Genomic DNA, 72,089 nt, shown 5'->3' with positions numbered 1-72,089 from the left:
CAACTCTCATCCGCTCGGGATTATATATCTCAAGTCGAGGGACGGGCAAAGCTCCATGAAGACCGGTTGGCGAGCAGAATCGTGCTTTGGATGAGAGGGACCGTGCTCTTAAGGAAGTCCAGTGCTTCACGCCAACAAGCCGCTCAGTCGCTCAACTTATAGAGGAACTTGAGGCGAAGGATAAGGAGCTTAAGGAGAAAGACAAGGAGCTTACGAGAGGGATGAGGAGATGGTGACGGAATAGCCGAGGCCTATGTGAAGGCTCACAAGGATCTCTTGGCCGCACTCCGGAGCGTTACCCGGAAGAAGACTTTTCTTGGATGGCCGATGTGGCTCCCGAGGACAATGATGAAGACAGTGAGGATGAAGCCGAGGTGAGAGGGAGAGAGGAGTGATCCAAATGTAGATCGGTGGGGTGATCCCCAGTAGAATAACTTGTACAAATTATGACATGAAATGAAATGCCTTTTGTTCAATGAATGATTGTGATCGGAAAATTTTAAACCATTGTTTGTCTGAGTATTTGATTGTATGAGCACAGCAAAACAAAAACTAAATGTGATTATTAATCTAAGTATGAGAGATCGGAAAGCACTTTGAACATGAGATCGGTAGGGAAGAAATGCTGAATAGAACTTGACTGAAAATTTAACTCGAACACTTAAGATCGGAATCGAACCAAAACTTTAGCTCTTAGACTTTCGGAAAGGAAGTCAGCAGTAAAACTGGTAGGAAAAGATCTAGTGCCAGTTCATTTTATTCATCAACAGAGATCAGGAATATACTGGACGGGTCCGGAAATTCGACAACGGGTTTGAAAGGTCGGTAGAGATCGGCTAGGCTTTAATGAATGTGAGGACCTGGCATTGATTCAATTCTTTGTGAGGAGAGATCGGAAATGTGACCGTTTATCAAAGAGGGATCGGAAACGTGATTAGCTGTTCAAAGAAGGATTTTTATTGATTCTAGGGATCGACCAAAATATGGTGTCGACATATATATATATTGTACTTAGTCTTGAGCAGTTGTAAAATAAAGTTGTAAATTATTTTGGCTTATAAAAATGTTGTACTATAATTTTCTTATCTCAGCTTTGAAATACTTAGTCATTTTGCATTCTATTTTTGAAACTACTGAAAGTGATGTTGAATTGAGTTTGACTTAAGTTTGAGAAAATTGATTTGTGTTGAGCCATATTGGAGTTTGGGACTGAAACAAATATATTGGAAGTGTTTTCTATAGGTTTTTTAAGAACTGTTTTGCTCAAAATACAGACGGCACTCCGCCGAAATATTTATAAAAGTTGTGGCTATTTTAGACCTAATGTGTGATTTAACTTCGATTAAAAAGTTTTTACACCTGTCAAAAGTGCTCACCACTTAAAAAAGAAGTAAGAAATTGTTTAAAATCCCTTGTAGTGTATTTAATGGGTTACCCGTAGGCAAAGTACGGTAATTCATTAGGTGTACTATGGGATCATGTTACATCTTACAGAGGCGTAGGGTGTGATATGTTTAGTGGTATCAGAGCAAGTTTTTAAATTTTGTTTTGACTTGTAATTTGAATATTTTTCCTTCATAGTACAACTGCTCAATGTCATGGTTTGATACATATAGTACATTTACATCATAAATTTGAACTAATGGAGAGAAATCTCCTTATGGTGGTTGTACAGGAAATTGAAAATCTTGTGAAAAGATATGGAAGAGAAGAATGAGAAAATAGAACAGTCTGTGATGGCGGAAGCACAAGGTGAGGCTCCAGCTCCGCAGAGTGTCGAAGGACCGACTGTATTAGTTTCACCGGTACAAATTACTGCACAAATGGCCCAACAAATGGCCACTTTCTTTCAACAAATGACTGATAATTTATCAGCCGAAGTCTAAGTAACAACCCAACCCCTAGAAGGGCAGCGTGAAATAAAGAAGAGGGAGAGACCTATGAGTCAGAGCTCAAATAGTAAATTAGGAAAAAGGAAGAATACTAGAGAGCCTAGTGGTTATGGATCTGATAGAGGCGAATCTTCAGGGTAGAGGCCACCAAGGCCTAGTCATTGAACAACTAGAAGTTCATATCCTCCTCGCATCTGCAACTCTTGTGGCAAGCTACATGGGGGTATTTATCGTAAAGCCATTGGAGCCTGCTACAATTGTGGTGAACATGGACATTTCGCTAGAGATTGTACTAGAGCACCTCGATATGCTATCCAAAGTTCACAGACAGTCAGTAGAGATCAAGATAAAAATAGAGTTGATACTTCTCATAACCATAACATAGTGAATCAACCTGAATATAGTAGCGCACTAGTCCGAGCGTCTATTATGCACCAAAGAGAAAGAGTAGAAGCTTCGGATGTAGCTGCTGGTAAGTTCTTAATTTTGAAAAAAAAAAGTTATTCTTTGATCCCAGCACTACTTATTTGTATGTTAGTGTTAGAATTATATGTTATGTTGCTATTCCTTTACAGGGGAATAAATTTTGATGTATTAGTGACTAGTCCTTTAGGATAAAAACTACGATAACAAGTATAATTGATATTAATTTTTAAAGAATTTTCAGCTAAAAGTATTTTCTAACACACCATAAATTATAAAGCTAATTGGCAAGCCTACTTAATGTAAGGCAAGAGGACTTAAAAGTAAGTTCCAGTAATAGACTTGCTCTAGACGAGGGTAAAGATGTTACAGTTAGTAATTATTAATGGATATTGTAATCAGAATAAGTTTAGGATATAAGTGCACTTAAGAAGGATAAGATATAGGAAAATTTGATTTATTGGAATGTATCGTAGTAACTATGCAATGTTCTTGATATTTGCACTGTAAGTTGTAAATTACAGTACTAACTTGAGATGATTGTATAGAGCTACGTACTACTCAATAGTACACCAAGATGAGAATAGTTGCTAACGATATCTATTTTGGTATAGTTATGCCAGGACATATTTTTATTGTTGGAAATGAGTTTGGAAATCCTACTTAGGGATTTAAAACTCAAAAGTTAGAATATCGAAAGGTTATAGTTCAGTACAAAAGGAAGTAAGTTATAGAATACTGGTAGATAAACGAGTTGTGGAAGTGAAAATTTGAATAGTTGATTTAAATGAAACAAGAAATGTTACGAATATGAGTAAGATTGTTGACTAGAATGGTCAGAGGACTAATAATTAGATAAATAATTCTAACATGACCACAATGGTCATTTGATAAGGAAACATGAATTGAAATATTAGACAGAACAATAGTAAGAGAACATTAGTGTTATACGAAAAAATTAAATGTTGTATTAGATTGTTAAAAGTCTTATGCAAATTCAAAGGAAAGAAGGCTATACGATCATATAGAAAGGAGAAAATAAACGTATAACTATTGTAAGACAGCTATTAAGTAAAATTTCGAGGACGAAATTTATTTAAGGAGGGGAGAATTGTAACACCCCTATATTCGGTAGTGCGTTCTACTGTTCCGATGACCAGTGTCTGTTCGGACAGCTAGAATACCTGGAATTACACTTAAATGTTTGTGAGGAGACATGAAATGATGAAATAAATAAAAAGAAAATACAAGAAAAATTAAGGAAAAATAAAAGAGAGAAAATGAAACCAAGTTAAATGAGCCAGCACCGCAGCGATGGGTAACCGCACAAGGAAGTTACGGCGCAGGCAATAGCCGACCCCAGGACTGCGGAGAACCCTCGAAATTAAGTTTCGACATAATTAAAGACTTATTGAAGTATAATTGACATTAGAAATGTCTAAGAAAAATTAATGAATTAGTATAAAGAAAAAATGAAAAATCGAGAAACTGATAAAAATCGGTGTTACCGAAAAATCAGGAATGCAATCCGAAGAGGGGCATTTTGGTCATTTGACACCTATAGTTGCCTTTTGACCTCAATTTCCATTAAAAAAATGAGTGATAGCACACTTTGAAAATGTCATGAAAATTAAAAATGTGGTACATAAAATAAATGATAGAAGTTTGGTGCATAAAATGTAATTTATGAACGCTTGAATAAATAAACATTAAAAACAATTTTAGTGCTCCACTACTACAGATTTGGCCACCTATAAAAGAAACTTAGGACAATAGAATTCATCTTCAACCTTAAGCCATTGAACCAGCCAAAACCTCCCAAAGAGACCCTCCCATGGCTGAAGCTTTAAAATCACCATGCAACCATGCATTTCACCTCCTTTTCACTTACTTTCTTCACTAAAGTTGATCACCACACTTGGGGAAGGATATTGGCAGCTGAAAGAGAAAGATTTGAAGAAGTTTTAGCAAGCTCCAACAAGAGTTAAGTGTCCATTTTCTTCCCTTGCTTAATTAAAACTTGTGTTGAGGTTGTGGGTAGTATTTTGGGTGAAGAAATTTGAAGAAATGGTAGAGTTATGGGACTGTCCATTTTTGGCAGCTATGATTGTTGAAGAAACTTGATGTATTTTCACTTGTATTTGATGGGTAATAAGGTTAATTAAAGTGCTTAATTGTATAAGAGCTTGATTACCATGTGTATGTGTGAATTGTACATTATAAGTGAGGTTAGGAAGTTAATATGGGAGATTGAAGTATATGTGTAAATTAGGCAGCCTTGTGATGCATGGTAGAGTGTTTAAATTCATGAAATAGTTTAGTTAATTATGGTTCCAAGGATGGCAGAATGTATATGTAATTATTGGTGGGAAATCAGATGTGTTAATGAGAGGTATTCATGTGTAGGTATTGTTGAAATTGAACTTTAAAATTCTGAGTTGTAATTGATGTATTGTGAATTGTTATATTCTGCCCAAGTTGACCTAAATGTGATGTGTTGAGTGGTTATGATTTAGTACCAATTCAGAATTTGGTAGAGAAGTGGACTTATAACAAGGTTAATATGTATGTGGATTGGTGTTTGAGAGACATGTAAAAGGGCAGTATGTGTTTTAGGCTATAAATGAACTTGTGTGACTCCAATTGGTATGAAGCCAATTGGAGGTGAAACTAAGCACAAAATCTGCCAACTTTCATGTTGGAAGCCTACCTAAATTCTATTTAGAAAGTGACATGAAAATTGACCAAATCCGGATTGTTGACTTCACAAACCTGAAAATTGACCATTTGAACAGCAGTCAGTATTTTGGCCATAACTCACTCAAAACAGGTCCAACTGACATGAAATTTATACCATGGAAAGCTTAGACATAGAGCCACAACTCTTATGAAGACACTAAAGCCCGGAAATGACCAAAACTAAGTCAAAATGCTTGCACAAATTGGGTTACAAAAACTAGCCGATTGACTTTGACCTAAAAATGACCTAAACTTTGCAATATAAGTGCAACTTGACCAGCATTAGTAAAATGACCATAACTTGGTCCATAGAACTCCAAATGACATGAAATCAGTCCCAAAATTTCAATAAGACATAGATCTACAATATTGGTAATCTGACCAAAACCCAAAAATCAAGGGAACTAGGTCAATTAACTTGATTAAATTGGCACACTAAATCTGGAATTAGCACATTTGACCATAAAATCTAGAAAATTCAAATAAACATATCTCCCACCAGAAGTGTCCAATTTAAATGAGCCATACCAATCTGGAAAGCTAAGAAAGATACCTAAAACATTGTTTTAGACAACTTCCTCAAATTATAAATGTATAAGGTCAGAATTTAAAGTCAAATCCATTGACCTAATTGAGGACCATACCAATATAGGACCTTTGAGTCCAAGTTAACAATTTGTTTATAAAGAATTCTATAAGACTTGAAAAATGGTAAGCAAAATTTCTGATTGCCCCTAAGACATAGAGCAACAATACTTATGAAGAATGCTAGACCTCAATGTGATTACAAACAATCCAAATAAATTAGTAAATTCAGAATCGAAAATGCCTAAAAAGGAAACTAAAACTTAGATTTGACCTATTTATGGTTAATTAACCATAACTTGAGCTATACAACTCCAAATGGAGTGATTTAAAAAGGAAATTAAAGAAGATACAATGAGAAACAATTTAATGAAGAGAAATCTATTAAATTTACACTGTAGCTTAATCCAATAGACAGTAAACATTGGCCATGAAATCTGGAAAATGGCAATAAAATGCAATAAGCTTTAAAATGAAATTGGTGACTTATACAAACACTTAGAGACTATAAAATGTGACAAATTTGGAACATTAAAATTAATTCACCTAGTGTGTATTAATGGTCAACATTGTACATTGACTAAAGAAATGAATTGAAGGGAATAGTGCCAAGAAAATTTAGATATTGGATCTTATTGTTAGAAACAAGTTAATTGTGTACTGAAACACTTTAAATTGTGTGTTTCAGTTGAAAAGGATATTGAGAAGCATAAGGAACATTGAGTCAAGGCCTAGAGTTGACTCAAATCAAGTCTGTGCATAATACTTTTTATATTCACTACTTTTACTAGAAAATTTAGTTGAGAAAAGTTTATTGCCTATTTTAGAAATGGAAATTTGAAAATGAGGTTTGTTTGATTGTTGCCTGAATTACAATTGAACATTATAGTTTTAAATTGTGTTTGTGCACAATAACTTTAAATTATCATTTTCCCATTGAAAACTTGATTAGTATATGGGTTTCGATAACTACTGTGTTTCCACTTTGTGAATGGAAAATTGGCTTTGGAAATTGATTATGTTTTGCATGAAATATTTGAATAATATGATTTAAAATTGTTTTTGATTCACACTTGGCATGGCAGTCCCTTACTCTGTGCCTCCTCCACTTATGGGGTTAAGTTTGATATTTGATTATTTTCCTCCCTCTCTGGCTTGCTAGTCTGAGATGAGTTTGGATGAGTACTCATTAGATAGCTAGCCACCTCCCTCATTGATTTCGATTAGTGCGGTGAGTTTGTCTTACCGTGGTGTACAACACAACATGTTCGAAAAAGTTTGTGTCATAACCTAAGTAGTGTTATTGATTGGTAACACTTTGTTTATTAAATTGTTTGATCAAATTTGTATTATATGAGCTTTGAAAATTGTAACATGAAATTGTGAATTATTTGAATTGTAAATTGTCAATAAAAGTTTTATATATTGCATTTTAAATTGTTATTGTGCACCACTGAGTGAATTTTACTCAACGATAGCTTTTTCATTGCTGTTGCAAGTAGACAGACAGATAAAATAGCAGAGTAGGCTGCTTGTAACTTCGCTTTGAGATTTTGCCGGGTATATTGAGTATACCACTTCCTTGTAAATATTATTGTAGTGTATGTGAACTGTATGTATATATTGTACTTAGTCTTGAGTAGTTGTAAAATAAAGTTGTAAATTATTTTGGCCTATAAAAATGTTGTACTATAATTTTCTTATCTCAGCTTTGAAATACTTAGTCATTTTGCATTTTATTTTTGAAACTACTGAAAGTGATGTTGAATTGAGTTTGACTTATGTTTGAGAAAATTGATTTGTGTTGAGCCATATTGGAGTTTGGGACTGAAACAAATATATTGGAAGTATTTTCTACAGGTTTTTGAAGAACTGTTTTGCTCAAAATACAGATGGCACTCCGCTAAAATTTTTATAAAAGTTGTGGCTATTTCAGACCTAATGTGTGATTTAACTTTGATTAAAAAGTTTTTACACCTGTCAAAAGTGCTCACCACTTAAAAAAGAAGTAAGAATTGTTTAAAATCCCTTGTAGTGTATTTAATGGGTTACCGGTAGGCGAAGTATGGTAATTCATTAGGTGTACTATAGGATCATGTTACATCTTACAAAGGCGTAGGATGTGACAATTGTTCTCAAATTATAAACATAAGAACCCTAAAATGGAGGTTAAATTTATTGACCTGAACCTGGACCCTGAAGACACAGTGTACTGGAGTTTAGGCCAATTAAATTAGTATAATTAATTCTACAAAACTTGGAAAATTGTAATTAAAATTTTTGAGTGACTATAAGACATAGGACAACAAATTATATGAAGAATACTAAGCCTAAAAGTAACTACAACATGTCCAATTAAATTGGAAAAAGGTAATGCCAAAATCTGCCTAATTAAAGAGACAGAATTAGAAAATGAACCAGTTATGGTTATTTGACCATAACTTGAGCTACAAAACTCCAAATGGAGTGATTCAAAAAGGGAATTAAACTAGATACATAAAGGAAGAACTTTCATGAAGAAATTTTGCCAATTTCTACTTTAGCATAGAACAATGGAACAGTAAACCTAGGACATAAAAACTGAATTTTTTAAAATATTTTTAAGAGGCTTTGAATTGCAATTGGCAATCAATGCCAACAAATGTAGAACACAAAATGTGGGATCTTAGAGCAATTGGAATTAGCATACCTATTATATAGAAAAAAAGTCAATATTTTGAGTAAATAATAATGTGAATAGTGACCCCAATGATTTAGGAAATAGTAAAATAAATTAGATGTATAGTGTGTTCCTACTTTTTTGGAGAGGCGAAAACAGAGAATTCATAACCTAAGAAGTGAAGTACCCTATAAAGGTATAGCATGACTGGAAATGAGAGCCTTAGGTACCATAATAATGGTATAAGTTCCCAACTAAAGATAAAAAGTTGTAAGGGGTCAGGTTAAGTATAAAGTTGTAAAGTATATCTCTAGTTTCCATACATGAGATAGAAGGGTTATGAGCAATGTTCATAACCTCAGGGATGATACCCCCTAACAAGATAGCAATATATTTAGAGAGTGAATACCTTACATTCCTTGATGAGGGTGAGAATTCCATGTTAAGGATTAAATATATGAAAGGTTAGGGCAAAAGTAGATCTGCTAAGCCTAATACAGACCTTGGGACAAAGGTTTTAAAAGGGCAAGTGTCCTGATAGATGTGTATCCCTGATACTTATTAAAGGGTTTGATACCAAGTGATAAGTATTATATAGAAGGGTGGATTTCCTGATGATAAAGAGGATTAAGATACCTAACACCCTAGTTCTTAACTATGAAAGAAGTAGTGATAAACAGAGGAACTCTTATAATACCCCTTCATTAATGTTAATAGAGATAGCGTGTAACATGAGTAGAAAGTATGATTATTACTCATTGAGTTCCTTCTTAGCTTTTTACTATCCACGGTGAGGGTACTTGCCAAGCAAGGAAAATGACAGGGATACCTAGTCTTTGATGGTTGGCTTTCAGGCACTAAAAGATACAAGGGGTATAGAGAGGGAAACCAAAGTAGTTAAGATTTAGGTTTAGTAAGGAAACAGGGCATATGAACTATTAGTAATGCAAGCCAAAGTGGTCAAGGACTAACAATTAGTGTGTGAGTGATGTGTATGACTTGATAAAGGCCATGGAAGGGTGCAGTCACCTAGAGTGAGTATCAAATCAAACAAAAACACAGAGATAATGAGAGAAGTAGCCAGAGCACTGCTCTAGGCAAGGAAAGTAAAGTGAGCTGAGAGAAAGACCCAAAAAACCAAGTAGGGTCAAATCAAAGGGGGCATGTGATAAAAGTGTTAGTAATCCACACACATACCATGAGGCATTATGGTCGTGGTCTAGAGATATTAGCTCTTAATAGGTAAGAGAGATAGCCTTAAGAATTGAACCTAAGGGTTCATAGTATAATTTAGTGTTAAGGGGAGATAATGGTGGAGTTCGAGACTCAAGAGTATCAAGCTTGGGTTAGTTACATCTGTTCCCTGTTCCCAAGGTAACAGTGGTACTAGGTCCCATTATTCTAATAACAGGGGGCAATACCAAACATAAAGTATAACTAGAGGAATAACAATAGGGATACATGTCTGGGCACCCTAAATTACCGAATGAGATAGTAAAGTGAGATTAGTAGGTTGAAAAAATGTTAATAAAATAACTCAAGAAAAGTGTGATAAAGGGACATGGGGATGGATAAAAGCACCAAAGTTATAGGTAAGACCCTGGCAATGGTAATGGTCAAAGGATCTCTGGGATAACAAGATAGTAAAAGTAGGGGATTCTTACTAAGCTGATATGGACAAAGTAAGCAAAAGAAGACAAGGTAAAGGTTAGGGTGGTAATTTTGGACCACTAAAGAGTCTAAAGGCCTAAGTAATAGCCTAGGAAATGCTTATAGCTAGCTTAAGAGACCTTAGGAATAAGGAATGTGTTCCAAAGCTTAGTAGGAGATGAGCATGCAAGGGGTTAGAAAAGAATAGCTCAACAATCGAAAGGGGGTTTGGTAGCCAAACCATGTGAATAGTTGCATGAACATTCACATAAACAGTTATATGAACAATGTATGGCACCTTCAGTGCAAAAAGACTGACCTTCATGTGCTAAAAGTGATATTTTCTTCTATTATAGATTTTTCTCTTACAACTTATTCCATCCTGCCCATGACACATCCCAGTGATTAAAGGGCTATAGATATCAATTCCCACTCAATGTTCTAAAGTGGGAATATCAGATGCTCTACCTAAGTGAGAGTGATATTGAGGGAGAAGGAAACACCAAGAAATGATAAGAGCTAGCCTAAGTTAATCACTAGGACTTGGAGCCCCCATAAACCCTAGGGTGAGAAAGAATAACCCATCAATAGAGAGTCAAGAATAGTTAAGGAAAAGATGTTAAAACAACCAATTGTAGAGTTGGAATTTTAAGAGTGACAGGACTAGTAGTTAAGCTAGTCATCAAGGGAAGTAAAGAAAATACATTATAGTGCCACAATGGGATAAATGCCCTCTAAACACGAAGTAAAAAAGAGAAGAAGCAAACTAGAACCAAACGAAAGGTGTAGTTGAGAATGCTCCTAGTATTATAAACCTAAGACATGAGAGAGAGAGAGAGAGAGAGAGAGAGAGAGAGGGAGAAATTAGGAAGAAGAAGAGAAATAAGTGAAAAGTAAGTATAGTAAAAGAAATAATAGTACATAGAGCACTAATTATGTATCATACATCACAAAATTTGAAGGATCAAGGGTCAACTAAGAGACTTCAGGGTGGTAATAAGCACTTTAGTTTGGTGAATTGAATCGTACAAGGAAAGGAAGGCCATTACTACTTTTGATTTATTGTGTTGAACCAAGAAGATGATACGTATGATCTTAGGACCCCTCAATAAGCTCTCCTGAAAATTAGTTTTAACCTATGAGAATGTTGTTTCAAGTCCTTAACACTCTTACCTTAACCTTCATAATTGATGTGCTCCATCATGGCATTCACATAGGCCAATTTCTTACACACTATGAATTAGGCCAAGAATGGGTTGAGAAGCAAGCTAGGCAAGTAAAAAAAAAAGGAAATTAGGCTAGTCATGAAAATAGATATAATCTATTTGGAAGTAAAAGAACTAAACTTAAAAGAGGCCCACTATTGAAGTCCATGTTTAAATAGCTTGGTGGGCTTTAGAATAACACATGGTGGCCTAATATGACTAAAATAGCATATAAAAGTTTAGTGGAGCCAAAAGTGACGTTTTTAAAGTCCTTATGTGATGCGTGCTAAATGTACCAAGTATAAATTCTCTACCTAAACTACTTATATATAGGGTAAGTAGAGGTCGATCCCATAGGGCATGAGTAAATGCAAACAAGAAAACAGATCTTAGAACACAAATAAACAAAAGGAATTTAGAAAACACAAAATAAATGCCTAATCTATCAAATTGAATATGCAAAGTAAAATAAAATGGGGTTTTTAATTTGTCATCACTAAACTACTAAAGCTAAAACTAGGAATGCTAGAATATAAATCTAAAACTAATGACACTAATGAATATAATAAACAACCATATTGCAACAAATTCAGTAGAAGGGTGTATCCACCATGTAACATATATCAATCATTAACTAAAGATGCAAATTTATTTGATTGAGTAATTTGGTTATAGAAGTTAATAACTTCCTTATCTTTCCTTATAGATTAGATTAACGAGGAAGTGCTCTATAATTAATTCCCTACCATCACACTAAATCTAAGACTAGAGTAGCTTATAATTAAGTTTAATTATAGCATTAATCATTAGAAAGATATCCCAAATCAAGGTAACAAACTCATTCAGCATGGTTCATTTAACCTAGACCCTCATCTTTATAATAAAACAAATTATTATGTGTTACTTATAGTTATTATGTACCCAAATTAGATAAATTCAAGCTATTATGTACCCAAATTATCTTAACTTAGCAATATGTCTTCATGCACAATTAATTAGTTGGCCACCCTAACTAACCATATATTCAACATTCATAAAATAAATCAAAAGATAAGTGATACTCAATATAGAATAAATTTGGATTTTATTAAACTCAAATCAAAGTGTCCTGATAACATGTTTCATGGCTTCAAGTATCTTCCTATTGAATTACAAAACTACTCACACATAACTAAGAACATTAAACATAAATAAAGTAAATAAAAGAAGAGAGAAAAACATGCTGCCCTTTATGAATGGAATTTGATCAACTTGAATCTGATGTTGATGATGATGCCACACACTCCAAAGGATGTAGAAGAACTCCACAAGCCAAAAGGATAAAGAAGAAATCGCACCAGCTACTAGATTAAGCATTTGCTACCTTTGAATGCACAATGAGAGAAATTGGCCACTATGAATGGAAGACAATTGAAGAGCTAAAATTTGTATTTTGGACCCTATTATAAAGAAAAATATGTTAACTAAGACTCCAATCTGATTTGCAAGTCCTAGTTATCTTCTGACTTAAAACTCTCTTAAGAATCCTATTTAAAGCAGAAAAACAAGTTAAAAATAACTCTCCTTAAACAGATCTGCCATTTGCACGACTTTAGGGACCCACACGCTTTTATTTTATTTATTTTAGGCTGTAAATAAAATAATTAAATAATTTATTTTGGGCCTTAAATAAAATAATTAAACCCACCAATTAAGGCTCTAACTCCTAGTATCACATAACTCAACATAAAGAGCCCAAACATACTCAATATGTGACCCTCAAAGTAATATGGCTCAATTGCTCTCTTTTTTCATATATGGCCTCAAAATATGCCAATTAAGGTCCATCTAAGCCCATAAGGTCAGATTCATAGTCTAAATAGTGGATCACATACAAGCTCCATTAAGCTGTTCCATGGCTTCAAGTATCTTCCTATTGAATTACAAAACTACTCACACATAACTAAGAACATTAAACATAAATAAAGTAACAAAAGAAGAGAGAAAAACATGCTGCCCTTTATGAATGGAATTTGATCAACTTGAATATGATGTTGATGCTGATGCCACACACTCCAAAGGATGTAGAAGAACTCCACAAGCCAAAAGGATAAAGAAGAAATCGCACCAGCTACTAGATTAAGCATTTGCTACCTTTGAATGCACAATGAGAGAAATTGGCCACTATGAATGGAAGGCAATTGAAGAGCTAAAATTTGTATTTTGGACCCTATTATAAAGAAAAATATGTTAACTAAGACTCCAATCTGATTTGGAAGTCCTAGTTATATTCTGACTTAAAACTCTCTTAAGAATCCTATTTAAAGCAGAAAAACAAGTTAAAAATAACTCTCCTTAAACAGATCTGCCATTTGCACACTTTAGGGACCCACACGCTTTTATTTTATTTATTTTAGGCTTTAAATAAAATAATTAAATAATTTATTTTGGGCCTTAAATAAAATAATTAAACCCACCAATTAAGGCTCTAACTCCTAGTCTCACATAACTCAACATAAAGAGCCCAAACATACTCAATATGTGACCCTCAAAGTAATATGGCTCAATTGCTCTCTTTTTTCATATATGGCCTCAAAATATGTCAATTAAGGTCCATCTAAGCCCATAAGGTCAGATTCATAGTCTAAATAGTGGATCACATACAAGCTCCATTAAGGTTGTCTAAAAAAGCTTAACATGGATTGATGTCTGAATTTGTTTGTTTTTTCACCATTAACCTCTAAACACCATGAATAAGATACCTCTAAGCCTATTTTGTCATTGGTTAAGACCTCATCAAAATCGAAACTCCTTTTGCCTTAAAATGCTTAATGTGTGTTTTGCTTCTTTTTATGCTCAATTCACCTCTTTATGCTTTATAAGCTCTTACATGCTCTTGTAAACACCTAAAAACATAAAAATAAGTATTAACAAGCTAATTGAACAAAAAATAAACCCAAAAGACTAATTATGTAATGATAAATATGTAACATTTTAAGCAACTATCAAATTCCCCCACACTTAGCTTTTGGTCATCCTCGATCAAAACTAACTAGACCTAAAATAATGACTCTATCTAATCTTCCCATAAACATTAGAAACATACACATTATAAGAATGAACAAAATCAAGCTATCAAAGTATCATAAATATCATAAACATATTTACTTAACAAATATTGGAACTTAGCTTAATATAGCAATCTCATAAAAAAGCTAAGCATGCCATAATGGAAGATCCTCACATGGTAGAATAATCACTCTATCTCTTACATGTTTAGGAATTATGTTTACTCTCAAATTCAATTCAAAGAAAATGCACTGCCATAAGCTTGCTTGTCCATCTAATCTCCATTACTTTGATCATATGCATATCATAAATTAGAAAGTTTTTCATTTGGCTAATGGGACTAGGGACAAGGTATGGAACAAAAGATTACTAAGTTACCAAAGAAACTAGCAGAGCATCCCAAACTCATAAGTTCACAATATAAAACAAATACCAAACAGAATTCATCACATTACAAATAAGCTCTTTTTTAGCTTCAAATACCATGAATAAGATACCTCTAAGCTCATTTTGTCATTGGTTAAGCCCTCATCAAAATCGTAGCTCCTTTTGCCTTAAAATGCTTGATGTGTATTTTGCTTCTTTATGTATTCAATTCATCTCTTTATGCTTTATAAGCTCTTACATGCTCTTGTAAACACCTAAAAACATAAAAACAGGCATTGACAAACTAATTAAACAGAAAAATAAAACTCAAAAGACTAATTATGCAATGATAAAGATATGACATTTTAAGTAACTATCAAATTCCCCCACACTTAGCTTTTGGTCGTTCTCAATCAAAACTAACTAGACCTAAAACAATGACTCTATCTAATCTTCCCATAAACATTAGAAACATACACATTATAATCATGAACAAAATCAAGCTATCAAAGTATCATAAATATCATAAACTTATTTACTTAACAAATATTAGAACTTAGCTTAATATAACAATCTCATTAAAAAGTTAAGCATGCTATAATGGAAGATCCTCACATGATAGAATAATCACTCTATCTCTCATGTGTTTACACATTATGTTTACCCTCAAATTCAATTCAATGAAAATGCACTACCATAAGCTTGCTTGTCCATCTAATATCCATTACTTTGATCATATGCATATCATAAACCAGAAGGTCTTTCATTTGGTTATAATGGGACTAAGGACAAGGTATGGAACAAAGAATAAATAAGTTACCAAAGAAACTGGTAGAGCATCCAAAACTCATGAGTTCACAACATAAAAAAAAAAATACCAACTAGAATTCATCACATTACAAACAAGCTATTTTCTAGCTTCAACTTTCTTGTTCACATCTTTTTAATAACAAAAATTATAACAATTGATGTCCTCTCATCATAGGAATGAATGCAAATTCACCTTTTTATTTCTTCATTTTTTTTTAACTTTTTGGTTTTCATTCCATGCTTTTCACTTTACTTTTTAAGTCACAAAAACATTAACTATATACTTTCAAACTCATATCCCCAATTCATTACCACTTTTATAAGATTGCAACCAAAACCCATTCCAAAAGTTTTAAATGCTCTACTAATCCTATGGTTAGGGTTGAAACACATGTTTTACAGGTTAAGACATGTAATGTGGCTTAATGACAAAGAATAGAAATAATGTAGGCTCAAAATTGGCTCACTAAAGGGACAACATTTTGTTATCAAAAGGTTGACAATTTAAGCTGAAGTGGTTACACCTAATTTGCTTTCATCATTTAAATGGATGCATATATTCATGTAATCTCAAAAAGATTTTAAGCAAGTTCTAGAGAAACAAAATCAAGGAATTAATATCCACACAACATAGAAATAGATTAAGATAGATGTTTCAATCATAGGTTTAAAAGCTCACAAAAGTTATTGATCTTCCATATTAGTATATTCAACCTTTCAATTAAATTACCACATAAAGAAAACCTAAGTTACAAGTCAATATATCCATTCTATTTATGCTCTTATCAAAATCGATCAATCCATACTCATAAAATGCGTAAGTTCATCAATCAATGGAAAGAACTTAGAAACACACTAACCTATAATTTTCAAAAGAAAAAAATACTGACTAAATGAACTAAACACCTAAAAACACATAAAAAACCCTCCCCCACACTTAAATCTGACATTATCCCCAATGTAAGTCATCATGCAAAGAAGAGAAACTAAAAACAAGAAAATAAAAAGTAGGGAGATAGAAATCCAAATCTGTTTGATTATTGGGTTACCTCCCAAGCAGCGCATTTGTTCATAGTCTTATGCTCAACTTCAAGCCTTCTTTTTCATCCAACATCAAGGAACTTTAAAATCTCCTCCCACTATTCACCAATGGCAAGCTCTCTTTGTAAAGTGGTCTTGCTTTGTCATTGTAGCTAAGAGCTATATTTAGCTTGTCTTCACCACCTAACTAAAATGTTTGTTGCACTAATAGATCAATAATGTCAACATGACAAATAGAATGCACGTCACTAGGATATCTAATGGCATAAAAAATATTGAAACGCATAATTTCACCATCAAATTTAATAGTGAGTGAACCATCATACACATCAATCTTAGTTCTAGAAGTACTCAAGAATGGTCTTCCTAACAATATAAGTGTAGTATTAGGAGAATTATCATCTTCCATATCCAAAATATAAAAATCAGCAAGGAAAACCAATTCATTGACTTGAACTAAAACATCTTCAATTAACCTATTAAAATATGCATTGGGAAAGTATGTTTCTTTCAAAGGCCCAAGATTCTAAGAAGCATAAATAAATCTAGGTATAACATTTATAGATTCTCCTAAATCTAACATAGCCTTCTCAAATATAGTATTACCAATTTTGCATGGGTGAACGTGCCTAGATCTTTGCATTTCTGAGGTAATTTCTTTTGTATCACAACAAAGACATTCTCCCCCACACTTACCTTTTCATTACCTTTTAGCTTTCTTTTGGATGTGCATAGCTCTTTGAGAAATTTTGCATATCTTGGCACTTGCTTAATTGCATCCAAAAGAGGTATGTTGATCTCCACCTTCCTGAACATATCCAAAATCTCGTTCTCTTGCTCTTGCTTCTTTGCCTGTGCAAACCTCCTAGGAAAGGGAGGTATAAGCTTATAAATTGAGAGGGGTATAAAAGGACTTACCTTTGAATAGGCTTCTGCCTATTGCTCTTCTTCCTCATTTTTGTCAACCACTTTTTCTTTTTTAACTCTATGGTTGACCTTTTGTTTAGCTAGAGTCTCTTTGCTTAGGGTTTCCACTTCCTTGCCACTTCTCAATAATGCATTTTCTTTAAGGTTTTTAATTGTTTGAGAATGAAGCTTACCAAATGCGTGTGCTTCCAACTTGTTAGCTGATGTGGCAAAGTGGCTTTTTTTATTCTTCCAATTCTAGATACTTACCCTTGTCTCTTTCTGAAAATTCATAGTAGAAGAGATTTGACAATATCCTCTAAAGACATATCTTGATCTTGAGCTGCTGGTTATGGTTGTCTCTGATGTTGAGGTTGCACTTGGTTGAAACCAGGGTTCAGTTAGGAAAAGTGCTCCTTTATGTTTGATTGTCATAGCTAAGGTTAGGATGATCTCTTCAACCTTGATTGTATGTGTTTGCATAAGGAACATACTTCCTTTGTGGTGGACTAGGAAATCCTCCAATTGCATTTACATGCTCAATTGAATCCTTTTACAATGTGGAACACATATTAGTTGGATGTCCTTGTGCTAAACATATACCACATGTCTTCACTTATTATACATGCCCTATAACCAACTAGCTAACAAAGAAGTCAAATTAGCTATTTGTGTCACACCTTACCCCTCTGTAAGGCATAACATGATCTCGTAGAATACCTAATGAACTACCGAATTTCATCTACCGATAACTCATTAAGTACCCTACAAGGGATTTTAAAACAATTTTCTTACTTTTGTTAAGTGGTGAGCATTTGCTAGTTGGTATCAAACATTTAATTTAAGTTGGAAGCTAGATGAAATTTTTGGCGCATTTTATTTTTTCGCAAATTTTATAAAAATTTTAGCAGAGTTTCGTTTGTATTTTGAGAAAACAGTTCTTCAAATCCCTGTAAAAAGTACTTCCAATAATTTTCTCAACAACTTCTTCAACTCACAATCAATCTCAACCAATTTCACAAGTTCAAAATTCAACAATCCTCAAGATACTGTCAATCAATTTCATACATTCATATTTCTTTGAAGATAAAAAATTTATATATACATCATACTAAAATTTACATTAAGAAAATCCAAACTAAAATTTATTACAAATTTTATATAAATTTTGTACAAGCTGCTCAAGACCTATTTTCACATGTCCATATATTTATGTGTAATACATACATCAAAATAAATATTTATAGTCGAGGTATAAATTATACCCGATAGCTTCAAGGTAAGTAGCTCCCCTATCCTCAGCAGCTCAATCTGCTGCTCCTCTAGTCTCTATATCTGCGACAGCAATAACAACTATCGTTGAGTACTAGGACTCAGTGGTGCACAACATACAAAAATAATCTTTATGCAGAATTTAAATCACATTTATTCAAAAATTGGACTAAACATGAGAGTTAAACACAAAACATGAATTATGAGATTTTATTCCAAACAATTTCATTTCGAAGTATCAAAACACATTTCATAAAATCCAAAGTTATATCATGTCATTCGAAACAAATATAATCTCAATAGCCAGAGGCTAAGGAGAAGTCACATCACAAGGCTAGCTAGCTCAAATTGTAACACCCCTCACCCGACTACAGTGTAGCCGAGCAAAGTGTGCTACATTCGGTGCCGGAGCACCCTATCTTATCTTACTTTATTCCTTTCATAATTTGATCTCATTATATTTTAATATTAATTATTTTTCGTCGGAGAAACCAGCGGAGTTTCCTCTATTTTATTACCAGTTGACGTATTTTACTATTTACCTGTTTGAAAATTTCAATAATATTTCCAAAATAAAATCTTATCCATGCTAATCATAATTATCTCATCAATCATTCTCATAATTTTCTCATATTTCAAATCTTATCCATACATTTCAATTTCATAATCATTTCCATACATTTCCATTCATACTCAATTCATATGTAAACATTCTCAAATTCAATGAGCAAAATTTTCAAATTTCCTTAATTTACATAATTTACAAAATAATTACAAAATTTCATAATTTACATGATGTATAAACTAATTACATATGAAAGAGCTAATTTATTAATTTACATCACATTTATATTAATTACCTATTCCTAATCTAAATTATAATGCAATATCTAGCATTTTATATAAAATACAAAATATGATCTATATGGGCCCTATCTACATGCATTGCTGAGGAGGTGACAACCTTGAATACTTGAATACTTATGAGATCAAAACTCCCAAAATTCCCAGTCAAACGTCCATTGGGTTCTAGCTTCAGTACCTACGCGAAGGAAACAATTCCATCGCGCTAAGCATTGCTGCTTAGTGGTGCAATAATAGAAAAAGAAAATAAAATATACAAATAAAGAAAGAACGAAGCATAATTTGAATATTTAAGAATCTGTTTAATTTAATACAATGTGTCTAATATTAATTATCTTTTGTTCTCATTTGTTTCGCTTTGGAAGCGTTTAATTCCGAAATTCACAGTGATAATGTACAACATACAGAATTAATAAAAATACTTAGTTTATATTTATATGGCAATAGAAGGTACATTTAAAATATTTAGTTAAGTTATACCTATTTTTGCAACTCTTTTATCATTTTACTTAACAATTTTTTTTTATGTGGTTTGGATCATTTCATAATTCTAACTAATTCTTTTGAAGTCTTATTAACTCATTTATTTGATTTCTAATATTTTTAATTACTAATAGTCTTAATTTATTTCAATAAATTACACTGCCCAAGTAACCTCTGACAGTGACTAAATCTGGATAACGGGTCATTGTACTTTGGACACCGCGGTGCCTCGGCCGTCATACCATGGGACGCAGAACGTCAACCACGTATGCAGTCAGTATGGCTAAAAAGCCATGATATCACATAATTGGGCATAAAAGCCATGAATACGGGCATAAAAGCCATGAATACGGGCATAAAGCCATGAATACGGGCATAAAGCCTTTCGCAGTACTGCTAAAATAATACCCTATTGGCATGCCAATCTATCCAATCTGACACACGTGTCTAGGCAATACAAGGGCACATAATATCATTAAATATTAATATATTGTGTTTTATGAATTCATTATTTCATGAGAAATTTTAATTATAATTCATACATTCATTTGATCATTTATATGATCACAATTCACATCAATTATCCTTTTATACCATTGTACTCAAAATACTTCTCCTTTCTATAATAATGAGAACTAATGTCTCATTCATACATTAATATAGTTCATTTATTCATTTATTATGTTATTCTTATTGATCACAATTCTAAACAATGGTTCACATGTACCATTGTATTCAAAACATTTTCCTTTCTCATTTATACATTTAAGAATCTACTTATGTAGTCACAATTTTATATTTCAAGTTGAGTTATTAATATTTTATGAATTCCATTTGTGATGGGCATATAAGCCCTAACTATCTATTCACATCAATTAGGTGACTTATTTTTCATGTTTCAAGTAATCCATGAATATTTCATGGATTTCAAATTTATGGTCTTAATTTCCTTTTAACAATTTTGACTAAGATACATAGTCCACATTTGTCATACAATTCTAAGCATTTAAGCTTAGAATTGGTTCTAGGTCTTCATCTTAGTTTGTTACTCATTTTAATTATTATTCACCTTACTAGTCAACCAAAATGTTGACTTTTTCATACTTAAGGGACATGTTAATTCTAATTACACCAAGATCCCACATTTTGAGTTTTACATTTGCTAGTATTAATTGCCAATTGCAATTTAAAGTCCCCTAGATGCATTTCTAATTTCAAATTTTGAATTTTAAGTTTTGGTGTCACTATTCACCTCATTGGTCAACAAAAATGTTGACTTTTGGATAGAAAATAGGTGTATTGGTTTTAACACCCCAAACATACCACATTTTGTATTTAAAACTTGTTGGAATTGATTGCCATTACCATTTCTATGCTTAAAACCAAGAGGGCAGAATTTTCAATTTTTGAAGCCTAACTTTACTGTTCCATTAAGCCCTGTTGCAGTGGGAATTTGAGGAAATGGTAAACATGAAAGTTGTTCCTTATTTTGTCTAGTTAAATTTCCTTTTTTGAATCACTCCATTTGGAGTTTTTTATCTCTAGATATGGTCCAAAAACCACAGCTGGACGGATTGCCAAAACTGCAGAATTACCAAATCTACAGTAACATGAACAGTGACTGTGACTGCCATTTGGGTTAGGTTCTGGCCATAATTTGGGGTAGGTTTCTTCATGAAAGTTGTTTTTCTATGTCTTATCTTGTTGCTGTAAAAATTTCAGGTCAATTGACCATATCTACAGTGAGTTATGGCCAAATGAATAGTACTGTTCATTTGGTCATTCTGCAGAATCAGTTTGCAGGGTATCCGGATTGGGGCCAATTTTTGGTCCTCTTGCTTTGGTCTTTTGGGCATGATTTCTTCAGCAAAAATGTGCCATTATGTGTCTAGTTTCATGTCCAATTGGCCAAATACCAATTGATTCTACAATTCAAGTTATGGCTGCTCAAACCTGCTGGACTCATGTCCAAATCTGCAGGTCACCATTGGGCAGCATACCATTTCATTTCCAATACCACAATGGTCTCCAATTTAAGGTCAAAATTCATCAAATGGTCACTAATTGACCATTAGAAATCCAATTAACCATTCAAACACAATATCTCCAATTTTCATACTAACCCTAATTGATCAAATCTCATTCTCATACAAACTCAAAAAGATTCAACTCCATTCAACTCCAATTCATATGTATACATTAATTGACATTAATATACAAACTTAATTGCAATTAAACCATCAAAACCCTAACCCTCTCTTGGCTGCCACAATTCATACATACTCCTACATAAGTGTTTTATTCAATTTCTTAACAATTTCTCATTCACTTGAACTTTCTAACATGGAATAAAAAGAAAAATGTAAGAGTTAGCACTAACCTTTTTTTTTTAGCAGAATTTTCCCAAGCAATTCCTTCACTTTCTTGGCTTTTCTTGGCTGCTAAACACTCCTACAAGGTGTGGGGTAAATTTTTATTGAAGGGATCTAGGGTTTTTGGTGCAAGATAAGCAAGGTTTCCAAGCTTGGAAGCTTGAACTATGGTGGAAACCCTCTCATCTCTCTCTCTACGTTGTGGCTGCCAAAGGATGAAGATGGGAGTGCAGATTGGTCTTGCATTTTGTCTCTTTTTAATTAGTTTTTATCCCTTTTAATTAGTTTGTCAAGTTGTGATTGGGTGGGGGCATGTTAATGACATCATGTGATGTCATAATTCCCAATTTCTTTTATTTTTCTTTTCTTTTTTTTTCTACTCATTTTCAATTCAATTTTTAACAATATTTATTTATATTTTAGATCATAATAATTATTTACTTAACTGGACAAGTCGGCCAAAAATCATCTCTGAAGACGAAATGACCAAAATGCCCTCCGTTTGGCTTAACGGGTCAAAATTGTCTATACCGATTGAAAAAATTTTCTAAATATTTTCTTGGCATTCTAATGCCATAGGAACCTCAATGACCCTTCTCTGGAGTCCCAAAAATTATTTTATGAATTTTTCCCCGGGTCTAGGGCTCCTCGTTGCGAGAACCGCAACTTCCCTCTGGTTACCCATCGCTTGGGCACCGGCTCGTTTAACTTGGTTGTATTTTATTTCTAAAATTTTTCCTAAATTTTTCTTATTAATATTTGAGTTAATTATGGTTCCTGACTTTAGTTTAAATATTTTTTCGGACGTTCTAGCTGTCCGGACTGACACCGGTCACCGAAACAGTAGAATATACGGAGTTGCTACCGGGAGGGTCTTACAACTCTTCCCCTCTAATTTAAATTTCGCCCTCGAAATTTACTGGGTGTTTTAGGTTCTGAGATAATTCTTTTACCTTTCTATTACTCCATCTGTCTACTTCTTTTGTATATATGGTACTATTTAGTTTTTTTTTTTTTTGAATCTATTATTATACACTTAGGCATATCATAAAGGAAATACTTTACCTCAAATTCACATTTGGGGCTTCTTGCTCCTCTCTGGCTTGGGTGACATTTGGAAGTGGTGTTACTGTGTACTTGGTCCTTCCATGGCCTCTGTCTGGGTCCGTGGTAAATTCCTCTTAGGACAATCTTTCAGACGATGGTCTATGGCCCCACATCTAAAACAGGCTCTAGTCAATCCCCTACATTCACCTTTATGCCACTTGTTACAATGGCCACATTTTCTTGCTAATCCTGGCGCACTCACTACTAGTGTTTCTGGTTGATCTCTTCTGGGTATAGGCACAGTCCGGATCTCCTACTTTGATCAAATGTCTGACTTAATTGTTCTCTCAGCCTCTTATTACTAGACTGTCCAAATTTCCTCTTTTGCTGATCACCTCTCCTCTTTTGTTCCTCTTCATGAACACAGCTAATATATTTCTTTCTGAACTCTATCAGAAAGAATTCCCAAGTTACGTCGGCTGGTTGCACTGCCTTGGTTACAACATCCCACCACCGATATGCAGCTTCTTGTAACAATGAAACTGCACACTCCAAACTCTGTTCTGGTGTGCAATGGAGCTGCTGCAGGGCTCTTTTAGTCCTTTCTAACTAATACTCAGTAGCTGAAGAATCGTCTTTCTTTCTACCATTGAAATCTACAGCTCCATATTTCCTAATTTTTCCTAGAGGTGATTTCATTGAGCGGTGGTGGAATAACTTGATCATCTGTCCGAAGAATTCAGTCATCTGCTCAAACAAGGCCTGTTAGGGTTGTACAGGCACCTCTTGCACTGGTGGAGCAGGATCTCCTCGATTTCCAATATCACTCCCAATCGGAATGCGGCTTACTATTTCTTCTTCTACTGCCCTCTGCGATTCTGAGTCCATACCTTAACGTAAAATAACCAAGAAAATAGATTTGCATCAGTGTCACCTATGAATGCAATGCATGATATGCAATCTATCTAGGTCCAGAAACGCCTAAACCGCGCCCTGATACCAATAAATGTAACACCCCTCACCCGACTACAGTGTAGCCGAGCAAAGTGTGCTACATTCGGTGCCGGAGCACCCTATCTTATCTTACTTTATTCCTTTCATAATTTGATCTCATTATATTTTAATATTAATTATTTTTCGTCGGAGAAACCAGCGGAGTTTCCCCTATTTTATTACCAGTTGACGTATTTTACTATTTACCTGTTTGAAAATTTCAATAATATTTTCAAAATAAAATCTTATCCATGCTAATCATAATTATCTCATCAATCATTCTCATAATTTTCTCATATTTCAAATCTCATCCATACATTTCAATTTCATAATCATTTCCATACATTTTCATTCATACTCAATTCATATGTAAACATTCTCAAATTCAATGAGCAAAATTTTCAAATTTCCTTAATTTACATAATTTACAAAATAATTACAAAATTTCATAATTTACATGATGTATAAACTAATTACATATGAAAGAGCTAATTTATTAATTTATATCACATTTATATTAATTACCTATTCCTAATCTACATTATAATGCAATATCTAGCATTTTATACAAAATACAAAATATGATCTATATGGGCCCTATCTACATGCATTGCTGAGGAGGTGACAACCTTGAATACTTCAGATACTTCCGCAGATCAAAACTCCCAAAATTCCTAGTCAAACGTCCATTGGGTTCTAGCTTCAGTACTTGCGCGAAGGAAACAATTCCATCGCGCTAAGCATTGCTGCTTAGTGGTGCAATAATAGAAAAAGAAAATAAAATATACAAATAAAGAAAGAACGAAGCATAATTTGAATATTTAAGAATCTGTTTAATTTAATACAATGTGTCTAATATTAATTATCTTTTGTTCTCATTTGTTTCGCTTTGGAAGCGTTTAATTCCGAAATTCACAGTGATAATGTACAACATACAGAATTAATAAAAATACTCAGTTTATATTTATATGGCAATAGAAGGTACATTTAAAATATTTAGTTAAGTTATACCTATTTTTGCAACTCTTTTATCATTTTACTTAACAATTTTTTTTTATGTGGTTTGGATCATTTCATAATTCTAACTAATTCTTTTGAAGTCTTATTAACTCATTTATTTGATTTCTAATATTTTTAATTACTAATAGTCTTAATTTATTTCAATAAATTACACTGCCCAAGTAACCTACGACAGGCTGACTAAACTGGATAACGGGTCATTGGCACTGGACACCGCGGTGCCTCGGGCCGTCATACCATGGGACGCAGAACGTCAACCACGTATGCAGTCAGTATGGCTAAAAAGCCATGATATCACATAATTGGGCATAAAAGCCATGAATACGGGCATAAAAGCCATGAATACGGGCATAAAGCCATGAATACAGGCATAAAGCCTTTCGCAGTACTGCTAAAACAATACCCTATTGGCATGCCAATCTATCCAATCTGACACACGTGTCTAGGCAATACAAGGGCACATAATATCATTAAATATTAATATATTGTGTTTTATGAATTCATTATTTCATGAGAAATTTCAATTATAATTCATACATTCATTTGATCATTTATATGATCACAATTCACATCAATTATCCTTTTATACCTTTGTACTCAAAATACTTCTCCTTTCTATAATAATGAGAACTAATGTCTCATTCATACATTAATATAGTTCATTTATTCATTCATTATGTTATTCTTATTGATCACAATTCTAAACAATGGTTCACATATACCATTGTATTCAAAACATTTTCCTTTCTCATTTATACATTTAAGAATCTACTTATGTAGTCACAATTTTATATTTCAAGTTGAGTTATTAATATTTTATGAATTCCATTTGTGATGGGCATATAAGCCCTAACTATCTATTCACATCAATTAGGTGACTTATTTTTCATGTTTCAAGTAATCCATGAATATTTCATGGATTTCAAATTTATGGTCTTAATTTCCTTTTAACAATTTTGACTAAGATACATAGTCCACATTTGTCATACAATTCTAAGCATTTAAGCTTAGAATTGGTTCTAGGTCTTCATCTTAGTTTGTTACTCATTTTGATTACTATTCACCTTACTAGTCAACCAAAATGTTGACTTTTTCATACTTAAGGGATATATTAATTCTAATTACACCAAGATCCCACATTTTGAGTTTTACATTTGCTAGTATTAATTGCCAATTGCAATTTAAAGTCCCCTAGATGCATTTCTAATTTCAAATTTTGAATTTCAAGTTTTGGTGTCACTATTCACCTCATTGGTCAACAAAAATGTTGACTTTTGGATAGAAAATAGGTGTATTGGTTTTAACACCCCAAACATACCACATTTTGTATTTAAAACTTGTTGGAATTGATTGCCATTACCATTTCTATGCTTAAAACCAAGAGGGTAGAATTTTCAATTTTTGAAGCCTAACTTTACTATTCCATTAAGCCCTGTTGTAGTGGGAATTTGAGGAAATGGTAAACATGAAAGTTGTTCCTTATTTTGTCTAGTTGAATTTCCTTTTTTGAATCACTCCATTTGGAGTTTCTTAGCTCTAGATATGGTCCAAAAACCACAGCTGGCCGGATTGCCAAAACTGCAGAATTACCAAATCTACAGTAACATGAACAGTGACTGTGACTGCCATTTGGGTTAGGTTCTGGCCATAATTTGGGGTAGGTTTCTTCATGAAAGTTGTTTGTCTATGTCTTTTCTTGTTGCTGCAAAAAGTTCAGGTCAATTGACCATATCTACAGTGAGGTATGGTTACTGTTCATTTGGTCATTCTGCACAATCAATTTGCAGGGTATCCGAATTGGGGCCAATTTTTGGTCATCTTGCTTTGGTCTTTTGGGCATGATTTCTTCAGCAAAAATGTGCCATTATGTGTCTAGTTTCATGTCCAAAAACTTGTTGGTTTTGGTCATTTGTTTAAAGCTTAGGTCATTTTGGCAAAATTACCAATTTTTGGTTTTGGTTCTCCAAAGTTGCACTGTTTCATTAGTCGGTCTACTGTTGGAATTTGACAAAACTTCCTTCATAGAAAATGTTCCTTATTGTATTAAGTGTATTCTCATTTTTGGATCACCTCAATCGGAGTTTTGTAGCTCAAGTTATGGCCAAAATAAGTTTACTGTTCATGTGCCTTTATTCATCTTGCATTTTGGGTTCTGGCAGATTTTGGTCCAACTTTGGTCAGTAATTTGATTAAGTTAAGTTCATAATTTGGTCCAAATTTCTTCATATGAAATGTTCTACTATGTCTTATGTTTCCATCGGTTCAAGAATCGCCTAAATCCGAGTTTTCTAGAGGGAGTTATAGCCATCCAAACATTGCTGCTCAAATGGAAATTCTGGAAATCTCAGTACAATAAATTTCACTTTGCTCAATGATTTGATTAGGTTAATGACATAATTTGGATTGGTGTACTTCATGAAAGTTTTAGATCTATATCTTATCTAATTACGGTTAAAATTTCAGATCAATTTGATCTACCTAGCTCGAGTTATGACCAAATGAACAGTTACTGTTCATTTGGTCAGTTTGGTGCAGTGGCAGCCTGCTATCAACTCACTTTGGTCAATTGTTTCACCAAGTTTTGGTCAGTTTTTGGCTATGGTTCCTTAATGAAAATTGTGCTCTTTTATGTCTATTTTCATCTCCAATTGGTGGCATATCAATTGGACTTGTAAAATTTGAGTTTTGGTCATTCAAAGTGGGTTTGGTCATGCTGCCAGCAGCATGACCATTGACCTACGAATTTGGTTTAGTTTTCTATCATTCCCACACAAGTTATTTGGTCATAATTGACCATTATTTCACTTCACAATAGGTCCAAGATATCATTTATGCATTTCTCCAAAATTTTGCCTCAAAACCCTAACATTCAAACCCTAGCTCTTCCATCTCATGCATTAAATCACAACTAGTGCACTTAACCTTAACCATTCACTAATCAAAGCTTTTAAACTTATTCTAATGCATCAAATTCATGTAAATCATACTCCTCTCAAGCTACCCAAATTTCAGTTTGGTCCTTCTCCCATGTTTTTATTTCATTTCATAACTTCTAAGCTCATGTCAACCATTGCATATGCATTTAAAGAAGTAATATAATGAGTTAACACACTAACCTTTCTTAAATCTTCAAAACCCTAACTTTTGTTCTTCTTTCTTTCTTTCTTTCTTGCTCAATCCTCTTCTCAAGTTGCCTAGATAAGCTTTAACTATGGTGGCTAATTTTTCTATGGTGAAATTTTATGATATACAAGCTCAAAATTGAGCTTTAATGGAGTTTGTGGAGATGGAGAGTTAAGAAAAAGAGAGAGATGAGAGAGGAGATGAAGGTTGATGGAAATGAAGAAGAAAAAAACCAATTTCTTTTCTTTTTATTTTGCTTATGGAAGACCACAAAGTCACAATTTAATAATTCATTTAAATAAATTCTTTTATGACATCACCTTTGACTTTTCTAACTTCTTTCTTTTCTTTTTTTTTTTTTCTATTAGTTCTTTAATTTAATTCTCGATTCCAAAATTTTATTTTATCCGATTTTATTTGTGATTAGGTCGAGTCACTCTGGTCAATTGACCAAATTGCCCCTCGCCGGTTCATCCCGGTTTGTAAATAATCCAATATTTCTTCCGGCTCCCTGACCTAATTATTTGACTGGCTTAACAGTTCTTTTGCGTGATTTTCTCTTTTCCACTGTGTTCATAAGGGTCCCAAGGACCGCAGCGTCACTTTTTACGGTTCAAAATTTGAGTTTAAAACGACTTCGCAATCGTTCCCGAGGAGGTCACTCATCGTTGTGACTCTCGGCTCGTTTAACCTCTTATGTTATGTTTTTCTTATTTATAGTTAACTAACTAAACATTACTAATTATTTTTGTTTATGGGTTCTCAAGTTGTCTTAGGTGTGGCTCTAATCACAATAATTGTCCGAACCGACACCGGTCACCGGAACAGTGAAATCTACCAGGCTATGCAACGGGGGTGTTACAATTCTCCCCCCCTTAAATAAATTTCGTCTCGAAATTTTTACCTGGTATCAATCTCTGAACAACTGTGGGTGTTGTCTCCTCATGTCCTCCTCTCGTTCCCAAGTAGCTTCTTGGCCCGAATGATGGTTCCACAGCACTTTTACCAATGGTATCTGCTTGTTTCGTAGCTGCTTCACCTCATAAGCCAGAATTTGTATGGGCTCTTCTTCATATGTGAGGTCTGGATTCACTTCAATTTCTTGTACTGATAGTACATGAGATGGGTCTGATTGATACCTCCTCAACATCGATACATGGAAGACATTATGTATCTTTTCCAACTCTGGAGGTAGTGCCAACCGATATGCCAAAGGACCCACTCTTTCCAGAACCTCATATGGCCCGATAAAACGAGGACTTAGTTTCCCCTTCCTGCCGAATCTCATAGTCCTCTTCCAAGGAGAAACTTTGAGGAAAACTTTCTCACCCACTGCATACTGAATATCTCTTCTCTTCAGATCAATGTAGGACTTCTGACGGTCTGATGCAGTCTTAAGTCGACCTCTGATCACCCTGATCTTCTCCTCATCACTGAACAATTTCGGGTCCAATCATCTTTCTTTCACCCACGTCATCCCAACACAACGGGGTTCTACATTTTTTGCCATACAAAGCTTCATATGGAGGCATCCCAATGCTTGACTGGTAGCTGTTGTTGTAAGCAAACTCAATCAAAGGCAAGTGCGTATCCCAACTACCCTCAAACTCAATCACACAAGCCCGTAGCATGTCCGCCAAGATCTGAATTACTCTCTCAGACTGGCCATCTGTCTGTGGGTGGAATGCAGTACTAAAGTTCAATCTAGTTCCTAGGGCTCTCTGAAGACTACCCCAGAATCTAGAAGTGAACCTAGGATCTCTGTCTGATATGATAGATACTGGCACTCCATGTAGTCTCACAATCTCATCAATGTATAACTTGGCCAATCTTTCTAAACTGTAGTCCATCCGAACTGGCAGAAAATGAGCAGATTTAGTTAGTCTGTCAACAATAACCCAAATTGCATCATGACTCTTCTGTGTCCTCGGAAGTCCCATTACAAAATCCATCGTTATTCTTTCCCATTTCCATTCTGGTACTGGTAGTGGATGTAATAACCCAGCGGGTACTTAATGCTCTGCCTTTACTTGCTGGCAAGTTTGGCATTTGGATACAAACTCTGTCACATCTCTTTTCATACCCATCCACCAGTAATGCTCCTTTAGCCCTCTATACATTTTTGTGCCACCAGGGGGCATGGCAAAAGGAGACTCATGTGCTTCCTTCAAAATGATCTGCCTCAAATCAACATCATTAGGAACACATATTCTGCCCTGGTGTAGCAATAGACCATCATCTCTGATTGAGAATTCTGGTTTCTTGCCCTGTCGGACTTCTTCCATCAACTTCTGATACTTCTGATCATTCTGAGCAGCCATTCTTATCTGATCAATCAACACTGGCTGTACATGCCATGTAATCGCTGTCCCCTCATCATTAATCAGAACCGGCATGTAATGATCTCAACTCATGTACCAAAGACAAAGGAGTAACCCGTAAACTTGCCATAGTCTTGCGACTTAAGGCGTCAGCCACAACATTAGCTTTCCCTGGCTGATAGTCTATCAGACAGTCATAGTCTTTTATCAACTCTAACCATCTCCTCTGTCTCAAATTCAGCTCTTTTTGGGTGCCCAAATACTTCAAACTCTTATGATCTGTGTAGATGTAGCACTTCTCCCCATACAAATAATGTCTCCAGATCTTAAGAGCAAACACAATGGCTGCAAGCTCCAAATCATGTGTCGGATAATTCCTCTCATGCGGTTTTAGCTGGCGTGATGCATAGGCAATGACATTTCGATCTTGCATCAACACACAACCTAACCCATTGTGAGAAGCATCGCTATAAATTGTATACTCTTTACCCGGAGTAGGTAAAGTCAGGACTGGAGCCTCTGTCAAACATCTTTTCAACTCATCAAAACTTTGCTGGCATTTGTCCGTCCACTGAAATTTCACATCTTTTCTAAGCAGCTTGGTCAATGGAGATGCCAACATGGAGAATCCCTTCACAAATCGACGGTAGTATCCAGCTAAACCCAGAAAACTACGAATTTCTGTGACATTTCTGGGTGGCCTCCAATTAAGGACAGCTTCAATCTTACTTGGATCTACCTTGATACCCTCTTCTGATACTACATGCCCCAAGAAAGATATTTCCTTCAGCCAAAATTCACACTTCGACAATTTGGCATATAGCTGTTTCTCCCTCAAAATCTGCAGTACAATCCGCATATGTCTATCATGCTCTTCTACATTCCTCGAATAGACCAATATATCATCTATGAATACCACAACAAACTGGTCGAGATATGGTCTGAAAATAGTGTTCATCACATCCATAAAAGCAGCCGGAGCATTAGTTAACCCAAATGGCATAACTAGGAACTCATAATGGCCATAGCGGGTTCTGAAGGCAGTTTTAGGAATACTTTGCTCTTGTACCTTCTGCTGATAATAACCTGATCTCAGGTCAATTTTGGAGAACACAACTGCACCCCTCAACTGATCAAACAAGTCATCAATGCGGGGCAATGGATATCTATTCTTTATCGTCACCTTATTCAACTGTCGGTAATCAATGCATAACCGGAGAGTGCCATCCTTCTTCTTTACGAACAACACTGGCGCTCCCCAAGGTGACACACTAGGGCGGATAAAGCCCTTGTCAAGCAATTCTTGCAACTGCACTTTAAACTCTTTCAATTCTGCAGGTGCCATTCTATATGGCGTTATGGAGTTTGGGTCCACACCAGGCATAACATCAATCTCAAACTTCACCTCTCTTTCTGGAGGTAATCCTGGCAATTCATCAGGAAACACATCCGGAAAGTCACATACCGTAGGGATGTCCCTTAGTGCTGGACTCCCCACCTGGGTGTCTATCACATGTGCCAAGTATGCTTCACACCCCTTTTTGATCATCCTTCTGGCTAGTGTAACCGAAATGATGTTTGATGGCAGTAAATGCCTCTCCCGTGTATTACCACATCACCGTATAAAGGGAGACCAAAAGTGACTGTCTTCAGTCTACAGTCAATCATGGCGTGATGCCTGGCTAACCAATCCATGCCCAAGATGATATCATACTCTTTGAAGGGCATTTCAATCAAGTCGGACAGGAAAACATGTCCTTGGATCACCAAAGGACAGTCTCTATAAATTCTGTTGACCCGGACCTCTTGTCCTAATGGACTAGTTACTAGCACTTCAAAACCCATTTGCACACATGGAACAGCAAGTGAACTGACTATGCTAGCACTAACATATGAATGGGTTGAACCTGGATCAAACAATACAAATACATCTTGACCAGAGATAGAGAATGTACCAGCTACCACATCAGAAGTCTCAGCTTCTTCTCGCTGTTTCATTGCGTAGATTCTGGTTGAAGCACTTCCTTGTCCTGACTGACCAATTGTGCCCTGACTACCTGAAGTAGTGCCTCTACCTCTGCCTCTTCCTCTACCAACAGACTGTGAACCTCTGGGAGCAGGACTCTGAATAGATCCCTCGGCAGTAGTAGGAGTTGGACCGTATCTCGGAGCACTAGTACAGTCTCTTGCTAAATGACCCTTACCTCCGCAGTTAAAACAAGCTCCAGTGGCCCAATAACACTCCCCCCCATGAATCTTGCCACAAGTCTCACAGGGGCGGGCAGAATGTGAACCCCTGCTCGACTGCTGACCAGACCTAGGGGGTCTCTGTCCGGAGAATCTGCCTCTACTAAATCTTCCACCTCAACCCCTGCTGGGTCCACTAAACTTCTTTCTCTTTCCTGAGGTAGCACCAGAACTCTGTTCAATTGATTTTTCCCCCTTGTCTTTTTCTAATTTCTCGACTTTTTCCTTCATTGGGTTTGCTTCTGCTTCAACTCTCTCCAGTTCAAGTGCTTGAGACATAAGTTCTGAGAAGTTGCTGTGTCGAAATCCCACAACTTGCATCCTTATGCTGGGCTTCAAACCCGTTTCAAATCTCTTGCATCTTGCTTTACTGGTAGTAAGGAGACTCTCCGCATAGTGACTCAGGCGGGAGAACTCCCTCTCATACTCTGCCACTGATCGATTTCCTTATTTCAAACTAAAAAATTCTTGCAATTTCTGATCAACATATGCGTCTGGGATGTATTTCTGTCTGAACTCTCTGATGAAGTCATCCCAGGTTAGCACTGGTGATTCTGCTAAGCTGTGGGGGATGGTCTTCCACCAATCATATGCATCCTTGCGATGGCGACACGAATATTCGAACTTCAACTCATCCGGCGGTGCAATTTCTTAAACACTCTGTCCATTCTTTCAAGCCATTGCTCTGCCTCTAAAGGGTTCACTGTACCCTTAAATTCTGCAGCCCCATACTTCAATAATTTATCATATTGTTTGGTGGAGGCGATATCGTGTCACTGTGGTTGGGGTGGAGCTTGAGCAGCATACTGACCATTTTTGTCAAACATCGCGACCATCTGTGTGCGGTGTGCAGAAATCGTGGCATTTGTGGGTGGTGCTTGACCCATCGACATTCGTAAAGTCGGGCTTCTCCTTGTGCCTCGGCTTCAACAAATCGCCGATCGAGCGATCCCCTTCTTCCATTTCATCAAGTTAGGTATCTCTGAACAAGTAACACATGGAGATTTCCCTCCGTTAGTTCATATTCATGATGTAATGCACTGTATGTAACAATTATGGACATTGAGCAGTTGTACTTAACAAGAAAGACACAAATTTATATGTTAAAACATACTTCAAAAATTTGCTCTGATACCACTAAAACATGTCACACCTTACCCCTCTGTAAGGCATAACATGATCCCGTAGAATACCTAATGAACTACCGAACTTCACCTACCGATAACTCATTAAGTACCCTACAAGGGATTTTAAAATAATTTTCTTATTTTTGATAAGTGGTGAGCATTTTCTAATAGGCATTTAAAACATTTAGTTGAAATTAAAACTAATTAATATTTTTGGCCATTTTAGTTTTCCGCAAATCTTATAAAAATTTTGACAGAGTTTCCTCTGTATTTTGAGAAAACCGTTCTTCAAATACCTGAAATAAAAGCACTTCCAATAATTATCTAACCACTGCTTCAAATTCATACTCAATCTCAACCAATTTCTCAAAATTCACAAGTTCAAAAATTCTCAAAATACTGTCTATCAATATCATTTATTCATATTCCATTCAAGATAAACAATTTATATATTCATCATACTAAAATTTACATTCAAAAAGTCCAAATTAAAATTTATTACAACTTTTATACAAACTTTGTACAAGCTGCTCAAGACCCATGTACATGTCCATACATTTATGTGCAATATATACATCAAAAGAAATATTTACAGTTAGGGTATAAATTATACCCAAAACTTTAGGTCAGTAGCTTCTCACACCTCAAGACTCGTCTGCTGCTCCTCTAGTCTCTGTATCTGATAAAGAATAAAGCTATCACGAGTACTAGGACTCGATGGTGCACAATATACTAAAATAATCTTTATGCAAAACTTAAAGCACATTCATTCAAAAATTTGGCTAAACATGAAAATTAAATACAATCATGCATTGTAAGATTTTACATGTAAACCAAGTTCATTTCAAAGTATCAAAACACATTTCATAAAACCCACAGTTAGATCACGCCATTCAAAACAAATAGAATCTCAATAGCCAGAGACTAAAGAGAAATCATATCACAAGGCTAGCTAGCTCAAATATATGGATATCCATTCACATCCTCTTCTACTGGCACACCTCAACACTTCTCCAGAGAAGGAATCAAAATTCAAAACTAATTACCCCCACTAGTCGTGCTAGTGAGGTGTTCAAATATGTGGTCATGACACTGTGGTTTCAAAACTTATCTTAACAATTTGCTAAACATTGTCTTTTCAAATATACATAATAACTTTCAATAATTTAGATCAAACATCATAAAAATGCCATAATCCAATATTTCATATTATTCAAAACGATATGCAAAAGATGATTATAAAAGTATATGTTGTGCACAAACCTCAAACGAGTCGCCTGTTGGCCTTGACTCGACTCCTCAGGTTCTGTCCCGGTATTCTTTTCCACTGAAACACGAAATTTTCCAATGTTTCAGTACTAAAACTTAAAATAAATCCAAAATAAACTTAACTTCACATTTACCTAGCTCTAACGTGTTAAATTCGACGTTCTCGAAATTTTTGTGTTTTGGGTTACTATTCACTGCACTATTCAAGTCAAATTATTGACTTTCTAAGGCTTAATAGGTATGGGAACTCCAACTTCACCCACATACCACATTTTTGTCACCAAACTTGTTGGTTTTGGTCATTTGTTTAAAGCTTAGGTCATTTTGGCAAAATTACCAATTTTCGGTTTTGGTTCTCTAAAGTTGCACTGTTTCATTGGTCGGTCTACTGTTGGAATTTGACAAAACTTCCTTCATAGAAAATGTTCCTTATTGTCTTAAGTGTATTCTCATTTTTGGATCACCTCAATCGGATTTTTGTAGCTCAAGTTATGGCCAAAATAATTTTACTGTTCATGTGCACTATTCATACTGCATTTTTGGGTTCTGGCAGATTTTGGTCCAACTTTGGTCAGTAATTTGATTAAGTTAAGTTCATAATTTGGTCCAAATTTCTTCATATGAAATGTTCTACTATGTCTTATGTTTCCATCGGTTCAAGAATCGCCTAAATCCGAGTTTTCTAGAGGGAGTAATAGCCATCCAAACATTGCTGCTCAAATGGAAATTCTGGAAATCTCAGTACAATAAATTTCACTTTGCTCAATGATTTGATTAGGTTAATGACATAATTTGGATTGGTGTCCTTCATGAAAGTTTTATATCTATATCTTATCTAATTACGGTTAAAATTTCAGATCAATTTGATCTACCTAGCTCGAGTTATGACCAAATGAACAGTTACTGTTCATTTGGTATATTTGGTGCAGTGGCAGCCTGCTATCAACTCACTTTGGTCAATTGTTTGACCAAGTTTTTGTCAGTTTTTGGCTATGGTTCCTTAATGAAAATTGTGCTCTTTTATGTCTATTTTCATCTCCAATTGGTGGCATATCAATTGGACTTGTAAAATTTGAGTTTTGGTCCTTCAAAGTGGGTTTGGTCATGCTGCCAGCAGCATGACCATTGACCTACGAATTTGTTTTAGTTTTCTATCATTCCCACACAAGTTATTTAGTCATAATTGACCATTATTTCACTTCACAATAGGTCCAAGATATCATTTATGCATTTCTCCAAAATTTTGCCTCAAAACCCTAACATTCAAACCCTAGCTCTTCCATCTCATGCATTAAATCACAACTAGTGCACTTAACCTTAACCATTCACTAATCAAAGCTTTTAAACTTATTCTAATGCATCAAATTCATGTAAATCATACTCCTCTCAAGCTGCCCAAATTTCAGTTTGGTCCTTCTCCCATGTTTTTATTTCATTTCATAACTTCTAAGCTCATGTCAACCATTGCATATGCATTTAAAGAAGTAATATAATGAGTTAACACACTAACCTTTCTTAAATCTTCAAAACCCTAACTCTTGTTCTTCTTTCTTTCTTTCTTTCTTGCTCAATCCTCTTCTCAAGTTGCCTAGAAAAGCTTTAACTATGGTGGCTAATTTTTCTATGGTGAAATTTTATGATATACAAGCTCAAAATTGAGCTTTAATGGAGTTTGTGGAGATGGAGAGTTAAGAAAAAGAGAGAGATGAGAGAGGAGATGAAGGTTGACGGAAATGAAGAAGAAAAAAACCAATTTCTTTTCTTTTTATTTTGCTTATGGAAGACCACAAAGTCACAATTTAATAATTCATTTAAATAAATTCTTTTATGACATCACCTTTGACTTTTCTAACTTCTTTCTTTTTTTTTTTTTTTTTCTATTAGTTCTTTAATTTAATTCTCGATTCCAAAATTTTCTTTTCTCCGATTTTATTTGACAGTTAGGTCAGGAGTCAGCTCTCGGGGTCAATTGACTAAATTGCCCCTCGCCGGTTCATCCCGGTTTGCAAATAATCCAATATTTCTTTCGGCTCCCTGACCTAATTATTTGACTGGCTTAACAGTTCTTTTGCGTGATTTTCTCTTTTCCACTGTATTCATAAGGGTCCCAAGGACCGCAGCGTCACTTTTTACGGTTTGAAATTTGAGTTTAAAACGACTTCGCAGTCGTTCCCGAGGAGGTCACTCATCGTTGTGACTCTCGGCTCGTTTAACCTCTTATGTTATGTTTTTCTTATTTATAGTTAACTAATTAAACATTACTAATTATTTGTGTTTATGGGTTCTCAAGTTGTCTTAGGTGTGGCTCTAATCCCAATAATTGTCCGGACCAACACCGGTCACCGGAATAGTGAAATCTACCAGGCTATGCAACGGGGGTGTTACACACTACAATTTCTTATACTGGTAGTACATGAGATGGGTCTGATCGATACCTCCTCAACATAGATACATGGAAGACATTATGTATCTTCTCCAATTCTGGAGGTAGTGCCAAACGATATGCTTAAGGATTCACTATTTCCAGAACCTCATATGGCCCGATAAAACAAGGACTCTGTTTCCCCTTTCTGCCGAATCTCATACCCACTGCATACTCAATATCTCTTCTCTTCAAATCAATGTAGGACTTCTACCGGTCTGATGCAGTCTTAAGTCAATCTCTGATCACCCTGATCTTCTCCTCAGTTTGCTGAACAATTTCGGGTCCAATCATCTTTCTTTCACCCACGTCATCCCAGCACAATGGGGTTCTACATTTTCTGCCATACAAAGCTTCATATGGAGGCATTCCAATACTTGATTCGTAGCTGTTGTTGTAAGCAAACTCAATCAAAGGCAAGTGTGTACCCAACTGCCCTCAAACTCAATCACACAAGCCTGTAGCATGTCCTCCAAGATTTGAATTATCATCTCGCATCAAGCATGTCTGGGTGGAATGCGATCGAAGTTCAATCTAGTTTCTAGGGCTCTCTGAAGACTACCCCAGAATCTAGAAGTGAACCTAGGATCTCTGTCTGATACGATGGATACTGGCACTCCATGCAGTCTCACAATCTCATCAATGTACAACTTGGCCAATCTTTCTAAACTGTAGTCCATCTGAACTGGCAGAAAATGAGCAGACTTGGTCAGTCTGTCAATAGTGACCCATACTACATCATGACTCTTCTGTGTCCTCAGAAGTCCCATCACAAAATCCATCGTTATTCTCTCCCATTTCCATTCTGGTGCTGGTAGTGGATGTAATAACCCAGCGGGTACTTGATGCTCTGCCTTCACTTGCTGACAAGTTAGGCATTTGGAAACAAACTCTGCCACATCTCTTTTCATACCCATCCACCAGTAATGCTCCTTTAGCCCTCTATACATTTTTGTGCCACCAGGGTGCATGGCAAAAGGAGACTCATGTGCTTCCTTCAAAATGATCTGCCTCAAATCAACATCATTAGGAACACACATTTTGCCCTGGTGTAGCAGTAGACCATCATCTCTGATTGAGAATTCGGTTTCGCCCCGCCGACTTCTTCCAACAACCGATACTTCGATCATTACGAGCGACCATTCTGATCTTATCAATCAACACTGGCTGTACATGCCATGCAACTACCGTCTGCCCGTCATCATTAATCTCTAAGCTGGCATGTAATGATCTCAGCTCATGTACCAAAGATAAAGGAGTAACCCATAGACTTGCCATAGTCTTGCGACTTAAGGCATCGGCCACAACATTAGCTTTCCCTGGCTGATAGTCTATCAGACAATCATAGTCTTTTATCAACTCTAACCATCTCCTCTGTCTCAAATTCAACTCTTTCTGATTGCCCAAATACTTCAAAATCTTATGATCTGTGTAGATGTAACACTTCTTCCCATACAAATAATGTCTCTAGATCTTAAGAGCGAACACAATGGCTGCAAGCTCCAAATCATGTGTCGGATAATTCCTCTCATGCGGTTTCAGCTGGCGTGATGCATAGGCAATGACATTTCGATCTTGCATCAATACACAGCCTAATCCATTGTGAGAAGCATCACTATATACTGTATATTCTTTACCCGGAGTAGGTAAAGTCAGGACTGGAGCTTCAGTCAAACATTTCTTCAATTTATCAAAACTCTATTGGCATTTATCCGTCCACTGAAATTTCACATCTTTTCTAAGCAGCTTGATCAATGGAGATGCCAACATGGAGAATCCCTTCAAAAATCGACGGTAGTATCCAGCTAAACCCGGAAAACTACGAATCTCTGTGATATTTCTGGGTGGCCTCTAATTAAGGACAGCTTCAATCTTACTTGGATATACCTTGATGCCCTCTTCTGATACTACATGCCCTAAGAAAGATATTTCCTTCAGCCAAAATTCACACTTTGACAATTTGGCATATAACTGTTTCTCCCTCAAAGTCTGCAGTACAATCCGTAGATGTCTATCATGCTCTTCTACACTCCTCGAATAGACCAATATATTATCAATAAATACCACAACAAACTGGTCGAGGTATGGTCTAAAGATAGAGTTTATCAGATCCATAAAAGCAGCCGGAGCATTAGTTAACTCGAATGGCATGACCAAGAACTCATAATGGCCATAGCGGGTTCTGAAGGCAGTTTTAGAATTACTCTGCCCTTATTCTTTCAGTTGATAATAACTTGATCTTAGGTCAATTTTGGAGAACACAACTGCACCCCTCAACTGATCAAACAAGTCATCAATGCAGGGCAAAGGATATCTATTCTTTATTGTCACCTTATTCAACTGTCGATAATCAATACACAAGCGGAGAGTGCCATCCTTCTTCTTAACAAACAACACTGGCGCTCCCCAAGGTGACGCACTAGGGCGAATAAAGCCCTTGTCAAGTAGCTCTTGCAACTGTACTTTCAACTCTTTCAATTCTGCAGGTGCCGTTCTATATGGCGTTATAGAGATTGGGTCCACACCAGGCATAATATCAATCTCAAACTGCACCTCTCTTTCTGGAGGTAATCCTGGCAATTCATCAGGAAACACATCCGAAAAGTTACATACAGTAGGGATGTCCCTCAGTGTTGGACTCTCCACTTGGGTGTCTATCACATGTGCCAAGTATGCTTAACACCCCTTTCTGATCATCCTTCTGGCTAGTGCAGCCGAAATGATGTTTGATGGCAGTAAATGCCTCTCCCCATGTATTACCACATCACCGTACAGAGGGAGACCAAAAGTGATTGTCTTCAGTCTACAGTCAATCTTGGCGTGATACCTGGCTAACCAATCCATGCCCAAGATAATATCATACTCTCTGAAGGGCATTTCAATCAAATCTAACAGAAAAACATGTCCTCGGATCACCAAAGGACAGTCTCTATAGATTCTGTTGACCTGGACCTCTTGTCCTAACGGACTAGTTATTAGCACTTCAAAACCCATTTGGACGCATGAAACAGCAAGTGAACTGACTATGCTAGCACTAACATATGAGTGGGTCGAACCCGGATCAAACAATACAAATACTTCTTGATCAGAGATAGAGAATGTACCAGTTACCACATCAGAAGTCTCAGCCTCTTCTCGCTGTCTCATCGTGTAGACTCGTCAAGTACTTCCTCAGGCCGATCGACCAAGCGTTCTCGATCGCGTAAGCGGTGCTCTACCTCTACCTCTTCCTCTGCCAACAGACTGTGAACCTCTAGGAGCAGGACTCTAAATAGATCCTTCGGCAGTAGTAGGAGCTGGACCATATTTAGGAGCACTAGTGCAATCTTTTGCTAAATGGCCCTTGCCTCCACAGTTAAAACAGGCTCCAGTGGCCCAATAGCATTCCCCCATATGAATCTTGCCACAAGTCTCACAGGGGCAGGCAGAATATGAACCTCGCTTCATCATGACTGGACCTAGGGGTCTCTCCCTGCAAAATCTGCCCCTACCAAATCTTCCACCTCGACCCCTGCTGGGTCCATTAAATTTCTTTTTTTTCCCAGAAGTACTGCCAGAACTTTGTTCAACTAATTTTTCCCCCTTGTCTTTTTCTGATTTTTTAACTTTTTCTGATTTTTCTTTTGTTGGGGTCGCTTCTGATTAAATCCTTTCTAACTCGAGTGCTTGAGACATGAGTTCTAAAAAGTTGCTGTGTCTGAATCCCACTACTTGCGTTCTCAAACTGGGCTTCAAACTAGTCTCAAATCTCTTGCATCTTGCCTTGCTGGTAGAAAGGAGACTCCCAGCATAATGACTTAAGTGAGAGAACTCCCTCTTATACTCTGCTACAGATCGGTTCCCTTGTTTCAAACTCAAAAATTCTTGCAATTTCTGATCAACATATTCATCTGGGATGTATTTGCATCAATTCCCGATGAAGTCATCCTGTGTTAGTATCGTGGTTCAAATTTAAGCTGTGGGGGATGGTCTTCCACCAATCATACACATCCCCTTGCAGTAGAGACACAGAATATTCAAACTTCAGTTCATCTTGACAGTGCAGCTTCTTAAATACTCTGTGCATTCTTTCAAGCCATTGCTCTGCCTCTAAAGGGTCCACTGTACCCTTAAATTCTGTAGCCCTATACTTCAGCAATTTATCATACTGTCTGGTTGGTGGCAGTGATTATGCCACAGGTGTCTGGGGTGGAGCTTGAGCAGGCATACCCCCAACCATTTATTGAAACATCGCAGCCATCTACTGTGCGAATTGTGCAGGAAACTGCGGTATTTGTGGGGCTGGTGCTACAGATCCACTAACAATTTTTAAAGCTAGGGCTTCCCTTATGCCTCAGCTTCAACAGATTGCTCAACTGAGCGATCCCCTTCTTCCATCTTAGTCTAAAGTTAGGGTATCTCCTGAACAAATAACACATGGATATTTCCCTCCTTTAGTTTATATTTATGATGTACTGCACTGTATGTAACAAATATGGACATTGAGCAGTTGTACTTAACAAAGAAAAGACACAAATTCTCATGTTAAAACATACTTCAAAAATTTGCTCTGATACCACTAAATCATATCACACTTTACCCCTCTGTAAGGCATAACATGATCCCGTAGAATACCTAATGAACTACCGAACTTCACCTACCGATAACTCATTAAGTACCCTACAAGGGATTTTAAAACAATTTTCTTACTTTTGTTAAGTGGTGAGCATTTGCTAGTTGGTATCAAACATTTAATTTAAGTTGGAAGCTAGTTGAAATTTTTGGCCCATTTTATTTTTCTGCAAATTTTATAAAAATTTTGGCAGAGTTCTGTTTGTATTTTGAGAAAACAGTTCTTCAAATCTCTATAAAAAGCACTTCTAATAATTTTCTCAACAACTTCTTCAATTCACAATCAATCTCAACCAATTTCACAAGTTCAAAATTCAACAATCCTCAAGATATTGTCAATCAATTTCATACATTCATATTTCTTTGAAGATAAACAATTTATATATACATCATACTAAAATTTACATTAAGAAAATCCAAACTAAAATTTATTACAAATTTTATACAAATTTTGTACAAGCTGCTCAAGACCCATTTTCACATGTCCATACATTTATGTGCAATACATACATCAAAATAAATATTTACAGTCGGGGCATAAATTATACCCGATAGCTTCAAGGTAAGTAGCTCCCCTGTCCTCAGCAGCTCAATCTGCTGCTCCTCTAGTCTCTATATCTGTGACAGCTATAATAGCTATCGCTGAATACTAGGACTCAGTGGTGCACAACATACAAAAATAATCTTTATGCAGAATTTAAATCACATTTATTCAAAAATTGGACTAAACATGAGAGTTAAACACAAAACATGAATTATGAGATTTTATTCCAAACAATTTCATTTCGAAGTATCAAAACACATTTCATAAAATCCACAGTTATATCATGCCATTCGAAACAAATATAATCTCAATAGCCAGAGGCTAAGGAGAAGTCACATCACAAGGCTAGCTAGCTCAAATATATGGATATCCATTCAAATTCCTCTTCTACTGGCACACACCTCAACACTTCATCCAGAGAAGGAATCAAAATTCGAAACTGATTACCCCCACCAGTCATGCTAGTGAGGTGTTCAAATATATGATCATGACACTGTGGTTTCAAAACTTATCTTAACAATTTGCTAAATATTGCCATTTCAAACATATATAATAACTTTCAACAATTTAGATCAAAACTTCATAAATAATGTCACAATTCACTATTTCAAATTATTCAAAACAATATGCAGAAAATAATTTACAGAAATTATACGTTGTGCACAAACCTCAAGCGAGTAGCCTCTTGGCCTTGACTCGATTCTTCGGGTTCTTTCCCGATGTTCTTTTCAACTGAAACACACAATTTTATAGTGTTTCAGTACCATAACTTAACATAAATCTAAAAATAAATTTAACGTCACTTTTACCTAGCTCTAACGTGCTAAACTTGACGTTCTTTAATTTTTTTGTTTCGGGGTTACTATTCACTACACTATTCAAGTCAATTTATTGACTTTTTAAGGCTTAATAGGTATGGGAATTCCAACTTCACCCACATACCATATTTTGGTCACTAAATTTGTTGGTTTTGGTTGTTTACTCAAATTCTAAGTCTTTTAGGCAAATTTGATAAATTTTCAGTTTTGGTGTCTAAGGTTGCACTGTTCTATTGATCATTTTACTATTGGAATTTGGCAAAACTTTCTTCATAGAAAATGTTTCCTATTGTCTTAAGTTTATTCTCCTTTTTGAATCACTCCAATTGGAGTTTTGTATCTCAAGTTATAGCCATTTGAACCATAGCTGTCGGATTGGACTCAACCCAGTTTTCTGGGCAAATTTTAGTTCTGGCAGTTTTAGGTCACCAACTTTGGGTGGCCCAATGACATAATTTGGGTTGGTATTCTTCATGAAAGTTTTAGGTATATAGCTCAACTGTCCACTGGTAAAATTTCAGGTCATTTAGATCTGTCTAGCTCAAGTTATGGCCAAATGAACAAACACTGTTTATTTGGTCAGTTTGTACAGGGTAAACTGAGATTTTCTAAGTTTGGTCAATTTGTTCACTAGGTTTTGGTCACTTTTTGGGCATGCTTCCTAAATGAAAATTGTGTCATTTAGTGTCTATTTTCATTCCAAATTGGTCTCATACCAATTGGACATGTAAATTTTCATTTTTGGTCCCTCAAAGGGAACTTAGTCATGCTGCCAGCAGCATGACCACATTGAATCCGAATTTGGTTTTGGTTCAAACACTTCTAACACATTCCATTTGGTCACAATTGACCATTTCTCCCTTCAAACTAGGTCCAAGACATCATTTACCAATTTTTCACATTTTTGTCTCTAAACCCTAAGTGTCCAAACCCTAACCACACTAAATTGTTGCATTTAGCTAATTCAAAGTCTTTAACTATAATCACTCAACTAATTGAGGTTCATATACCCATTCAAATCAATCAAACCATACAATAAAACCCTCATACACATGCTGGCCAAAATTCAGCTTGGTCCCTTAACAATTTATTTCATTTCATTTTAAGTTTATTTCTAAGTTAATCAAGCTATAAACACAACTAATAAACTACTTTTGCAATTTAAATCACTAACCTCAATCTTTGATGTCCAATTCTTCAATTCTCTTCCTTTTTCTTTTTCTTTGCTCTTTCAATCCTCTTATTAGGTTGAGGTAACAAGTTTTTATGAAGTGTTTATGGAAAATCTTAAGGTTAAGTGAGGGAATTTGAGCTTGAGTACAAGCTTCAATGGAGGTTTAACAATGGAGATGTGAGGGAGAGAGTGAAGGCGGCAAGGGATAAGGAAGAATAAGACTTTTGTTTATTTTTTTTTTCTTTTATTTTCCTTTCTTTTTTATGTCTTAGAAAGACCAAAATATCTAATTAATTGAATTTATTAATTATACTATTTATGGCATCATGCATGATGTCATGCATGATGTCATCTCCCTTCACTTTTTCATTTTCTTTTTTTCTTTTTTTTTTCTTGGTTCTTTAATTTAATTCTCGACTCCAAAATTTTATTTTCTCCTATTTTATTTGACAGTTAGGTCAAGAGTCAGCTCTCGGGGTCAATTGACCAAATTGCCCCTCGCCGGTTCAACCCGGTTTGCAAATAATTCAATATTTCTTCCGGCTCCCTGACCTAATTATTTGACTGGCTTAACAGTTCTTTTTCGTGATTTTCTCTTTTCCACTATGTTCGTAAGGGTCCTAAGGACCGCAGCGTCACATTTTATGATTCGAAATTTGAGTTTAAAATGACTTCGCAGTCCTTCCCGAGAAGGTCACCCATCGCTGTGACTCTCGGCTCATTTAACTTCTTATGTTCTGTTTTTCTTATTTATACTTAACTAATTGGACATTACTAATTATTTGTGTTTATGGCTTCTCTAGTTATCTTAGGTGTGGTCCTAATCCCCTTAATTTTCCAGACCGACACTGGTCACTGGAACAGTGAAATATACCAGGCTATGCAAATAGGGGTGTTACAATTTGATTTTCTAAGGAAGATGTACTTACCTCACTGACTCTTCTAATAAGAGGATCATTCCTTACTCCAAACTATTATGAATTTGCAACCTTGTTTGAAATCAAGTTCTTTGCTACCTAAGGTGTCTTATCTACCAAAGCACCTCCACTAGCTACATCTATGATGCCTCTATCAATAAGAACAAGACCTTTATAATTGAATGAGTAGTTAGTCTCTTATTTGATGATGTAGGCAACTTACACACAATCTCTTAAATCTTTCTCAATACTCATGCAATGACTCTCCATTGTACTGCTTAATGCCATAAATATCTTTTTTGATGTTGGCTGCCTTTGAAGTTAAAAAGTACTTCTTTAAGAATAGCCTCTTCATGTCATTCCATCTATTTATGAAACTAAAAGGGTAGGTAGTAAAGCCATGAGTGGGATTGCTCTCAACTTAATTTGCTCCTCTATAATACCTGTAGGTTTCATGCTTGAACACACAACATGAAACTCCATAAGGTGTTTGTGAGGATCCTTTCCTACAAGACCATGAAAAGTAGGCAATAATTGAATTAAGCAAGATTTCAATTCAAAAGGTACTATAAGTGCAGGATATTGAATACATAATGGTTATTGGTTCATGTCAGGAGTTGCAAACTCCCTAATAGTGCAGTTTCCAATAGCATTTGAAGCCATGATTTCCATCTCTGAGTTACTTGATGAATTCAAAGGTTTTTGCTCAAAAAGATGAGAAGGATTTTCTTCTAATTGTGGTTCAATTCTAATAAGAGTTTCAGCTCTAAATGAAGTTGATGATCTGGCTTGATGCTTTATGAATTCCTTGATGCGTTTAAGCCTTATATCAAGTTCTTCTTCAGACATGCAACCTAAAAATAAACACAAAAACTAAATATAAATATATTTGAATTCAAGTTTAAAACAAATAACAATCACTCCTCGACAATGGCGCTAAAATTTGATGCGTGTCAAATGCATTAATTATAAATTCTCCACCTAAACTACTTATATATAGCGTAAGCAAAGGTCGATCCCATAGGGAATGAGTAAATGTAAGCAATAAAATAGATATTAGAGACGCAAATAAACAAAAGGTATTTAGAACACATAAAATAAATATCTAATCTATCAAACTGAATATGCAAAGTAAAATAAAAAGGGGTTTTTAATTTGTCATCACTAAACTATTGAAGCTAAAACTAAGAGTGCTAGAATATAAACCTAAAACTAATAACACTTATGAATATAATAAACAACCAGATTGTAACAAATTCATTGGAGAGGGTGTATCCACCATGTAACATGTATCAATCATTGACTAAAGATGCAAATCTATTCAATTGAGTAAATTGGTTATAGAAGTTAATAACTTCCTTATCTTTCCTTACAGATTAGATTAAACAGGAAGTGCTCTACAATTAATCCCTTACCATCGCACTTAATCTAAGACTAAAGAAGCTTATAATCAAGTTTAATGATAGCATTAATCATTAGAGAGACATCCCAATTCAAGGTAACAAATTCATTCAGCATGGTTCATTCAACCTAGACGCTCATTTTTATATTGAAATAAATCATTGTGTGCTACTTGTAGTCAGATTATTCAACTTATTGTATACCCAAATTATCTTAACTTAGTAATATATATTCACACACAATTAATTAGTTTGCCACCCTAACTAACCATATATTCAACATTTATAAAATAAACTAAAAGATAAGTGATACTCAATAGATAACAAACTTGGATTTTATTAAACTCAAATCAAAGTCTCATGATAACATGTTCCATGGCTTCAATTATCTCCCTACTGAATTACAAAACTACTCACACATAACTAAGAACATTAAACATAAACAAAGTAACAAAAGAATAGAGAAAAGCATGCTGCCCCTTGTGAATGGAATTTGATCAACTTGAATCTGATTTTGATGATAATGCCACTCACTCCAAAGGATGTAGAAGCGTTCCATAAGCCAAAAAATTGAAGAAGAAATCACAACAGTAATTAGATCATGCAGTTGATATAACGTCCTCATTTTACGTAGTCCGTACATTTTACTGCTCCGGTGACCTAATGTCTGTTCGGACAAGTCAGGATGTCTGGGACTACACTTCAGTAATAGTGAGAAGGCATAAAATGATGAAATAAATAATAAGAAAATACAAAAAAAACAAAGAAAAAATAAGAGCAATGAAATGTAATTAGGTTAAATGAGCCAAAAATCGTAGTGATGGGTGACCGCATCGGGAAGTTACGGCGAAGGCAATTGTCGACCCTATGACCGCGGGGAACCCTCGGAAATAATTTTGGAGACATAACTAAAGGCCAATAGAGGTGTAATTGACATTAGAAATGTCAAGAAAAATTAATGAATTGGTACAAATAAAAACGAAAAATCAAGAAACTGACAAAAATTGGTGTTACCGAAAAATTGGAAATAAAACTCGAAGAGGGGCATTTTGGTCATTTGACACATAGAGTTGACTTTTGACCTCAATGTCCATTAAAAATAAAGTGGTATTACACTTTGAAAATGTCATGAAAAATAAAAATGTGGTACATTATATAAATAGTGAAAGTTTGGGGCATAAATGCAAATTATATAACTTTAATTAATTAACTAATTAAACTGTGGTTTGTGCTCCACTAACTTAGATTATGGGACACCTATATAAGTCATTTTGGGACAGAAATGATCACCTTCAACCTCAAAATAAAACCAGCCGAGAGAAACACCATGGAAGCCACCATGGCCGAAACCTTCACAACCATATGCACCCATGATTCAAGCCTTATTTCACCATACTATCTTCATTAAAGCTTGCACACTCAACTTAAGGAAGCTTTTGGGAGCAAGAAAGGAAGGATTTGGTGAGGTTTGGGGAAAGCTCTCAAGAGGTAAGTGTACAATTTCTCTTCCTTGCTTTAGTTAAAGTGATGCTTAAGTTAAGGGAAGTTGTTTGGTGAAGGAAATTTGAGGAATTGTTAAGTATTTGAATTGATCCATTTTAGTAGACATGAAAACATGAATTGCTTGTGCTTTTTTTTTATCTCTAATGGATGGAAATTAATATTGATTAAGTCAATTTGAAGTTGTAGCAAATTAATTTCCATGTATATGTACATTAAGTATTTGAATTTAGGGGTTTAGAAGGAAAATTTGATACCTTAGCAAACTGCCACTTTTAGCAGCCTTAGAGTTCATGAATTAATGTGTGATTTTATAAAATTTATTGATGAATTCTGGTAGTAATGGTTTGAGGGCAGTGTGTATGAATGATAGTGGAAGTGTATATACAATTCAAGTGATTATGTGCATTGATATTGTGTTGAATTAAATTTTGAGAATTAAGGGTGTAATGTGTGCATTGAGCACTTGTGTATTCTGCTCAAATTGCCTTAATTGATTTGCAATGAATGGTATATAAGTGCCATGAATGCAATATTGTAGTATTGGAAGGAGGAGAATTGCCAAATTGAAAGTGAAATTTTCATGTGCAGGTTGTGTTATTGTTGGAAGTACCTAAATTAAGCTATAAGTGCAAATGTGTGACCCCAATTGGTATGAGGCCAATTGGAGGTGAAACTAGGCATAAAATGTGCCAACTTTCATGTGAAAAGCTTGCCAAAATTCTATCCAAAAACTGCCCATAAAATTGACCTAATTCAGAATTGCAAACTTGGTAACCTTAAAATCTAACCATATGAACAGTAGTCAGTCTTTTGGCCATAACTCACTTAAAACAGATCCAAATGACCTGAAATTTATGTCGTTGGAAATCTTAGACATAGAGCTATAACTCTTATGAAGACACCAAAGCTCAGAAATGATCAGAACCAAGTAGAAATGCTTGCCCAAGTTAGGATACCAAATCTGCCAGAATTGAATTTGACCTAAAATTGACCTAACTTTGCATTAAAAATGCAATATGTCCAGCTTTAGTAAATTGACCATATCTTAGTCTATAAAACTCAGAATGACTTGAAATTAGTAGCAAAAATTCAATAAGACATAGACCTATAAATTTGCTCGTTTGACCAGAACCTAAAAACTAAGAGAAACAAGATAATTAGCTAGATCAATCTAGCATACAAAATCTGAAAATTTACCATTACTATACAATAAAGTCTTAGAAATAAAATTGGCAATAAATGCCAACTTGTGAGAATTGTAAAATATACTATTTTGGCAACATGTTGTAATTATTATGAGATGTGAAACTGAAATATTATAAATTGTATGTTTCAGTTGAAAAGGATATTGAGAAGCATAAGGAACATTGAGTCAAGGACTAGAGACGACTCAAATCAGGTTTGTGCACAACATTTTAAATTCATTGTTTTTACTAAAAAGCTAATTGAATAAGAGTTATGAATAATTTTTTATTGTTTTGGCCTTGGGAATTTTATTTGAAAATTTGTGTGTTGCTTGTGTTGTAAATAGAAATTTTGAGATAAAATGTGATTTGTGGTTTGTATGAAATATTTAAATATTGTGATTTGAAATTGTTTTTGATTCACACTTGGCATGGCAATATCACTATGTTCCTCCTCTATTTATGGGGTGAGTTTGACTATATTCCTCCCTCTCTGACTTGCCAGTCTGAGGTGAGTTTGGATGAGTACTCATTATCTAGCTAGCCACCTCCCTCATTGATTTTGATTAGTGGGGTGAGTATGCCTTGTCATGGTGTACAACACGGCATGTTTAGAAATTTTGTCTCATGACCTAAGTGGTGTTATTGATTGGCAACATTGTGTTTATTAAATTATTTAATCAAATTTGTGTTAGATGAGCTTTGAAAATTGTGAAAAGAAATTGTGAAATATTTGAATTGTGATTTGTCAATGGATGTTTATATTAAGTATTTTAAATTATAGTTGTGCGCCGCTGAGTTCACCACTCAGCGATAGCTTTGCATGCAACACCCCTATTTGCATGGCCTAGTATATTTAACTGTTCCGATGGCCGGTGTCGATCCGAACAACTAAGGGGATTAGAACCACTCTTAAGGCAACTAGATAAGCCCTGAACACAAATAATTAGTAATTGCCAATTAGTTAAGTATAAATAAGAAAAACAGAACATAAGAAGTTAAACGAGCTGAGAGTCACAACGATGGGTAACCTTCTCGGAAAGGACTGCGAAGCCGATTTAAACTCAAATTTTGAATTGTAAAATGTGACACTACGGTCCTTAGGACTATTGCGAACACAGTGGAAAAGAGAAAATTACGAAAAAGAACTGTTAAGCCAGTCAAATAATTAAGTCAGAGATTCAGAAGAAATATTGAATTATTTGCAAACCAGGTCGAACCGGCAAGGGGCAATTTGGTCAATTGACCCCGAGAGCTGACTCCTGACCTAACTGTCAAATAAAATCGAAGAAAAAAAAATTTTGGAATCGGGAATTAAATTAAAGAACTAATAGAAAAATAAATAGAAAAAAAATGAAAAGTGGAAATTGGTGACATCATGCATGACATCATGCATGATGCAATAAACACTAATTAAAAAAATATAAATTTGGATAATTTGTGGTCTTCCATAAGGATTAATTCATAAAAGAAAAGAAAGAAAAAAAAGACAAAAAGTGTTATCTTCCACAAGTTGCCGTCTCCCATCTCTCATCTCTCCCTCTCCATAAAACCACCATTGAAGCTCATTCTTGAGCTTGAAAACTTCAAGATCCTACCATAGAAAATAGCCTTGCCAAAGTTAAAAAGTGTTTGGGCAACTAGAAAAAGGTCCAAGAAGAAAGAAAGAAGAAAAGAAGAGGTTTGAAGAGGAAAAATTTTCTGCACTAAGGTTAGTAAATTAAACTTAACTTTCTAGTTGAATTAATGGTGATTATAGCATGAAGAATTTGGAAATATGCTTAAAATGAAAAGAAAATTATTATAGAGGGACCATATGTGAATTCGGCCAGCAGTAAATTTAGGTTGAAATGAGTAATTTGATGTATTTAAATGGTTGTTTAAATTGAATATTAAATATAAACTATGGATTGGTGTTGGAATGCATTAAAGTTGAATTGCATGAAAGTTAGGGTTTGCATCTAGGGTTTGGAAGACAAAAGTGTGAAAATTTGTTAAATGATGTGTTTGACTTTGTTGGAGATGAAAAATGGTCATTTGTGGTCAATTGATGTGTGTTGGAAGTGTTAGAACCAATTGGAAATTCGGACTGGTTATGGGCAGTATGTAGGCAGCATGACCAAGGTCCCTTTCAGGGACCAAAACTGAAAATTTACAAGCCTAATTGGTGTGCGGCCAATTGGGAATGAAACTAGATACAAAATGACACATTTTTCATTTAGGAATCATGCCCAAAAAGTGACTAAAACGAAGTGAACAAATTGACCAAATCTGGACTTAGGCAATCTGACCTGTACAAAAATGACCAAATGAACAGTATTTGTTCATTTGGCTATAACTTAGGCTAGGCAGGTCTAAATGACCTAAAATTTTACCAGTGTGAAAAGCTAAGATATATACCTAAAACTTTCATGAAGAACACAAACCCAAATTATGCCCTTAACCAAGTCATTTAGCCACCCAAAGTTGATGACCTAAAACTGCCATAACCAGAATTTGCCCAGAAAATCTTGGTTAAGTCCAATCCGGCAGCCATGATTCAAATGGCTATAACTTGAGCTACAAAACTCCAAATGGAGTGGTTCAAAAAGAGAAGTAAAGTTAAATAGTAAGGAACAATTTCTATGAGGAAAACTTAGTCAAATTCTAACAGCAAAATGACCAATGGAATAGTGCAACATAAGACACCAAAACTGAAAATTTACAATTTTGCTTAAAAGACCTAAGTTTTGAGAAAACAACCAAAACCAAAAAAATGTGGTATGTGAGGATAGTTGGAGTTCCCATACCTTTTAAGTATAAGAAAGTCAATATTTTGACTTGAATAGTATCATGAATAATAACCTCAACATGAAAATTTGCAAGCATGTAAGTTTAAACATATTGGAATTAATTATTGAAATTATTATGAAGCAATGATACTGAGACACTATAAATTTTGTGTTTCGGCTGAAAAAGACCCGGAAGGTCTGAGAGACTGAGTCAAGGCCTAGAGGCGACTCACGTCAGGTTTGTGCACAATAAACCTTATTTGAGCATTTTCTCATTGAAAAATTGATTTAGTATAATTTATGAAAATTTGATGTTAATCATGAATTGTGTTGCCACCTTGTGAATGAAACTATGACTTTGGAAATTTATTAGATTTCTCATGAATTATTTGAATAAATTGTTTTAAATTGATTTTGTATTCACACTTAGCATGATAGTATCACATTATTCCTCCTCCATTTATAGGGTGAGATCGATTATTTTCCTCTCTCTCTAGCTTACCAGTTGAGGTTATAGATCGGATGAGTACTCATTAGCTAGCTAGCCACCTCCCTCATTGATTTCGATTAGTGGGTTGTAGATCGCTTTGTCATGGTGTACAACACGGCATTGATTAGAAATTTTGTGTCATGGCTTAAGTTGTGTATGAATTGGCAACACTATGTTTATTAAATTGTTTGACCAAAATTGTGCTATAGTGAGTTTTGATAATTTGTGAAATATAATTGTGAAATATTTAAATTGTAATTTATCAATGAATGTTTTATGTACTGTATTTTAAATTTTTATTGTGCACCATTGAGTATTTTTATACTCAGCTATAGCTTATTTTGCTATCGCAGATAGGAGCAAGGAAAAAGCAGCAGAGTGAGCTACTGAACTGGAAAAGCCTTCGCTGATTTTGTACGGGTATTATTTTATACCCAATGTAATTTAGTTTGATATAAATAAATATTGTTCATATGTATTAATGTAAAGTTGAGCAGTTGTATTTATAAATTATAATAATATTACTTTTGGATTTTATATCTGTAAATTAAACTTGTGAATGTAAATTAGCTTTATTGAATGCAATGTTGATGGAATTATTTTGAAATGGTGTGATCTGAGAATTTTGAGTTGAATTGAGATTATTTGGAGGTTGGAAGTTGTGAAAATTTATTGGAAGTATTTTTTTCAGGTATTTCAAGAACTGTTTTCTCAAAATACAGATGGCACTCTGACGAAATTTTTCTAAAATTTGTGAAAAGAATAAAAATGGACAAAAGTTTATACTATTTTAAAGCTTTGAATAAATGATTTGAATTCCTACCAAAATGCTCGCCACTTCCAAAATGTAAGAAAATGGTTTTAAAATCCCTTGTAGGATACTTAATGAGTTATCGGTAGGTGGAGTTCGATAGTTCATTGGGTATTCTACGGGATCATGTTATGCCTTACAGAGGGGTAAGGTGTTACATGTTTTCTTGGTATCAGAGCATGGTTTTTCAATAAATTTTGACTATGTATGTGAATATTTCTTTGATAAGTACAACTACTCAATTGTCTTTAATTGATACATATGATATATTTACATCATGAATATGCACTAACGGAGGTCAACCTCCTTGTGTTTGATCTCAGAAAGTAGAAATTTTTGAGAAACAAAATGGAAGAGGGAGATCATTCCATGGAACAATCTGTTGAGGCTGAGGTTCAAGGGGAAGCCCCAGCTCTCCAAAACGTGAGTGGGTTAGCCACTCCAGCTCCTACTCCAGCACCACAGTTTTCTGCTCAATTTGCACAGCAGATGGCTGCATTTTTCCAACAAATAGCGAGAAATGTGCCACCTCAAGCTCAGATGCAAGCACCCATAGCACAACTACAGGCCTCGGCTCGGTAATATAAAAAATTAATGAAATTTGGGGCCACTGAGTTTCAGGGTGCTGTGAATCCACTGGAGGCTGAACAGTGGCTAGAAAGAATGGAAAGGGTATTCAGAAAACTACAGTGTGCTGAAGAATTAAAACTTGAATATTCAGTATCCCTTCTACAAGGGGATGCATATGAATGGTGGAAGACCATCCCCCACAGCCTGGTTGAGCCACTTATACTGACATGGATAGACTTCCTGAGGGAATTCAGGCAGAAATGGGTTCCTGGTACGTATGTAGATATGAAATTGCAAGAATTGTTGAGTCTGAAGCAAGGGGATAGAATAATAGCGGAGTATGAGTAGGACTTTTCAAGGCTAGGTCACTATGCTAGAAGTCTAGTTTCCACCCCCAGAGACAGATGTAAGAGGTTTGAGGCCAGGTTAAGGCTGAATCTAAGAATGCAAGTTGTGGGTTTCCTGTTAGTAGTATGCCCTAGAGCATATCATTTAGTATGTATCTTGTACATATTTTTATTAATAAAAGGCATTTCCACTTTTCCGTTTACATAATATATTTATGTGTAATAGAAAAGGTCCATTGATATTTTGTTAGAAATATTATTCTTAAATTGTTAAGAATATGAGTGACAATATTTCTAGCACAAAGTATCATAAATAGGTTCACAATCGAGGATACTTCATAATAAGGACATGACTTATCCAGAAAGATTGTATTCATGTTTGTTCCCAAGTTATTTATATGAGATATAAATAAGATGGAATGGTGAGTCTCATGCCATATAACAAACATGATAGGCACTTATAAATGATAAGTAGGCCGAACCAGTGACACTTATGACAAGCACATGGAGTTTGCTCTTGTCAATGTTTTGTCATAAATCATATCAGTGCATATAATCTTTAGACCTGAGATAGCACAGTTATCTTGTATATAGGTAGTTTGAGTTTGATACTGCTTTCATACTTGTACTATGTATGGGTATGTGGGCATGTGTTGGCTCCTACTAGTTATATATGGAGGTAGGTGTTGATCAAGATGGAATCTGTTCCTCTAAGTAAATAGAGATAAAATCCTATGTTCATTTAATTATTCTTGATGTTTCAAGTTCCTGGCCAGGACAGATAGATTTATTCGGAAAAGAGTTTCGATGAGAAAATCTATTAATCAAGAACTGGAATTAAAAGAGAACATAATATTCATAGCAAATGGAGTTTGACATAAACAATGACTCCAGCTTGAGTTGGGATTTTGTAACAGAGAGATTCTAGTGCATGGTAACATATGATTATAGGTTCATATAAGCTAAACCTTATTACTAATTGGGTGGCCATGGCATGCTATGCTAGGTGTTAACCATGGTCTATGAGGTTCATAAAATGATTTAGAGAAATCATTTATGGTAAGAAAGAGTTCTGATGATATTAAGAGTTGATATCATGTCTCATTGCCAATTAGTGATGAGCCTAGTAAGTCACACACATACACAAGTTATCACCTATTTAAATATGATTTAATTAATTAATTAAAGAGTTTAATTGATTAATTAAATAGGTTTGTTTTGCAATTAAATTGCAAAGTCCCTAGCATGACTTGAAACCAAATCTAGATTATTGGATGTGTAGTATAAATTAAATTTATATTTAAAGTGTTTAAATATGAATTTAATTGATGAGAAATTAATTAATAGAGATTAATTAATTAATTTATATTTGATATAAATTAATTAGAAGAAGGAAATAATTATTTTGGGTTAAGAACTCAAAATTAAGACACAGGGGCATTTTGGTCATTTCACAGTGTGACACGTGGCACCATGAGATGGTGACACATGGGATTACACATAAGCTTGCCAAATGTTTTTTTTTTAATCATGTAAGATGATTAAAATCAAGATTAAATATAGGTTTGACACTTGGCACAATATGATTGGGTCACTTAAACCTAGAGCTAATCAAAGGGTGACATGTGGCAAGGGTTTAATGTGTTAACCTAGCTATTTAAGTGTGGTTATGAAAAGAAAAAATAACCAGCAGCCACTCCTCTCCTTTGTCACGCCACTTTGAGAGTTTTCATCTATTCTTCTTCATCTCTCATCAATTCAAAGAGATTAGCCATCAATCTCTTGAATTAAGAACGCTAGAAATTGTTTCTAGTGTCCTGTTTACATCTCTAATCTCTTAAAAAGCAGAACTTGAATTTCTAATTAATAAAAAAGGCTTTAGAAGCTGTTCAAGGGCTGCCATAGGTATTCTTGGTGTGGACAAGCTAGAGGGACAACATCTGGTGTCCTGAAGACGAATCTCAAAGGCGCAGACACGCTGCAGTGCATCAAGAGGTTAGTGTAATCGTTCTTGATTTAATCTAGGGTTCTAAAATTAATCTGATTAATTTTAAAATCTTAAATGGCAAATACAGATCCAAAAACATATTAAAAGAGTTTTAATATGTTGTTTATCATTGAAATCAAATAGATAAAAATAAATCTTGCATGGTGCATGTGACCCTAGGTGAAAATTTTTGAATTCAATGGTATAAACTTGTGTTTTTCACGCTTCCGTTCCTACAATTGGTATCAGAGCCACTATATTTTCCATTTAGATTGTTTATTATATGATTTAATTATGTGATATGATCATGAGATCATTGATCCATTGCTGGTTGGATCAAGAGGTGTGGCGGCATGCTTGATGAACTCCAACATGGTGCGCATGGCTTTGGAAGATCATGGTGCGCATGGTTGTTATTAAATTCTGCAATTGTTGCATGATGAAAGGTTCATCATATGACTAATTAAAATGTTTAATTAGGATTTTTAATCACACAATTAAATTATGATTCAAATCAGAATGTTAAAAATTGTTTGAATGTGATTCAAATCTGAATTTTAAAAGTTGTTTAAATGTGATTCAAATCTGAATTTTTGAAGTTGTTTGAATCATATTTAAATCTGATTTTTTAAAATTGATTGAATAAAATTCAGATCTGATTTTTTAAAAAATGTTTGAATGTGATTCAAATCTGATTTTTTAAAAAATGTTTGAATGTGATTCAAATCTGAATTTTTGAAGTTGTTTGAATGTGATTCAAATATGAATTTTTAAATTTGTTTGAATGAGATTCAAATCTGAATTTTTAAATTTATTTGAATCATATTCAAATCTGGATTTTTAAGTTGAATATGAGATATTCAATTTAATTTAAGTATGTATGTTTTATTTAATTGTTAAATAGTGATATGCATGATGGATGATCATGGACTATAAAAGACCAATGTGATTGGATTTATTTCTTTTATCTTTCTTTGGGATTGTAAATTAATTAATTTATTTTAATTTATTTTGGCCATGTATTATTAAGTTTGTAATAATTTTTGGGTTGTAATTTCATTTATTTAAGTTCTTGTAAATTCGCCTTGGTATGCCAAGGATTACTATGTAATATTGGATTGCAAGAAGTTCAAGGAGGTCAAGAGCATTGGTGGGACCAGTGAGAGGAATTCAAGATCAAGTGTTGATTATGTACTCCTTCAGCAACTCTTGTAAAATGAATGAATGAAATGCACCTAGGAATGCCCTGATTCAATTCTTGGTGGCTCAGAATTGAATCCCTTAGAAAGTCCATGATCATACCATATTTACTGCTTATCCATGAATGCATGAGATGTATGGGAATGTATGCAATTATATGATATATGCATGCTAAATGGATAATGTGCAAAGTGAGACCTTAATAGTAATTAGAATGACCATAAAATCTTCTAAACAAATGATTAAGTTGGAAATGCTATAATTAAAGTAATTATAACATAGGCCCTCCATTGGGGCAATTATTTTAAGAAATTTTAAATAGTTGCATGAGATGCAATTAATTTAAGAGATTTTCTTAAGAATAATTGTTAAGCATGAGATGTTGTAAATATGTAAATGGTTTAGTGGCCAATATTGGATGTACCTGAGGACATTAAAATTATTTGCATAATTACTGGCTCAATGGGATCAACTTAACTAATGCAAGATAAGTCAATAATGGATTTACCTGAGATTTTGAGCATTAGGGGCTAGGTAAAGGATCTAACCTCACATGAGATGTGATGGGCAAGGAGTTGCTCACTTATAGTTTATTGTAATTCCAATAATGGATGTACCTGAGGATGATCAATAGAATTATAAGAATTTAATCACCCACTAGAAATCCATCCAACTAGGATTTCCGTTTCCTACTTTGGAAGTGTAGGATTCACTAAGTTAGTGGGAGGACCAATTTGATTAAAAAACCATAATCACTTTGGTTAATTACATGATACATTTACTAATTAATCTGGTTATTTTCTACAGTTAATTTTCTGATAAAAATGAGCACCAAACAACCACCACCATCCAATATCCTTGCAAGCATACTTGATCACAATAGGTTGACAGGACCTAATCTGTCTGATTGGCTAAGAAATTTGAAAATTGTCCTGAACCTTGAACATATAGGATATGTTATAGATTCAAATGTTCCTGGTCCCTTATCTCCAGAGGCCACACAAGAGGAACATGATACTTTGGACAAGTGGAAGGAGCATGATATGAGAGCTAAGTGTTACATGCTTGCTTCCATGAGTAATGAGTTACAGAAGCAACATGAGAACATGTAGAGTGCGAGTGAGATCCTCCTTCACCTACAAGAGTTGTATGGTGAGCACAGCAGGAATGCTAGGTATGAGATATCTAGACAACTATTCCGCATGAGGATGTCTGAGGGACAGAGTGTTGGGGATCATGTCCACAAGATGATTCGGCTGATTGAGCAGTTGGAACATCTTGACTTCAACATGGATTTCCAACTACAAACGGATTTGATCCTTCAGTCCCTTCCTGAGTCTTTCGGGAATTTTGTGACAAATTTCCATATGACTAAACAGGAATGCACCTTAGCTGGTTTACTTAACATGCTGGTTATTGCCCAAAAGAATATGCCAGGTAATAAAGGAAAAGAGGTAGCTTTGGTTGCATCTTCTTCTGCTGGAAAGTCCAACAAGAAGAAGGGCAATAAGAAAAAGAAACCTCAGATTCCTGGTCGTTCCAAGAAAATAGCTAAACAGAAAAGGAAGGCTAAAGCTGATGGAGGCAAAGGAAAGTGTTTCCATTGCCAACAGGAAAGTGTTTCCATTGCCAGTAAGAAAGTGTTTCCACTGGCCAGAGTATAGCAATCTAAATGAATACAATGCCATGGTGAAAACCAACTCAAGTTCAAAATATATTTGGCACTTAAGGTTATGTCATGTTACAGAAGATAGGATTGCAAAATTGGAGAAAATGGGGATTCTATCCTCATTGGGCTCTGAGCCTACTCCAATTTGTGAATCTTGCCTTCAGGGCAAAATGACTAGATCACCCTTTGTTGGACAAGGGCTAAGATCTGAAAAAATTTTGGAACTAATACATAGTGATGTATGTGGTCCGTTTAAAGAAATGGCTAGAGGGGGCTTTCATTATTTTATTACCTTTACTGATGATAAATCAAGATTTGGGTATTTGTATTTGATGAAATACAAACATGAATCTTTTGAAAAGTTCAAAGAATTTAAATCTGAAGTAGAAAATCAAACAAGAAAGAGTATTAAAGCTCTTCGATCAGATCATGGAGGTGAATATTTGAGTACTGAATTTGATGAATACTTGAGAGAGCATGGCATTGTTTCTCAGCTGACTCCTCTAGGAATGCCACAGTTGAATGGTGTATCTGAAAGGAGAAATCGTACCCTATTGGATATGGTACGTAGTATAATGAGCTATACTGATATGCCAATCTTCTTTTGGGGATTTGCATTAGAATCAGCTTTGTATATTCTGAATAGGATTCCATCAAAATCAGTTTCTTTCACACCTTATGAGATATGGCATGGAAGAAAACCAAGTCTTAAGCATGTTAAGATTTGGGGTTGTCCAGCTTATATCAAAAAGCTGAACACTGATAAATTGGAGACCAGATCAGAAAAATGTCGATTTGTTGGATATCCAAAAGATAATTTTAGATATTATTTTTATTTGCCCACTTCACAAAAGGTTGTGATAAGTAGAGATGTCACATTTCTTGAACAACAGTTTGTTCAAGAAGGAGGCAAAGGAAGGCAAATAGAGTTAGAATTGGAGAATTCTGACCAACCAACAGATCAGATGGATATAGATCCATCTAGTCAACCAATACCCATTGATGAAACATCTATAGCTGTTCCTCGTAGAACAACCAGGGTATCTCACCCACCAGTGAGATATGGTTTTCTTCATGAAGAAAAACAAGAGTTGCCTACTCATGAAGAAGTAGATTATGGAGATGATCCACTTACCTATGAAGAAGCTATATCAGATATAGACTCTTCAAAATGGATTGAAGCTATGAAATCCGAGATTGATTCCATGTATAAGAATCAAGTTTGGGATCTTGTTGACCCACCTGAAGGTATTATACCTATAGGGAACAAATGGGTTTTCAAGAAGAAAATTGGTTCTGATGGAAAGGTAGAGACCTATAAGGCAAGGCTAGTAGCGAAAAGGTTTCGCCAAAGGTAATGAATCGACCATGAGGAGACTTTTTCGCCTGTTGCCATGCTTAAATCAATTAGGATTTTACTAGCAATAGCTGCATACTATGATTATGAGATTTGGCAGATGGATGTCAAAACAGCTTTTCTCAATGGATACATTGAAGAAAACATTTCATGGAACAACCTAAGGGATTTGAATCCCAAGATGGTTCCAAGGTATGCAAGCTAAAGCGATCCATTTATGGGTTGAAACAAGCTTCGAGGAGTTGGAACATCCGTTTTGATGAAGCCATTAAATCCTTTGGTTTTATCGAAAATGAGGATGAGCCATGTGTATATAAGAAGGTTAGTGACAGTGCTATCACTTTCCTTATCTTATATGTGGATGACATACTATTGATGGGTAATGACATAGGTATGTTGACGACTATAAAGGTATGGTTGTCAAATACATTCTCCATGAAAGACTTAGGGGAGGCAACCTATATTCTTGGGATTCGCATCTATAGAGATAGAGCGAAAAGAATAATTGGTTTATCCCAAAGTCTACACTTGGAAAAGGTGTTAAAAAGGTTTAACATACTTGATTCCAAGAGAGGATTGTTACCAGTGAGACATGGTATCCACCTTTCTAAAGAGATGTCTCCAAAGACACCTGAAGAAAGAGATAAGATGGCCAGGATTCCATATGCTTCGGCTATTGGAAGTTTAATGTATGCAATGTTGTGTACTAGGCCGGATATCGCATATGCTGTTAGTTTGACTAGCAGGTTTGGAACACTGGATAGCTGTCAAGAATATCCTTAAGTACTTGAGAAGAACTAAGGATTTATTCTTGATTTATGGAGGTGGAGAATTGCAATTGGATGGTTATACTGATTCTGATTTCCAATCAGATATCGATGATAGAAAGTCTACCTCTGGATATGTGTTCATTTGTAATGAAGGTGCAGTCAGTTGGAAGAGTTCCAAACAGAGCACGACTGCAGATTCCACTACAGAGGCTGAGTATATTGCTGCATCAGATGCTGTAAAGGAAGCTATTTGGATAAAGAAGTTTGTGACAGAACTTACAGTAGTTCCTTCCATTGAGTCAACAGTTCCACTACACTGTGACAACAATGGAGCAGTCATACAGGCTAAGGAACTAAGGTCTCACCCAAAATCCAAACACATAGAAAGGCACTACCACATTATCAGATATATAGTTGGGCAATGCGATATAGCCATGCAGAAAAATAACATTAGCTAAAAAATCCAGCTGATCCATTCAATAAGCCTATGTCACAGACTCAGTTAGACCGACATCTTGAGAAGATAGGTCTAAGATATTGTAATGAATGGCTCTAGTGCTAGTGGGAGATTGTTAGTAGTATGCCCTAGAGCATATCATTTAGTATGTATCTTGTACATATTTTTATTAATAAAAGGCATTTCCACTTTTCCGTTCACATAATATATTTATGTGTAATAGAAAAGGTCCATTGATATTTTATTAGAAATATTATTCTTAAGTTGTTAAGAATATGAGTGACAATATTTCTAGCACAAAGTATCATAAATAGGTTCACAATCGAGGATACTTCATAATAAGGACATGACTTATCCAGAAAGATTGTATTCATGTTTGTTCCAAAGTTATTTATATGAGATATAAATAAGATGGAATGGTGAGTCTCATGCCATATAACAAACATGATAGGCACTTATAAATGATAAGTAGACCGAACCAGTGACACTTATGACAAGCACATGGAGTTTGCTCTTGTCAATGTTTTGTCATAAATCATATCAGTGCATATAATCTTTAGACCTGAGATAGCACAGTTATCTTGTATATAGGTAGTTTGAGTTTGATACTACTTTCATACTTGTACTATGTATGGGTATATGGGCATGTGTTGGCTCCTACTAGTTATATATGGAGGTAGGTGTTGATCAAGATGGAATCTATTCCTCTAAGCAAATAGAGATAAAATCCTATGTTCATTTAATTGTTCTTGATGTTTCAAGTTCCTGTCCAGGACAGATAGATTTAATCATAAAAGAGTTTCTGATGAGAAAATCTTTTTAATCAAGAACTGGAATTAAAAGAGAACATAATATTCATAGCAAATGGAGTTTGACATAAACAATGACTCCAGCTTGAGTTGGAATTTTGTAACAGAGAGATTCTAGTGCATGGTAACATATGATTATAGGTTCATATAAGGTAAACCTTATTACTAATTGGGTGGCCATGGCATGCTATGCTAGGTGTTAACCATGGTCTATGAGGTTCATAAAATGATTTAGAGAAATCATTTATGGTAAGAAAGAGTTCTGATGATATTAAGAGTTGATATCTTGTCTCATTGCCAATTAGTGATGAGCCTAGTAAGTCACACACATACACAAGTTATCACCTATTTAAATATGATTTAATTAATTAATTAAAGAGTTTAATTGATTAATTAAATAGGTTTGGTTTGCTAGCATGACTTGAAACCAAATCTAGATTATTGGATGTGTAGTATAAATTAAATTTATATTTAAAGTGTTTAAATATGAATTTAATTGATGAGAAATTAATTAATAGAGATTAATTAATTAATTTATATTTGATATAAATTAATTAGAAGAAGGAAATAATTATTTTGGGTTAAGAACTCAAAATTAAGACACAGGGGCATTTTGGTCATTTCACAGTGTGACACGTGGCACCATGAGATGGTGACACATGGGATTACACATAAGCTTGCCAAATGTTTTTTTTTAATCATGTAAGATGATTAAAATCAAGATTAAATATAGGTTTGACACTTGGCACAATATGATTGGGTCACTTAAACCTAGAGCTAATCAAAGGGTGACATGTGGCAAGGGTTTAATGTGTTAACCTAGCTATTTAAGTGTGGTTATGAAAAGAAAAAATAACCAGCAGCCACTCCTCTCCTTTGTCACGCCACTTTGAGGGTTCTCATCTATTCTTCTTCATCTCTCATCAATTCAAAGAGATTAGCCATCAATCTCTTGAATTAAGAACGCTAGAAATTGTTTCTAGTGTCCTGTTTACATCTCTAATCTCTTAAAAAGCAGAACTTGAATATCTAATTAATAGAAAAGGCTTTAGAAGCTGTTCAAGCGCTGCCATAGGTGTTCTTGGTGTGGACAAGCTAGAGGGACAACATCTGGTGTCCTGAAGACGAATCTCAAAGGCGCAGACACGCTGCAGTGCATCAAGAGGTTAGTGTAATCGTTCTTGATTTAATCTAGGGTTCTAAAATTAATCTGATTAATTTTAAAATCTTAAATGGCAAATACAGATCCAAAAACATATTAAAAGAGTTTTAATATGTTGTTTATCATTAAAATCAAATAGATAAAAATAAATCTTGCATGGTGCATGTGACCCTAGGTGAAAATTTTTGAATTCAATGGTATAAACTTGTGTTTTTCATGCTTCCGTTCCTACATTTCCGACATCAGAATTTCTTTGAGTTTATCTCACAGGACCTGGAACTGGAAAGGATAGAATCAGAAGGGGCAGTGAAAAAGGGTACACAAGAGAAAGAGAAGAGTGAAAAGACTACTGGTCAAGCACCTGAAAGTGGTTCAGGGAAGAGAAAATAGCCTGGAGGATCTAGCTCTCGCAGATCTGGTAGAGGCAGATTCTCTGGACAAAGACCACCCCGGTCTGGTCAGCAGACCCAGCAAGCGCCCTGAGGAGCTCTATCAGTATGGCAGTGTGAAACTTGTGATAGAACACACGGTGGGGTTTGTTTCAAGGCCACAGGTGCATGTTTTAATTATGGAGGGAGCAGACATTTCGCTAAGGATTGTACTAGTCCTTGCCAATCTGGACCTTCTGCTACATCTGAGGGATCAGCCCAAGTCTCTACACCTAGAGGGTCACAGCCAGCTGGTAGAGGTAGGGGCAGAGGTAGGGGTCCTGGTAACACTCCTGGAAGTCAAAGCACTATTAACCAGCCAGTACCCAGTGGCGCACTAGTTAGAGTGTATACAATGCGTCAGAGGGAGGAGGCTGAAACGTCAGACGTAGTAGCTGGTACTTTCTCCATCCTTGACCAAGATCTATATGTGTTGTTTGATCCTGGCTCCACACATTCATATGTCAGTGCTAGTGTGATGGGTTCTACTGCTATTCAGTGTGTATCAATGGACTATGATGTGCTTGTAACTAGTCCATTAGGCCAGGAGGTCAGGGTAAATAAACTATATAAGGATTGTCCTCTGGTGATCCAAAGACACACTTTTCTATCTAATTTGATTGAAATGCCCTTCAGAGATTATGACATTATCTTGGGCATGGATTGGTTAGCCAGGCATCATGCCATGATTGACTGTAGACTGAAAACAGTCACTTTTGATCTCCCTCAGTATGGTGATGTAGTAATACATGGGGAGAGGCAGTTATTACCACCAAACATCATTTCAGCTGCACTGGCCAAAAAAATGATTAGGAAGGAGTGTGAGGCGTACTTGGCACATGTGATAGACAGCTAAGTGGGTAGTCCAGCATTGAGGGACATCCCTACAGTATGTGACTTTTCGGATGTATTTCCTGATGAATTGCCAGGATTACCTCTAAAAAAAGAAGTGCAGTTTGAGATTGATGTTATGCCTGGTGTGGACCCAATCTCTATAACTCCATATAGAATGGCACCAGCAGAACTAAAAGAATTGAAAGTGCAGTTGCAAGAGTTGCTTGACAAGGGCTTTATCCACCCTAGTGTGTCACCTTGGGGAGCACCAGTGTTGTTTGTAAAGAAGAAGGATGGCACTCTCCAGTTATGCTTTGACTATCGGCAGTTGAATAAGGTGACAATAAAGAATAGATAACCATTGCCCCGCATTGATGACTTGTTTGATCAGTTGAGGGGTGTAGCCGTGTTCTCCAAAATTGACCTGAGATCAGGTTATTATCAGCTGAAAGTACAAGAGCAGAGTATTTCTAAAACTGCCTTTAGAACCCACTGTGGCCATTATGAGTTCTTGGTCATGCCATTAGGGTTAACTAATGCTCCGGCTGCTTTTATGGATCTGATGAACACTATCTTTAGACCATACCTCGACCAATTTGTTGTGGTATTCATAGATGATATATTGGTTTATTCGAGGAATACAGAAGAGCATGATAGAAATCTGCGCATTGTACTGCAAACTTTGAGGGAGAAACAACTATACGCCAAGTTGTTGAAGTGTGAATTTTGGCTGAAAGAAATATCTCTCTTAGGGCATGTAGTATCGGTAGAGGGCATCAAGGTAGATCCAAGTAAGATAGAAGCTGTCCTTAATTGGAAGCCACCTAGAAATATCATAGAGATTCACAGTTTTCTGGGTTTAGCTGGATATTACCGTAGATTTGTGAAGGGATTATCCATGTTGGCATCTTCATTGACTAAGCTGCTTAGGAAAGATGTGAAATTTCAGTGGATGGATAAATGCCAGCAGAGTTTTGATGAATTGAAGAGGTGTTTGACTGAGGCTCTAGTCCTGACTTTACCTACTCTGGGTAAAGAATATACAGTTTACAATGACGGTTCTCACAATGGGTTAGGCTGTGTATTGATGCAAGATTGGAATGTTATTGCTTATGCATCATGCCAGCTAAAACTACATGAGTGGAACTATCTGACACATGACTTGGAGCTTATAGCTATAGTATTTGCTCTTAAGATCTGGAGACACTATTTGTTTGGGGAGAAATGCTATATCTACACAGATCATAAGAGTTTAAAGTATTTGGGCACCTAGAAAGAGTTGAATTTGAGATAGAGGAGATGGTTAGAGTTGATAAAAGACTATGATTGTCTGATAGACTATCAGCCAGGGAAAGCTAATGTGGTGGCTAACGCCTTAAGTCGTAAGACTATGGCAAGTCTACAGGTTACTCCTTTGTCTATGGTACATGAGTTGAGATCATTACATGCCATCTTAAAGATTAATAATGAGGGGAAGATAGCAGTTGCATGGCATGTACAGCCAGTGCTTACTGATCAGATTTGAATGGCTCCTCAGAATGATCAGAAGTATCAAAGTCTATTGGAAGAAGTCTGGCAGGGCAAGAAACCAGAATTCTCAATTAGAGATGATGGTCTACTGCTACACCAGGGTTGAATGTGTGTTCCTAATGATGTTGATTTGAGACAGATCATTTTGAAGGAAGCATTTGAGTCTCCTTTTTCCATGCACCCTGGTGGTATAAAAATGTATAGAGGGCTAAAGGAGCATTACTGGTGGATGGGTATGAAAAGAGATGTGGCCGAATTTATTTCCAAATGCCTAACTTGTCAGCAAGTGAAGGCAGAGCACCAAGTACCCACTAGGTTGTTACATTTACTATTAGTACCAGAATGGAAATGGGAGAGAATAACAATGGATTTTGTGATGGGACTTCCGAGGACACAGAAGAGTCATGATGCAGTATGGGTCATTGTTGACAGACTGACCAAGTCTACTCATTTTCTGCCAGTTCAGATGGACTACATTTTAGAAAGATTGGCCAAGTTGTACATTGATGAGATTGTGAGACTACATGGAGTGCCAGTATCCATTGTATCAGACAGAGATCCTAGGTTCACTTCTAGATTCTGGGGTAGTCTTCAAATAGCCCTAGGAACTAGATTGAACTTCAGCATGGCATTCCACCCACAGACTGATGGCCAGTCTGAGAGAGTAATTCAGATCTTGGAGGACATGCTACGGGCTTGTGTGATTGAGTTTGAGGGCAGTTGGGACACTTACTTGTCTTTGATTGAGTTTGCTTATAACAACAGCTACCAATCAAGCATTGGGATGCCTCCATATGAAGCTTTGTATAGCAGAAAATGCAGAACTCCCCTGTGCTGGGATGAAGTAGGTGAAAGAAAGATGATTGGGCTAGAAATTGTTCAGCAAACTGAAGAGAAAATCATATTAATCAGAGACCGACTCAAGGCCGCATTAGACCATCAGAAGTCCTATATTGATCTAAAGAGGCGAGATATTGAGTACACAGTGGGTGAGAAAGTATTACTCAAGGTTTCTTCTTGGAAGAAAATTATGAGATTCGGTAGAAAGGGGAAACTGAGTCCTCGTTTCATTGGGCCATATGAGGTTCTGGAAAGAGTGGGTCCTTTGGCATATCGGTTGGCACTACCTCCAGAGTTGGAGAAGTTACATAATATCTTCCATGTGTCCATGTTGAGGAGGTATCGATCAGACCCATCTCATGTACTACCAGTAGAAGAAATTGAAGTGAATCCAGACCTTACATATGAAGAAGAACTCATAGAGATTTTGGCTTATGAGGTGAAACAGCTACGGAATAAGCAGATCCCGTTAGTGAAAGTGCTGTGGAACCATCATTCGGGCCAGGAGGCTACTTGGGAACGAGAGGAGGACATGAGGAAACAGCACCCACTATCACACCCTACCCCTCTGTAAGACATAACATGATCCTATAGTATACCTAATGAATTACCAAACTTCGTCTACTGATAACCCATTAAATACACTACAAGGGATTTTAAAACTTTTCTTACTTCTTTTTACAGTGGTGAGCACTATTTACAGGTGTTAAATTTTTTTTTTTAATTGAAGTGAAACCAGATAACACATTTGAAGTATTAATAATTTTTGTAAAAATTTTGGTAGAGTGCCATCTGTATTTTGAATAAAATAGTTCTTCAAAAACCTGTAAAAAACACTTCCAATATTTGTTCAGTCCCCAAACTCCAATATCCAATCAACACAACAAGTTTATCAACATTTGCCAACTCAAATCCACAATAATTTTCTAGTGCTTTCAAAACTGAGATAAAAGAAATATACATCACAATATTTTTACAAGCCAAGATAATTTACAATTTTAATGTACAATTTTAAGTTACAACTGCTCAAAACCAAGAATAATATATACATACAGTGAACATACATTACAATACAAAATGCAAAATATGGTATAGTCAATATACCCAATGATCTCTCACTGTAGTACTAGCAGCCTAGTCTGCTGCCCTGTCAGTCTGTCTACTTGCGACAGCAATGGAAAGCTATCGCTGAGCCAATGTCTCAGTGGTGCACAACATTAACAAAATACAACTTTAAAACATAAATCATAAGTCATATAAATAGTGGATACTTAAAACCATAGTTAAATTCAAAGACAGTGAATGTCATCAACAATTTAAACTCCATTTCACAATATCACAATAAATATCAATAAATCACACACACAACTTAATCATGTTCCAAAGTCCAATTCATACCAAGAGCCGATGGCTAATGAGGAATAACATAGCTAGCTAGCAATAATATGAGTACTCATTCTATTCGTCCTCAATAGGCACATACCTCAACACTTCAGCCAGAGAGGGAATTCAAAGTCAATTCATCCCACTAGACAAGCTAGTGAGGAATTCAATCAATATACATGATAGCTGTGGTTTCATACTATTTACAATGCTTTTCAATCAATAAGTATCCATCAAATATCATTCAAACAATTTTTCACAATTTAAAATAATAATATACAAATAGTCATAATTTATTTCAATTGAAAAATTCAAAAGAAATAACTATTGTGCACAAACCTCTGATAAATGTCTCTTGGTCCTGACTCAGGGTTTCCTTCCCCTTCCCTAAGTCTTTGCTAACTGAAACACACAATTTGAAGTGTTTCAGTACTCATTTAAACTGTCTCTAACGATAAGGTTCAATAATTAATTTATTGAATTCTATTATTTTACTTAGTCAACCTAAAATATTAACCCTCAATGCACTTTAGGCGAATTAGGTTTAATGTTACCAATATGTCATATTTTATAGCCTTTTAGTGTTGGTACATGTTACCAAATTCACTTTCAAGTATATTGCATTTTATTGCAATATGCCGGATTCCGGTATACTAATTTGACCTAGCTAGACGACCTAGTTCCCTCAGTTTTCGGGTTTCGGTCCAAACTACAAACTTGTAGGTCAATGTATTATTGCATGCAGGGCAAAATTTCAGGTCATTCTGAGTTGTGTAGACCAAGATATGGCCAATTTACCAATGCTGGATAGAATGCACCAAAATGGTAACTTTATGTCATTTTTAGGTCACTTTTGATTCGGCCAGTTTTTGGACCTGCAATTTTTCAAGCTATTTGTCTTGGTTCTGATCATTTCTGGGCTTTGGTGTCTTCATAATAATTGTAGATATATGTCTTAACTATTCATGGTAAAAATTTCAGGTCAATTTGACCTGTTTTGAGTGAGTTATGGCTAAAACACTAACTGCTGTCCAAATAGTCAATTTTCAAGTTTTCAAAGCACTAATCCGGATTTGGTCATTTTTCAAGTCACCTTCTAGGCAGATTTTTGGTAAGCTTCCTTCATGAAAGTTGGCATATTTTGTGCCTAGTTTCACCTCCAATTGGTCTCATACCAATTGGAGCCACACACTTAAGGTTCTAAGCCAAAACATACACTGCCATATTACACATTGTTCTTCCTTACCAATTACACATCCAACACTTACCAAATTAACTCTTCCATGCCAATTCTGGTTTGTACCATAACACTAACACACTTTACTTTACAATTTTTGTCATTTTGGCAGCTTGTAACCACTCTCAAGAAACACACTATAATACAGAATTTTCCAAAGTCCCATTTACAACAATTAAAGTCCCATTTACAACAATTCAACCACATGAACCTACCTCATTTCTATGTCCAAATTCTAACAATTAAACACACACACATGTTGCCATCCATGACAACATAATTCAACAATATTTCATGAACTAAAACACTTCAATCTTCTTCATGAGGCTGCCACAAATTTACACATATCCATCAATTGCCATTTTCACTTTTTAAGCTTCCAAATCATACCCTACACATGGAATTCAAGTACAATACAATTAAACATTTAAATCATCATTCAAACCACTATTTACATGCAAGAATAAGCTGTTCTTATTGAGGTTTCATGGCTGCCAAAATGTACATCTCTATTAAAACATCAAACTTCAAAAATTCTTCCACAAATCAACTACCCACAACATCCATTCAAGGTTTAATGAAATAAGAATAAAAAATACATACTTACCACTTTTGAAATTCTTCAAAACCTCACCAAAACTTAACTTTCTTTCTGCCTATATGTTTCCCAAGATGTGTAGGCAAAGTTTAGTGAAGGAAAATGCAAGGATCATGGCTTGAAGATGAAAGAGTGAAGCTTGAATGCAATTCGGCCATGGAGGTTTGAGAGCATTTCAATTTCGACTAGTTCTGCAAAGTGAGGAAGATGAAGGCATATTCTATCCATATGTTGATTAAATGTCCACTTAAGTGGAGTTAGTGGAGCACTAATAGGATTAAAAGTATTTTTTTATGTTAAACTTTCCAATTTTCCACATTTTCCTCCTATCTTTTGCTATTTAGATTATGTACCACTATTTTAATTTTTCATAACATTTCTAAAGTGTAATATCATTTATTTTTAATGGAAATTTAGGTCAAAAGATAACTCGGGATGTCAAATGACCACAATGCCCCTGTTCGGGTTGCATTCCCGATTTTTCGGTGACACCGAGTTTTTATCGTTTTCTCGATTTCTCGTTTTTCTTTGTACTAATTAATTAATTTTTCTTTAATGTTTTTAATGACATTTATATTTCAATAGATGTTTATTTAAGTCTTAAAAATATTTTCCAGGGTTCCCCGCGGTCCGTATTAGTCAACGGTCCATGCCAGAATCTCTGCAAATCACCCATCGCTATGGTTCTCGACTCGTTTAACTTGGTTACATTTCATTGCTATTATTTTTCCTTTGTTTTTCTGTATTTTCTTTTCTTTTATTTCATTATTTTATGTCTCCTCACCCATACCTAAGTGTAGTTCT

Source organism: Hevea brasiliensis, chromosome 16 (genome assembly GCF_030052815.1).
Source record: "Hevea brasiliensis isolate MT/VB/25A 57/8 chromosome 16, ASM3005281v1, whole genome shotgun sequence".
Taxonomy (NCBI): Eukaryota; Viridiplantae; Streptophyta; class Magnoliopsida; order Malpighiales; family Euphorbiaceae; genus Hevea; species Hevea brasiliensis.
This window is presented reverse-complemented; position numbering follows the sequence as displayed.